This window comes from Agelaius phoeniceus, chromosome 10 (genome assembly GCF_051311805.1).
Source record: "Agelaius phoeniceus isolate bAgePho1 chromosome 10, bAgePho1.hap1, whole genome shotgun sequence".
Classification (NCBI taxonomy): domain Eukaryota; kingdom Metazoa; phylum Chordata; class Aves; order Passeriformes; family Icteridae; genus Agelaius; species Agelaius phoeniceus.
Window position 1 is genome coordinate 6,860,415 of NC_135274.1, and position 70,328 is coordinate 6,930,742.

Genomic DNA, 70,328 nt, shown 5'->3' on the forward strand with positions numbered 1-70,328 from the left:
GTGGGGCTGCTGAAGGTCTGTAACTAAAAATTCCAAACCTGGCTTCAGGAAAAGCACATGGTTTGCTTTTGGCAATGCTGCAAAGAAGTTAAATTTGAATTAAAAATCAAATAAACCTCATTTCTGGCTGGATATTAGTTTAGAGACTGCCAATGGCTTTAAACAGGCAGATAATAGAGTGAGATTTGACATTAGGAAATTCTTCTCTGTGAGGGTGGCAAGGCCCTGGCACAGGGTGCCCAGAGAAGCTGCAGCTGCCCCTGGATGCCTGGAAGTGTCCAAGGCCAGGTTGGATGGGGCTTGGAGCAACCTGGGATAGTGGAAGGTGTCCCTGCCCATGGCAGGGGTGGAACTGGCTGGGCTTTAAGGTCTTTCCAACCCAAACCATTCCATGATTCCATGATCACTGTATGCATCATTTATATCTTATTTCTTTTTCCAAACACTGACAGTCGATCAAGGTCTCCAAAACATGGAAATGTAAAAAAAATTTAGAACAGTTATAGTGCTATGGTTACCAATGTTATTTGCCTGCATAAATCCCTAATATTTGCCTTTTAAAGGCAAAACTGAATTGCTATTACAGAGAGAGCAGGCAGAGAGACAGGGCAGAGGCAGCAGCAGCGATTTGAAGTCTGTGAAATCCCTGCACTCCTGGCACAGCCCCAGCCACTCCTGTGCAGTGAAGCACATGGAAAATGCAGATCAGACATGGATGGAGTGGTCCCTGCCACGGCTGGAGGGTGTTTTCCTTCCCCAGTGCCTGGCTGTGCATTCAGGGCTGCCCAGCCCACGGCCACTGGCGACAGCTCAGCCTGACAAGTCAATAAAAAGGAGGGAAGAGGGAGAAGAGCAACAACGCACCTGAAATGGGCTGGAAAGCCTAAGTATGTAAAGCTTGGCTAAGCAGAGTTTGAGGGGAGGGAGCAGTGATGAGGAGGAGGAGGAAGGTGGACTAACAGCCTTTTCAGAAATATATTTATTTTTTAATCAGTGTTCGGTGGCTGTGCAGTGTCTCAGAAGAAGCAGCAGAGTTCTCCCACCAATTAACCCCAGCCCTGCGCTGTGCCCTCAGGGGTGCCCGGCTGTGTGGGCATCCTTATCTTTGTGCCATCTTCTCCGAACGCCAGAGCAGGGGTCTGGCTGGAAAACCGCAGAAATTTCCTCCAGACAATAAAATGATTCAATTTACTGCCCATAATAGAGAGAGTCCATCAGGCGGGGTGAGGATGTCGGCTGGTGCTGCATCGCTGAGTTTCTGCTGCCATCCTGTGGCAGCGCTGCCGCCCTTATTTCATCTGAGAGGATTTTTTGGCTTGAGAAACATCCAAAATTACAGAATCACAGAATCACAGGGAACAAATCACAGAATCGTGGAATGTCCTGGGTGGGAAGGCACCCACAAGAGCCACATGTCCCTCTTGTCCCCCTCTTGGCCTGCACTTAGGCCTGCCCTTAGGCCTGCTCCTAGGCCTGGGCTGCTGCTGGCACCCCCCTGCCTCATGCACTCAAACACTTGGTGCTTTTTCCCTGCCAAACTGATGGTTTCGCAAAAATCTTTTGTTGGGGACGTTCCCCCCTGAGTTTGCAGGCTTATTTTGTGCTCTCTTCTCCACTGTGAAATGTCCTTTTCCCCCCACCTTGGCTCAGTGTGTTCCCATCACTCCTGCAAGTCATGAAACCTCCACGGATTGTGCAATTCCCAAAGAGACAAAATAATTTTAAATCTTTGTGCATTCAAGTCACAGCCCAGAGATCTCTTTTATTGGGATCAATTTAAAGCCAGCACCTGCCAGACATCCCATGCAGGGTCAGGCAGCTCCCACACTGACACAGTGACAAAATGAGAGGCTCTGGTCACATCCCATCCTCAGGGTCTGCAGGATCTCCTGCTTTTCAGGGGAAAATTAATTCCTCAAATATTTGTGCATTGCTTTGCAAACACAGAACCCTGGAAATACTCTGGATATGGCCAGTGACAATATTTACAGGGCTTTTTTGTCAAAGTGATCCCTGTGGGAGAAACATTGTCATTACTTTGGATGTCAAGGTTTTTAGTAGTTCCACCACTTGAAAACAGAATGTTGGAGAAAAAGAGGAAACATACAGAGAAAAGAATAGGAAAACCCAGGAGGGACTATGGAGTTTTATTCTGGTTTGCCCAGTGAAGAAGAGGAGGTGGGAGAAGGTACCTGGGAGGAGAACAGAATGCACAAATCTTGAAATTCCCACCTGAGGAGGGAAGTTCGTCCAATACAAATGAAATAATTAGACATGCCTGTCTTGTTTGTTTGTTTGTTTGTTTTTGGTGTTTTTTTTTGTTTGTTTTTGTTTCTGGAAAATCAACACAGGGTGCATATTAAACACCCTAAGGCTCTGAAATGGGGGTTCAGCCAGTCTTGCATTAAGGGAATTGCACTGACACATCTTCTCTCTGGAATTATGTGCCAGCCCCACTTTGGTTGACTTTCCAGAAAATTTTACCCAAAAAACTGAGTTGAGGAATTTTATAAAAAGAAAATTGAGCATTTTATTGAAAAAAAATAAAAAAGGATACCTGCGGTTCTTGAAGGAGCAACAGTCAGCAGCAAAGGATACAGACTGGACAAAAACAAGGGGAAAATGGATTTTTCTACAGCGAAACTACACTTTCCTTTGTGAATTTCTTTTCTACCTACACCAAACACCAAGGGATGTTTTTAGTGAAAAAAAAAATACTAGTTATTTAAAAATGCAAATATGCAATGCAAAAGATCTGCAGGCACAACCCCTAATGGGCTGGGACTTCTTTTCTTTTTGGGGCAAGGACTTTTCCTTCTCTTGCAGCACAAGCATGACCATGGCTTTGGAATTCCTGGCCTGTGGAGAAAGTTGACCTAGAGAGGGAAAATAAATCCTGACTCAGTCAGGGGATGGTAGAAGAGCTGATTGCTGGCCCCTTGTCCCCAATGGACTTTGCTGGAGCCTTGCAGGGCCATCCACCCTCATTCCTCACATGCTGCATCTTCCCTCTTTTATTCATCCTGAAATCCAAGTCATGAAAACCCCTCCTTGTTTGTTTTTTTCTCTATGCAGAGCCCTGTAAAACTGACTGAAAGGCACCTTGAGAGGCCTTCAGTCTGGGCCACACAGGTTTCCTTGGGAGTAAGAAGGAAACACAAGAAAATCACAACAATAACAATAATAGGATGATTTAGAGGACTGCCCATGCTCTTTCTGGCCCCCAGTGCAGGAGAGTCTTGCCAGGGTAAATTTTGTCTTTCCAAACCAACTGGAGACACACAATTGTTCACTTCAATGCCAGGCTTTAGGTCCTGGGAAAGCTGAGGGCTGTATTATGTGCAAGCACAATTCCTGAATTTCCAGGGGGAATCTGTTGGTGTGAAAGCAATGAGAAGGAAACAAAGGCTTGGAGAGGAAAGGCTGGGAATGCTGTTTGTGACAGATGTGCCTGAGCCTTTCGATTCTGGCCACAAAGCCTGACACAGGAATTTGCCATCTGTTTGGGCTTTGGATGGTAAAAATCACCCCCCTCCCTCCCTCCCCCCACAATGATCTGCTGCTGCTGGAGCAGGTTTAACATAGATTTCTGTGTGTAAGAATGATGGAATTGGCTTGTGATGGCATTCCAGCAGGTCACCTCGTGGCTGAAGCATTCCAGGGGTGGGATGGAGCTGCAGGGGTCGTTCCTGCTCCTCTGGGGAGCTCTTGGCTGAGCAGGAACACTGATCCATGCTGGGATCTTGCAGACAGGTGAGAGGAGCTGGGATGTCACTGTGCTCACTCTGGTTTCCCTCTGGGAATCACCTCATCTCTTCAGACTTCTTGCTTTGGTGGGAATCCATGTTACAAAGGGAGATTTAGGAATAGAAAAGGTTTTCCAAGAAGGCTGAAGATTAGGATTTGGTCCTGGGATGGCTCAAGTGGATCTGAGCTCAGAGATGCCCAATGGGAGTCAAGCAGAGGTTTTTTGGTAGTGGCCAAGAGGTTGAAAAACATTGTGGGTTTTGGGAAATCATGGAGAAGTAAAGCATCAGGACATGTTTTGGGGAAATCCTGGAGAAGCAGAGCACCAGGACACATGGATGAGCATAACACAGAATTGTGTCTCCTGTGAGCAGTGGGGAAAATAATTTTGTATCCTGGAAACCACTGAATGGCAATGTCATCCCTGTGATAAGCTGATCTCAGTTCAGTCTTACCTCTGTTCCTGCCTTGGATGTGGCAGCCAGAACACTCCAGCTCTGCACTCCCTGCAGCCTCAGAGCTTTCCAATATCCACTTCCAGAGCCTGGGATTGAAAAACCATTTGTGATTTCTTCAATACATAGAAGCTGAAGAACATCAGTGCCCTGTCACCCAAAACTGTGTTGATCTGATTTGTCAGATGACCACTGCACATCAAATTTTTATCCTTCAGTTTATATACTATGTATTTATTTATTTTATTTAATTCTTCCTGTCTACCTCTGACAAATAGAAAACTCTTCCATGGCTTGTTTCCAGTATGAAAATTAATGAAGATGGTAGGATTCAGTACATCAGAATGCCTTGGGATGTTTGAGGAGCAGTGTGACACCACCTCTGAAGTCCTTTTGTGTGTAAAATGGGACTTTTCCATGCAAGTCCTCCTTCACTGAAGTTAATGAAGTCTGAGTGTCTTACAAGAAGATTCTGTAGTTTCACTTGACTTTTAACCTCAGCCTCTGCTTTTCTTGGCTTTTAAGTAATTAAATATTCACCCTCACTGGTTTATCAGCACAAGAGGTTTTGTAGCAAGTGATAACAACAACAACAACAACAACAACAATAATAATAACAACCAGTGTAGACAGGATGAGGTTGAAATTGTGTAACAAATACAAGAGTAGTGAATATGATTTATGGAGTGACATTATAGAATCATCAAATGGTTTGGGATAGAAGGGACCTTAAACAGCCATTTGTTCTTCACCACCTGCACTAAACACCTTGCACTAAGCCCTGTCCAACCTGACCTGGAACACTTAAGGAATGAAGGTATAACTCCTGTGTCATCTAGAAGCATGACAGCAAAAGTGGTATTTGTATAAAAATGTGGAAGGAGAAATGACATAAAGCGATCAATAAATTATTTCAGGTGGAAAACTCCTGTCCATCCAAACCCAGGAAGGAAAGGAAACGAGGCTGGCTGGCAGCAAGAGCATCCATTTCTGGACAAGGAGGTTATGGAAAGGCCCTGTGTGGTTGTAGGAGCTTGTCCCTGGGACTATCCCCCCATTGCTCCATTGAGGATAGTGGCACTGTTTGGGTCACACCACTCTTGTTGTCACTCAGAGCCATGAAGTTAAAGCTAAATACACACATGAGCTTGGGCAGTGCTTACATTCTTTCTTGGAAAGTGCTGCTCCAGGAGATCTGCTGCCCAGGGATGTACTTAATTATAGTTAATTGCATGGGTGTTTACCTTGTAATGGCATTAGTGACACAAGGTCCTGGATCTGCAGCCTGGTCCTTGTTCTTCCTTGCCAGGCTTTAGGCTTTGCTTGTAGATGTCTCTGTCTGGGTTGTCTCCCTCCAGTGACTTGATTGATCCCCAAATCTCCTATTCCCAAACACCAGCAGACCTTGGAACAGCCTGCCCAGAGAAGCTGTGGCTGCCTCATCCCTGGAAGTGTCCAGGGCCGGGTTAGAGGGGCCTGGAGCAACCTGGGATAGTGGAAGGTGTCCCTGGGCATGGCAGCGGATGGAACTGGATGAGCTTCTTCCAACCCAAACCATTCTGTGATTCCATGATCCAGAGAAGGCACATTGACCAAAGCCCTCCCAGCTTGGTCTGCACATGTGTCCCGATGCCAGTTCTGGGTACTGCAGCCCCTGGAACCCCCTGTTGAATGCACCTGAACTGGGCACCCTTCAGTAGGGGGCGGTTTTAAGTCTCTGCTAGAAACATGAAAGGCTGCAGGGTTGAGTTGAGGTTGAGGTTCCCTAAACCTCTGGTGTGGCTGCTCCTTAATGCAAACCAGGGAAACAACCAGTGATTCATGATTCTGCTGAGCTCTTTGTGGTGGACAAAAGCTCCTCCTGCCCACACATTTCCCCCAGCTCCTCCTGGGGATAGGCAGGGGAGAAACAGTTGAGAGATTGTTCGAAGCTCACCCTTTCTGACAACCTGCTCATGCTTGGACTTGTCCAAAGAGTTGTCGTGGTGGAGCTCATGAGCTTGTGCAGGGAAAGTGCTACTTGTAACTCCTTGAAGACCCTGAGAGCAGGAAGCTGTGGGTGTTCTTGTGATGTGTTGGGACAAGCAGGGTGACACTGCTGCCTGGGCCCTCCTGTCTGACCCTGCCCTTCTGAGTCACCCTCTCCACCCAGCCCTCCCTGCAGAATGTTCTCTAGATTTTCTGGTGTGCCCAACATTTCTGAGACAAAGCTGGCTTTGCCATTCTGTGTTGGAGGTCACATCACCATTGGAAGGAGTGACTTTTTGGTGTGGTCTGACTCTTTTATGGCAGCTGCCTTTCTCACCTCATGACTGACACTGTCAAGTCAAACTTGGTGACAGAAGCCGTGGCCAAGTAACACTATTAGAGCTCTTCAATCTCATGCAGCTAATGAAAATAATAAATAATTTTTTGGGGCATGTTGCTAAAAAAAGAAAATCACAGGAAAGTGCATTTTGACTGGACCACAACATTTTTTCTGAACTCTCCTCTCCTCTCCTCTCCTCTCCTCTCCTCTCCTCTCCTCTCCTCTCCTCTCCTCTCCTCTCCTCTCCTCTCCTCTCCTCTCCTCTCCTCTCCTCTCCTCTCCTCTCCTCTCCTCTCCTCTCCTCTCCTCTCCTCTCCTCTCCTCTCCTCTTTCAAACCTCTTCCTGTTTGTGTAAGTACAGTTAGAAATAGAAATGCCATTTTGAAATGAAAACTGGAGAGAGTTTTCTTTGGGCTTAATTTCATATGAAGATCTTGACTTTTCTCTTCTCAGGCATTTAAAACCAGGCTTGGCAGAAACTTCTTCTGAGAACCCTCAAGCTCCCCAAATCTTTTATAAATAACTCCTGCATCACCAGTTAGCCCTGAGAGTTGTTAAGCCAACCCAGGTGGGTTTACCTGATTTCAGGGGTATTTGAGGCTTGTGGAGCTTTCCAAGCTGGTTTTCCCTGACCTGTGGGAGGTGCTGTGTCTGGTAGTTTATCTCCTTAGCCACGCAGGAGTTCAGGAGGCCAGGAAGGAGGGATGCAAACAAAGGTGTTATTACCATGTTACTTGGCTCTCAATGGCCAGAAAAGAGGCAAGAGTCTTCTGGCACAGTGGTACTTTTCCCTTAAAAAAAAAAAAAAAAAAAAAAAAGGAAAAAGGGACTTTAATTGAAGCCTGCAATGTTGTATAAATGGAAGATCTAAGTTTTAATTGAAAAATAATTATAACCACTTAATCATTTTAAATGAGGGCTGTAATTGCAGTCAGTTCATAATAGCCAAATACAGACACTTAGATTCCTGCAATAAAGCAGGGATGGTACAGCTTGATTTGCTAATAGCTCTTCCACTTCTCTCCTCTTTTGTCTCAAAGATTAATTCAGGCAAGGGCTATTAGTGCCGTTAATTGGTTCTGCAATTTAGACCTTGTGCTTGTGAATGAGTGACTGATGCAGACCCATCAGCCAATAATGTGAACACTTTGTCAATGTGTTCCTCATTGTCCGGCTCCGCAGAACTCCCCCGGCAGCTCCTCCGCCACCCAACCTCGGCTCCCCGGAGGGATCAGTGGGAGCAGGGCTCCTCCGGGGTGAGGGATTCACTTAGCTTTAGATAGGTCACCCAGATGTCTTTGAAAGCACGGCTGACTTATGAATAAAATAATTAGGCAGTCCAGGCATCCTCCTTGGCAGGGACAAATTCCATAGTCAAGAGAAATCTTCTCCACTGTGGTGGAGGCAGGAGGTTCAGTGGGGTTGGGAAGGTGGTGAGAAGACGTGTTAGAGGGAGAGTGGACCCTGCAGGTGGGAAGGGGCTGATGGCTCCAGGCAGCACCCCGGGAGGGTCCCCTTCCCACGGGCAGCAGCAAGGCTAAAGTGAGGCTAAATCACTTAAATCTCAGAGAATAACACAAACTCTACTTTTTAACAGGTGTAATTTCCCACTTAAGCAGTCACAGCATCGACGATGGGCAGTGGGCACAGCTGGAGGGACTTTTGGTGTCACTCTTCAGAAAAACACCCAGGGAAGGCTTTGTCCTTGCTGTGTCCCTGCCATGTGAGATAACTGAGATGAGTTACACAGGTCACATCATGTTTAGGTGGTTGAAGGAGTTCAGTCCTTGGCTATTTTTACTGTGAGATCCTCCCAGAGGAGAAAACTGTCTTCTTTGTTAAAGTTAGGAAATTTTTGCTTGGGAACCCTGCTGCTCACACACCAAGACGCTACTCTTCTGGCTGCTGTACATTGGCATATTTTGAAATAAATGGGTGATAATTTGGACAAAATTTGTCCCTTTGCAGGTATCTTGCACTCCCCACCCAGGGATCAATGTGTACAAGTGAAGATGCTTTTTCCAGACCTTCCAAGTTGATCGAATGCAAGGTGAATTTATCCTTTGAGTTAATGCGTTGAACACAATCGTTGGCTGCCATGACTCTTTTCCGTCTCCAGGCGATCCCGGTGGTGACAAACACAGGGTGTGTTTGTGCTCTGGACTCAGGCTCTATATTTAGCTACGTGATACTGGGAAAGCTTTCCGTGATTAAGTTCTGTTGACCGATACTGAAAGTAATGAACAGCCCCAACATGGAGTGGGTGAGGTGTGGCACCAGGACTGGGTGTCACTGGGACCAAAAAATGTCTGGGAGAGAGAGTTGGTTGTGACAGCACATGAATCATCAATCCTCTTCTTTTGGGGAAAAAACTGGAAAATGGGGTAGTGTTTAAAAGGTCATTTAAACCTGAGGACTGTTTGGAGTTGTCTTTTCCCTGGTTGATGTTAAATATTGGGCATTAATTTCATGAATGATGTGTAACAAACATTGGTATTAGACACAACACTTTTGGAATTGATAATTGAGGCTCTGGAATCTTAAGTGAGAGTGGCATTTCCCTTGGAGCTACATGAGTAGAGCTGCTCTGCTTTGGACACAGGAACAGACTGGGTGACTTCCCATGGTCCCTTGCTTGGTTCTCTCAAAAAGGTGCAGGGCCAAAATAATCTCTGGGAGATTTTGCTCCCACCACAGGTTGGATCTTCCTCAGAAGCAGCTTTACAGGGAAGTCCTCAAGGCATTGAGGCCAAGCATCTGGAAGAAATTCCAGGGTCCTTGAGCAAGGGTGAATTCAGCCAGGTGACAGAGGTCCACTCCTTCATGCTTCCTCCTGACCTTCCCCTTCCACCACCTAAATGTCACCCCACTGAGCTCCACTTCTCCTGAAGGTCCCTCCTTGACCCCTCCATATGCTCTGGTTTGAAACAGGGTTCCTCATCTCCTCTTCTCCTGCACATTCCCTGCTCCTCTTGAGCCACAGACAGGTTGGTACCTGTGGAAAACTGAGCTAGGAAGAAAGCGGTGAGAGATGGAGCAGAATGAGCAAACAAGGCATTACCCCACAAAAGCATTTTCTGCAATAAGGCCAGGTCCCTTAGGGTGCTCTGGTCTCACAGCAGGTCTGCCCTGTAATCTTCCTTTGTCCATGAAAACAAGCCCAATTTCCTATTTGGATGAGGGGTATAATACAACAATAAATGAGGATGTGCAGCTTTGTCTATGTTTTCCCCTTGGTCCTCCCACAACAAACTGCAGGTTCACACCTTTCACTCTTCAGCAAGCGCTGCCTTTCCTGTGGGCTCCCAGCCCAACCTTCCTGAGGTGTGCCCAAACACCCAATGCTACAAGATTCCATTTTTTATACATTAACCTTGGCTTAAATGTTTTGGTTGAGCCAGATGGAGCCATGCTAATAAATCATGGAATCATTTAGGTTGGAAAAGCCCTCTAAGATCATCAAGTCCAACTGTTCCCCCAGGACTCCCAGGTCATTCATGTCCCCAAGTGCCACATCCACATATCTGTGAAATCCTACCAGGGATGGGGACTCCACACTTCCCTGGGCAGCCTGCTCCAACACTTGACAACCCATTCCATGAAAGAATCTTTCCTAATATCCAATCTGAACCTCTCCACTTAGCTCAAAGGCATCATCCTCACCAGGAAAGGATTAGCCTATCCATAATTTTTATGTTTCATCCGATTTAAGCCCTTCTGTGCTTGGTCTCCCTAAGTGCCCTGGTGTTCCTGTGGAAGCTCTCCAGAGGGACCCGCTGGTCCCGTCCGGCCGTGCCTCTGCCTGGAGGGAGAAGGTAAACAGAGAGCGAGCTGGAACAAATGGCTCTTGGTACCGAGCGAGGAAATTATCTCACCGAAACAGATAAAGGCAAGGGGAGGTTTGCGTGGTGCACCCAGAGCTCTCCTGCCTGCTGGCGTGACGTAGGCACTGCCTCCAGCTAAAAGTCCCTGGTGCCCTGGCTGCCTGCCCCAGACCCGGCTTGTAGAGGCTCGTTTGCGCCCAGGACGCGGCTCCCACGCGCTGGCACCATGTCGGTGACAATCTGCCAGTCCATGGGCTTCGTGGTGTCCGCCCTGGGCATCGGGGGCATTATTGCCTCCACCTGCATGGACCAGTGGAGCACCCAGGACCTGTACAACAACCCAGTGACGGCCGTCTTCAACTACCAGGGCCTGTGGCGCACCTGCGTCCGGGAGAGCTCCGGCTTCACCGAGTGCCGCGGCTACTTCACCATCCTGGGGCTGCCAGGTAGGGCCTGATGGTGCCAGGGAAGAGTGGGAAGGGGTGGGACACAATCTCTGCGTGAGCAGGGGGGGATTTTCAGTCAAATTTCAGCCTAAAAGAACCTTGGATGCTCACCCTGCTTGGAAAACAGGTCCTTGGAGGTACCTCAAGGCAAACCCATGGCCAAGCTAAGGTTCAGCAAAACTTGTTACATGCATCCTGAGGTGTTGTCCAGGCTGCTCCATGGGGAGGTTTGTCCCCTGTGCCATGGGTGGCTCTGGCTCAGATTCCTACCCCAGCTCTGTGGCTGTGTGTGGCTTCCCACCAGAAGCCGCTAATAGTCTTGTCACTGGAGAAGATCCTTTCCTAAGAGGATATGTCACAGTTCAGCTCACTGTATTTCTATTTGGGCTAACACCACCAGGCTGGATTTCTCCCTAATTCTCCTTTGGTTCCAGTTTTTTCTGCCACGGGAATAATTCCTGTCCCGGTTGTGCCCAGAGTATCTCGGGGTGCAAACAATTAGGTTACAACAGGATTATCTGGGGTTTCTTCTTGCCTTAATACAGTGAGAAAAAAGGCACTTAGACTCATATACCCATCTGGCCTCTGTGCTTTGATACAGCCAGAATGGAGGGAAGAAGCCAATTATATCAGGAAATCACTGCAGAACTTCTGCAAAATGGCATTTCCAAAACACACAGAAAGGGGCATTGTGCACAAAAATTGCTTCTCTCAAGAGAAGGCACAAATCAAACCAATATAACCCAGTGTGGCTGTGGCCTCAGACACCAGCTGGGAACGTGTTTCATCCCCTGAGCTGTGTTTTTGTGTTGCTCCTCTCTGGATCCTCATTCCCAGCTGCTGTCTGGCATTGGCTGTGCTGCAGCTTCCCCACACCCTGAGCATTGTCCTCCTGCTGGAGCTGTAGCTTGGAATGTCCCTGCTTGGACTCTCAGGTACAGAGATGTGTTTTCCTAGGACATGAGCCTGATCCTGGCTGGGTGTCCAGCTGAAGGATGGCATCCAGAGAAGGCTGTTTGTGCAGGGCTGGTATTCCCACACTGCTACCCAGTCAGCAAAGCTGAGCAGCTTCACCAAGGGAAAACTCAGGGAGAGAAGGGCAGGACAGGCTGGTAAAACTCACTGGGTTAATGGTTGGACTTGATCTTAGAGATCTTTTCCAACCTTAATGATTTTAGAAAGAGATTAAACTTACCATGTGAGGAGTAAATTGAATTGTGAAAACCAAACCCTCCCCACACAGATGCTCCCACAAGACACTGCAGTTCTTCCAGTTCTTGCAGTTCTTCTGCTCAAAAAGCTTAAAATGACAAAAACTGTAACTCCATGAAAGAAGCAATTAACCTTTTCAAGTGTTCAGCTCTGGGAACTACTCTAATCTTTGAAGAAATCAAAATACTTGAGATTTGGGGGGGGGGGGTTGTGGGGGGGTGGGTCTGTTCTTTCACACCTTTGTCACTGACCTCAGCCCTACAGCAAAAAGTAGAAAAAAACCAGGGATGGTTTCTTTGCAATTCCAAAACCTCCAGACTGGTGTCTGTTGGGTGGGTATTGATGTTCTAAAATGGGAATGTTGAGGGGATGGATTCCCTGCATTAGCAAGATTTTCCTGCACTTAGAGGGGCTGCTGGAGATTGGTGTGCCCATGGCCCTGCTCACAGAAAGGGGGTGGAACAAGGTGGTCCCTAAAGTCTCTTCCAACCCAAACCATCCTGGGGTTCTGTGTTTCTGTGATTCCTCAGCTCCATCTCACAAGCTCTGTGGATCCCTCCCAGCCATGGACAGAAATGAGCATCCTACCCTAAATATTGGGGTTTTCTGATGAAGCCCTCATCTTAAAGTGGAATTCCCACTTGTGTTTGCCAGGTTTACTGCTGTCACCTGCAAAAAGGGATATAAAAAAGCCCAAGGAATAAAGGACAGCCATAAAAAATAAAGGTGGTGGATGCCTGAGTCCCCCAAAGTTGCTGTCCTCACCCTCAGTGGTGTCAGGGAGATGGTGTGGGCTCCATGTGAGGGAATATGAATATTTATGTGCTCTGTCCCAAATGATCCTTTTCGTGACCAGTGCTATCAGCACTGCCCTACAAAACGAGGTGGAATTTTTCCCTTTCTTTTTAATGAACTGGGCTTGTTCTTCTGTAGTCACCCCCCTCCCTACTCCCATTTTTTGTCCTGTTATGGATTGTCTGACACTTCCAGTCTCTGGAGAAGCTGGAGCAAAGCCTCACATCCCGCTGCTGTGCTTTATGGATTGGCTCTGTCTCCTGAATCCAGCTGCTCCTATGGGCATTTCTTCCCACCCACCACCAGCAAAGGTGGCACCCCAATCAGAGGAGGGGGAAGTGATGCTAAAAATCCTATTATTAATTTACTCAGATACTATTTAAGTGCATCATCCCCAGGTTTATTTTAAGTGTGCGGCACCTTGATCCCCATGAAACCCCCCTCACAAACTACCCCAGAGTTAATGGTTTGTCAGCATTTCCATTATCAACCCCTATTTATTATCCTGACAATGGCAATTTATATTGGGAACAATAGTGCCAGAGTGAATAAAAATAATAGGACTCTGGCAAAGCAGCGAGGTGACCCGAGCACATCGAGGAAGTTTTGGGTTCCAAGGTTTTTTTCACCTCAATCCCTCGCTCCCACAGCAAAGATTAAGCTTGTCTTGCCCATCATCTATCTTCAGTTTAGTTGGGAATTTTAATTTCAAATAGATTGAGGAAAAATCAAGATAATAGATAGAAATGAGAAATTACCCAGGCAGTTTATGGTTCTCGCTGCTCAGCTATAAACAGTCGCTCTCTGGTGAAATGTGGCACTGGAGGACTGGACGTATTTGTTCTGATTTTGTTTTCTTCTGTTATTTTTTGCTTCTTGCTTTGGTGTGAGATGGTCTGGAGGACACAGATGGAAACTGAGCACACAAATAAGGGACAAATAGCAAAATCTGAGCAGGGCAAGGCTGGTGATTTCACCTTGTGTGGAGATCATGAGGTGATTTCTGCTCAGAGCAGAATTTTGCAGTTTCTCCCAACTTTGCTAAACTACAATTGCAAGGGCAGTGATTTCCCTGGTCAGTGTCTTTTTTCCACACCTCATCAGGGAGCCTTCTCCAGCAATTTTTCCAAGGACATTTCTCCCTCTGGTCCAAAGCTCTTTTTACCCCTTCAGAAGGGCTGAGATATCTCTCTGCTGTGGACCAAAGGGCTGTTGGCTTGAAATAGAATATTCTTGCTTTTCCAATGGCAAACTTTGACAGTCTGAGAGCAGAGCAGAAATTGAACAAGTCTAACTTGTTCAACTTCTCCAACTGATAAAAATGCTCCGGTTCTTAGAGTGCTCAGAGGGAAAAGAGCCCATGGGAATGGAACCGTGACTGTCCAGATTTTCCATAAATTTCAGTTTGGCTGGTGCAGGGTAGCAGCAGTGCCTAGATGTTTTCCCAGGAGAATTCATGTCTAGGAAGCATCAACATTGTCTTCTATGGAATTTCCCTTGTACATCAATGCTCTGACAAAGTTTTCTTTCATTTCATACAACCCACAACCATTTTGTGCCGTAACCATAACAAATAACCTGATTTTGGAGACCAGGCAGCAGCTGGCCAACGCAACAGCATCTCTGCTCCCTGGAACTATTCCATGCCCAAAGTTTGTAAGGATGGGAAGTGCTAAGTGCCATGTCATGATCCTCCACTAGTGATGGCCAGGGCAAAGTCTCTTTCAAGGTCTGTTTGCTACTTGAAAGCCTTTCACCCAGGTCAGCTCCGAATTTTGAAATATCTGCAGGCAACTGCTGTAACCTGCTTAAAGTCTTTTGAGGTCACATGTTGGGTGCAGAAGGATTTAGGTAGTCCAGGTAGGCTGGAGACTTGATATATCCTACCAGGACATGTCTGAGGCTCTGATGGGTTTGCACACACAGCTGGAGCTGAGAGAGGTGTGGGGATGGGGAAAGCACCAGTGGGAGACCTCAGGAACTCCAGGAACACTCGGGGTGGGAGGAGGTGACAGGAAGCTGGGTATGTGTGTCATATTTATTGTTTTGTGCCTTACACCATGAAAGGATGAGAGACAAGGTAAAAAAATCTTAAGGGATTTGGGATGAGGGCCAGAAGAGGAAGGAGCAAGGCTGTGGAGATTTGGGGCTGGGCTACAGCTCATAGATGTGTAGGCAAGTTCAGCCTCATGCACCCCAGGAACGCTCTGAGGTCCCTACTAAGGGACCTCAGAACACACTCTTGACCACCACCAGTGGTGTGGATCTGAGCTGGGATGGGGTCCTTCCATGACCCACTTCCCTCACTGAATTCCAGAAAGGCCATTCAGTCCTTCTTATTGTGGACCACATTCACAAACCCTGAGGTGGTCCCGACAGTGGAGGGGCAGGAAGAGAAGGGTGGGTTTGCTTAGTCTGGGCCTGAGCAGGCTGGGCTGGTGTGGGCAGCTGGCAGGGTGTGAGCTGTGTTTGCAAATTTGAGAGCAAACATGAGCTGGAGGTGATTTTTGTGGGAGAGGCAGTGATAACATTCAGGAGCTGCCTGGGCCCAGGGACCGGTTTTGAGATAACACAGAGTCAACGCCTGGAGAGATAAAGCAACTATGAGCTGGAATAAAGGGGCACAGGGGAGTGGCCACAAAGCCCCCTTCTTTTCCTCATTTGGGTAAACCACTGGAGCTGTCCCAGTGCTCAGTGGGAGCCCTGTTCTCTGCTCCTTGGTGAGCTGCAGCCTCGCCATTCCCTTTCCTCAGACACAGCTCAGCATTTCCACGTGGATTGGGAAACCCTCTGGCCAAGCATTCAGCTGCTGGAGACAATCCACAGATTGTTTGGAGAGAGATTCCCATACTTCAACCAATCCTGGCTGTGGTCATCTCCACGGGGTGGCTGGAGATGAGCATCAGGTTGTGATGTAGATGCTCAGACTTGCTCCACAGCTTTTGTGTCACCCAACCCATTCTTGGGTTGTGCTCTGAGCTAACAGTTCAGATGAAACTCCCAGGGGATCTTCTGTTATCTGGGAAAATGGGATGAATGTATTCTTCTCTCATGGGCAACTCAGAAACAACCATTAAAAATAAGTTTAAAATCGGAATATTTGAGGAAGGCAAAGGAAATATGCTGGGGAGGGGTTGGGAATCAAACAAGTTCAGATTTTGTCTCCAGAACTCTGCTTCAAGCATCCACTGAGGAAGGTGTGGGAGTTTTGAATTCCCACTCTTTCAAGTATGTTCTAGTCAGAGCAGAAGTGGCAATGGGATGGCTGGAGGACACTTCAGCCAATACTTTTAGGGATGAGCGAACAGAAGCCCCCCAAACCACAATAATTCTTCCAAGATGACAACATGTAGAGTGCTGAGCATGGCTGGGTGTTTAACTCTTAACTGAGGACTGCAGCATGACCATCAGCAGCAAAATTCCTTCCTTGGCTCCGTTTTTGGGGACAGCATGAGTGGGGAATGTCCAACCTTGTGTTGGTTTCTCTTCTTTAGAGATATGTTTCCATCTGGCCCCGCAAACCAAAGCCAGGTTGGTTCTCCTGGACTTTCCTGCACACCTGGAGATTTTGATGATGTTTTTTGACTGCTCCACCATTGCTCTGGGGTTTTGATGTCCCCGAGTAAGAGCCATGAAGAGAAACAGCATCTCCATCCACAGGGGAAAATTCCATTCCCAAGGAAAGGTTACTGAGGTGATGGACTGGACATGGGCACATCCAGGGGTGGCCCTCTTTCCAATAGGTGTCTTGGGGGGATCAGCAGAGCTTGGGATGTGAAACACGAGAAGGAGAAGGAGAAGGAGAAGGAGAAGGAGAAGGAGAAGGAGCAGAAAAGCTCCCTGTTGGTTTGAAGAGCAGCTCCTGCTGCACGTGGCCAGAGCCAGCAGCCAGGGTGGAGGAAGGAGTGATGTGTCCCCTCCCACCAAAGCAAATGTGGATATAGGGGTGGAAGGGCCACCACCACTGATATTCCTGCAACCACCCAGATGTCCAACGGAGCAGAAAAAAGCAACCATTTAAAAGGTGTCAGAGGTGTTTGGGGAAAAAAAAAAAGCTGGAAAAAATATGTTCACCCATTTAATTCTCCCTCTTTCCTTCCCTTTTCCTCCCCAGGGGTTATTTTTAGCTATGACCAGTCTATGGCTTCATTTCTCTGTGCACTCTTGCACGCACTTGGGAATAGGGTTTATGTCTCAAAGGAATATTACTCCCTCTGATGTGTTCTGATGAGGTTCAGCCCAGAAAAAGGGATGTGGGCTCTCACCACTAGATGGCCAGAAACAAGAAGGCGAATCCTGGGGCATGGGAAGGACAGGAGTCATCCTGGAGAGCTGCTGAGAAACATCAGGGCTTCAATGAAACTGGATTTTCTAGACTGGGACACAGTTCTGGCTGTGGGATCACAAGGGATGGGATGGAGAACTGACCACATTTTAGCACTATTTGTCCTTCTGTCTTCCAGGTCCTTCTCATCCCTAGTTGTTGTCTCAGCTTCTAAGTATTCTCCAGCACTGATCTATCACAAATCATTATTCAAAATGAGGAATTCCCTCATCATTCCTTATCCTTCACAGAGTATAAGCAGCTCTTTACCACCTCTGGTTCTTGGGGGCTCCCTTCCATGGTTTTTGTTCACTTTATTATTTTTGCTGGCAACTTTAGGTAGGTCAGAACTGACCCTTCCTGTGATATAAACTTGCCAAAGTGAGTGAAAATGATGACATTTGAATAAAACTGACAGAAGCAAAGACATCTTGTGCCTGACCCAAGAGGGCTTCAATTGCCCCTAGACATGGAATTGTGCTCTGGCTACCCCAGCAGAGCCACACAAGCCAAGGGATGTCCTGGATGGTTGTTCTCCAGAAGGCAGGTGCAATATCCAGGGTGTGATAACCCTATTGTAGCTCCTCATGGACACAAAAAAGCCTTTCCTCTCTTGCTGGTGGCTTTCACACAGCTTCACATCGAGGTGCTGTTGTGGATGATGCCTGTGGTATGGACAGTTTAAAGTAGGAATTTGCTTCTAGGTCAGGACTGAAGTAAATCAGTTGCAGGGGATACTGGATGAGAATGGATGAGTGTAAAGCCTGGAAGGTCCTTGTACCTCACTGACTCCATTGGCAGAGTGGCACAGTGAATTTATGTTGTTCCCACAAGCCCAGCCCACCTCTCCACTGTGATAATGATTTTCCCACTTTTTACATGCCCCATCCCTTTCCCAGGACCATCCCTCCAGTGAACACAGACAAGCACCCCCTCAGAAAGGCCATTTCCCAGTGCTCCCTGTCCTCTCCTCCCTGCCACATGGGTTTCAGTGTGTCCTTGTGATGGCAGTGGGGATGTGGGTGGGTGGAGAACAGGGCTGGAGGAGCTTTGCTGGATCAGTTTGGGGCTCTTGGCTTGGTGCCATGGTCAGCATCCAGTGGAAGCTCAGGGATGCCCAAGAGCACTGCAAGGAGCTGCCACATCCCTGGGCTGGGCTGGTGGCCCCACATCTCTGACAGAGCCCTATCTCTCATCATGCTTCTTGTGAGGACACCTCCATGGGGGACAGATTCTCTGGTGGCATCAGCAGAGGAATGGGGAGGTGGTGGCCTGGTCCAGGTGCTGAATTCCCCTGGGAACATGGTCCTTGCCCCGTGCCAAGCAGGCAGGACAGGCCCAATGGGCAGCAAAGGGTTTCAATGGGCCGGCCAAGCCCCAAGTGGGTTACCCAACACTCAGCAGAGTGTGGCTGCTTAAACGTGGAAGGACAAGCACTTCTAAAGGACAAAAGCTCCTATCTCCAAGCCCTGCCGGCACAAACCTCGCCGGCAGCGAGAGTGAAACTGGACTATCTTGCAAAAACACTTTGAGCAAACAGCGCTCAATGGAAAGCATCTGATAAGAGCAGCTGCACTGCTGGTGGCTCAGGCAGGAGGACTCTGGTGCCCCAGTAGGACTGCAGCTCCCTCGGGGCCGCGCCACCTCTGCTCTCCAGGGACTCACCATGTCCACCACCATCTGCCAGGTGATGGGGTTCCTGGTGTCATCGCTGGGTGTTGGGGGCAGCATCATGGCCACAGCCATGGACACGTGGAGCACGCAGGACCTGTATGACAACCCGGTCACGGCTGTGTTCCAGTACCAGGGGCTGTGGAGGAGCTGCGTGCGGCAGAGCTCCGGCTTCACCGAGTGTCGGCCGTATTTCACTATCCTTGGGCTGCCAGGTAGGGGCAAAAACACTCCAGGTGTCACCCAGGGGCTCTCCTGGAGCTCTGTGTCTGAAAATAGGAGCAGGTATCTTAAAGCACTTTGTGAGGAATAACATTTCCAGTGTTATGTTAGGAGCATAAAAATAGGAGAATATTTGTTGCCAAAATGATTTTTTTGGTGGGGGTTTGTGGTGGGGGTTACAACCTGGAGCATGTGTGTGGGATGTCTGGTGAGCATCACGGGTTCAGCACCACTGCTGGTATAAATCAGAGCAGCTCCACTGAGGTGAGGAGAGTGAGGATGTTTAACCCTCTAGGTATTGTTGCTGGGAATGGAAACACAAGGAAAAGGGCTGCATGCAATTGTGTAGTGTTATGGGATAATGGAAATAATTGAAATGTACTGTTTTTCCAAAGATAGAACTGGAATGGGAGAAATCTGCCTGTGAGAGGTGCGGGCAGGAAGGGCACAAAGGGGAAAGATGTGTTCAGCCACTGCCCATCACCTGAGCAGTGTCAGTGCCTACAGAAGCAGAGTGCAGAGGCATATTGCTGTCCTGTTTGCTTGCTCATGTTCCCAAAAGAGCTGATTTTCCCACCCCACTGCATGTGAGCATATCCCAGTGCTCCCAGCCCAGCAGTATATTTGGCCCTGGGAGTTTCTCACTCCTGGTGCATGATCACAAAAAGGTCCAAGCAAGCAGTGCTGTGCAAGGCCTTTTGCCACTGTTGATCCAAGTGTGATGTGGGTTCCAGCCCTGTATCCTCAGGGATGCCATCCTCAGGGATGTCATCCTCAGGGATGCCCTCAAGCTTTGCTGAGGACCTGTGACTCTCTGAGGGGTGCCATGGAATAAATGTGTCTCTGTGTATCCAGTTTCAGGATTGCCAGGGGAATTCTTTCCCATTTAGAAGAGCCTACCTGATATTCAGAGTCACCTTTCCCATGGGGATATTTTTTTTAAGACTGAAAATTAGATTAATCCAACTATCTCTACAAAATGTTGACCACTATATCTCTTCATAATGCTTTGGGCAGGAGATTGTGTTTTAAATGAGCCATAAGGAAATGGGAACCCTCATTTTGATGTCAATTTATCCCAATCAAGATTTAACTTTTTCAGTTATTTTTAGGTAATATGGCAATGAAGAAATGTGCAAAGCATTCACAGACAATTTCTGTTGTTAGAGATATGCTGTCAGAGTTATCTTTATGAATCCATTTAATTGATTTATTCCTTCAAACGTATAGAAAAAATGTCCCTGCTGGAATTTTCTTAACTTAAACACCTGCTGGATATACTTAATTTCCCTAAAATTTCTATTTCCCACCAATTATTACTGGTCATAAAGTCAGATTCCACCTTTTTATTAGGTACTAGTGACAGAAATGCACGTGATGGTCATTTAAATGACTTAAAGTTGTTTTATCTCACTCACCTCTTGCCACTCACACGGGGGAGGAAGATGACTATACAGTTTCCCTTACCTCTGGAAAACAGGGATGCAGGCTGTGGTTTCACATCACTGCCATTTATTTTGGTGGAGAAGCTGTTTCTGTTGGTGCTTTTGCTATTCCCTTGTTATGGAACACCAGCCCTTGTGTGGAAGCCAGGTTATCCTCCCTCGTGCAAAAGGTGTGTGCAAAAGGCAGGTTTTGTAACTCCAGGGCTGTTTGCTTCCTACTGCTCCTGATACCACTTTTCCTTAGTCTCCCACTTTGTTTGTCTAAGCCCTTCCACTCCTTCCTCCAAGCAGAGGTCATTCACCTTTGGAAAAGCACCTCTTTTCAAAGGACTTTCAATGGATGCCAAAATTCCCTTGAAACTGCAGTGCTGCCTTTCCAAACAGCTCCCACTTCAAGTCCCATGAGCCAAGTGGAGAGGTCTTCATGCCACAGCAGAAACAACTTCTTTCTCCTTTCCATCTCTTAGTGGAGATGGTCAGTCTCATGGAGGCAGGAATGGCTGCTGATGGTTATCTGGAATTTTTTCTGTCATGCCCTGCTGTGCTCCTCTCCCTCCCCTTTCCAACAGCTCCTTTCAATGGAGATTCACAACAGTGCTCCAGCAAAAGTGGAGCATCCTTGGCTGCTTGGCTTGGCCCTGCCGGTTGTGTCCTTCCATGGGCACCCAAGGCACTGGGAACACCTCTCCTGAGAACCAACAAACTCTCTGTGGGATCTTTTTGGGGTCACTGCTTGATGGGTTGAAAACAGCCCAGTGATGACACCCAGGAACCTGCAGGGAACACCCAGGAATGAAGCACTGTCTTGGGGACACGGAGCTTCCATCATGATCCGTAGTCTTGGATTATCAGCCTCTCCTGCCTGCCCTGAAACAAAAGCATTTGCAAAGAAACTTTGGTGGTTGCAAAGACAAACGAAGATTGAAATTTCCTCCTCTTTCTGCTTCCCATCAGGTGCTGCGGAACAACCTCTGAGGGCTGATAAGGCGTATCCGCCATCCCCTGATGGATCATAACTAATGAGCTCCTACCTGGGGGCTGATGAATGGGAGATTGAAAACCCCCGGCTCGTTAGCACTCGTTATCAGCTGATAAGGGCAAATTGAGTCATAAGAGCTGAGGCAGTGGGACTGCTGGATGGGAGAAGGTGGTGTATTCCCGGCCTGTGGAATGGCAGCCCGCCTGCTTCCGTGTGCGCCGCGGTGCCAGCGCGGTTCTGCTCTGCTTCCTGACACCCCACAGGCCAGGAGAGCCACCCAGGCACCCAAAACCCTCCTGGGAAGGGTATATAAACCCTTTTCCCGACCTGTGCAAGGGCTCTGTGCTCCCCTGCACCCTTGGGCACCATGGTCATCCAGTAAAGGGGTGACAGACAGGGCAGAGATATCCCTGGGGCTGTGGAATCTGTTTTCCACCTGTTTCACTCCATCATGAGCCCCCTTTCTCTTCCCTGAAGAGGGGCAATCATGCCTGGGGAGCACCAAAGCCAGACCCAGGGCTGTGGGAGAGTGTGGCAGAGTAAGGAGAGGCTGCAAAGTGTCCCAACCAAATCCCAGCAGCCCTTGAAATACTCCCCAGCATCCCCTCCAGGGCTCTGCCACCTCCCTGTCTCTGCCAGGGACTCGTGCACAAGTGGGGAGGGGAAGTGTCTGGAAAAAGATGGGATGTGTGCCACCTTATTAGAGAATCACCTTGGTATTCAAGTACTCTTTCCCCCACCACTTCTCCAGTTTTAAAGGTGCCAGTCTCCCTTTACTTCTCCTTTTACTTTTCTACTCCACCCAAGAGGAGTCTGAAGGGTTTTTGCCTCCTTCAGGCCTCAGCTCCCATGGACATGACCCATCAGCATTCCTAGCTCATGGCACACTGCTGCCAATTCAGGATGGGGGTATTTGGATGTTTTAGTCATGAACATGGACAGATTTATCCAGGACTGATGTTCCAAACAACCCTGGGAAGGACATGGTGAGGGAAATGGTTGTCAGAGCTTTGAAGCTCTCTCCTCCTCTCCATGTAATGTCTGATTTTCCTCTTTTCTATGTGCTTTACTGGGAAGCAGGAATATACAGAACTGCATTTTGAGTCATGCAGTAGCTGGAAATATCCTGGATAGGTGGGTGGAGCTGTCTGCTTCCATTGCTGACTGGGGAAGAAAGAAGAGCCCTTTCTCAACCTCTGTGGTTATGGAACAATCCATGCTTATCCCAGCTCCTCACTAACCCTTCTCCATGAATTTCATGACTGCTGCTATTGAACATTTCCAAAAAAAATGCTGCCTAAACCACCAAACTCTTTGGGAAGTTAAGTTGAACAGCCGTACTTCCAGAGGTGCCCCAGGTAGTACAGAGTAGATCCAGTGCCCATTTTCCAAGATTTTCTTCTTTAATATTTCTATTTTCAGACAGAGGCAATCTTTGAAAACCCCCCAGACTCTGACATATCCCATTTCAGGCACTCATTGAGGCTCTTGCTGTTTGTTTTGCAGCAATGTTCCAGGCTGTGAGGGCCCTCATGATCGTGGGCATCGTCCTGGGACTCCTCGGCCTCTTTGTGTGCATTTTTGCTCTGAAATGCATCCGCATTGGGAGCATGGAGGACACTGCCAAAGCCAACATGACCCTGACCTCTGGCATCATGTTCATTGTTGCTGGTAAGTGGGAACTGTCATGTCTTCCATGTGGAAGGTTTGCATCTCCCTGGAACTGAGAACTGGGCAAGTCTTGGTGCATTTATTAAGCTATTGGCTTTGTCCTCCAGCATGATTTCCTGGGGTCAAGTGGTTTTTACCTCTGATTAGGGAACAAAATAATTTCTGGAAACCAGAAGTTTGCATGGACAAAACATAGAAGGCTGAAAAAACACCCCACAGATGGAAAAGGAAGTATATATCTTGATTTGTTTTATAAATGTTGTTGCCATATATTTTTTAGCCTTTATTTATGTAGAATATTTCTGTTTCAGGCTTTATCCATAATAATTTTAGGAAAATTCCCAGGGGTCTTGTAGCCTGGTTTGTAGGTTTTAAATACCAGTCTACAAGGCTGCAGGAATGCCCAGCTTCCTCAAAACTGCAAATGCTTAAAACATCACTTACAAGTTTTCCTACCTTATTTTTGAGATAAGAGTCAAATGAAATCTATATCCTAACAAAGTGAAGGAGAATGTCCCTATTTAAAATTCTTCAAATCCCAATGCTTAACTTTTGCAGGGATATGAGACATTCAACACAACTTCAAAAAGTATAAGCTGGAGAGAGGAAACCACCTTCTGCCACACAGCTTTAATTTTGTATTTTACATCTATCATTTTAGAATAATGGAATGGGTTGGGTTGGAAGGACCTTAAAAATCATCCAGTTCCACCACTGCCATGGGCAGGGGCACCTTCCACTCGACCAGGGCTCCAAGCCCCATCCAACCTGGCCTTGGACACTGTGGAAGGAAGAACAAAACTGTCATGTGAGGGTTTTCTGCCAAAAGTTCTGGACTTCAGCTCTTCTGGACACCCCAGCTCCTATCTATCCTTGGTCTTTAAGGTCCCTTCCAACCCAAATCAGTCTGTGATTCCATGTTGAAGTGTTCTGTGAATTCCTCTGCTGAGGAAAACCAAAGGTTGACATTGCTGCCAGGATTGTCAGGGATGGCCATCTCAGACATCCCCTCTTTGGATGAATGGGAGAAGTTCCCATCTCCTGGGGCTGGTCTTCCACATCTGGTGATAAACAGGCTGTGAGCCAAAGACATCTCCTCTTTCACGTGACAGAGAGTGTCTTTTCCCATTAAAAAAATTCTGTCAGGGAATTTTTGGTCCATGTTTATCACTGTAAAACAAATGTTTAAAATGAACTACTGGGTATTTCGTACAATGACCTGTTAAACTAATTTCTGTGACAAAACACACCAGGAGAAAGAATCCTGCTGGTCTGACCTGGGAGTGTGTTGTGCACTATTGTATTCCTGATGTTGGATTGTAAATGCTAGGAAAACCTGGAAGGAAAGTGTGACACATTGTGGGTTCCCCCTTTGTGCTGAAGGCCACAGAGCAGTGTCTCACCCACCTTTCCAGAGGTGTCAGATGCTTCCCTGAGGCTCCAGGTGACTTCTTGCACTGTGTGGCTCTCAGTCTGTCCTTCTGTCCCCTCTCAGGCCTGTGTGCCATCACTGGAGTGTCTGTGTTTGCCAACATGCTGGTCACAAACTTCTGGATGTCCACCACCAACATGTACCAGGGAATGCAGAACGTCCAGAACAGGTGGGTGCTCAGCTGGCTCTGCATGCTACATGGTGGAAATCTCCCTTAGGGCTGGTGCTGAAGGATTGGCAAACTCTGGGAGTATGTTGGGATGGTTGCAGGGCTTGGAAGATTATTCTTAGGAGATAGAGTCTGGGCTGGAGATCAGCAAATGAGCTAGGATTGTCTCTGTTTTTGCAGCTCAAGAATGAGATAGGGAGGCTATTGTGGTTCAGACTGCAGGTGGGACTTCTGTGAATTTCTGGGCACTTCTGGGTACACCTGTAGGGCCAGAGGGAGTATTCTGTGCCAGTGTTCAGTGTGCCTGGGCAGCAGCACACAGAACCTGTCACACCCTAACCAGCCACGCCTGTTTTGCAGGTACACCTTTGGCTCAGCCCTCTTTGTTGGATGGGTGGCAGGGGGCCTGGCCCTCGTGGGAGGCATCATGATGTGCCTTGCTTGCAAAGGCCTCATCCCAGAAGAATCCCGGTAAGCTGGGCTGGGTGGACATGGGGAGGTGTTGCAGGAAATCTGGGTGCACAGGTGTCCCACAGCTGGCCCAGGATGTGTGGGTGTGTGACACCCCTGTCATGATAGCTCTCATGGTGATGGAAACACAGAGGCTCTTTAAGATCAGAGTCCAGGCATTAATTCAGCACTGCCAAGGCCACCACTACCTGAAGTCCATGATTAGTGAGTTGCCCTCTGTGGGTTCAAGGTGAGCATTTGCTCTCCCTGACCTTGTGACTCACACAGGAACAGAGAGGACATGAGAGCCAATCTCAAAATGTGACATTTGCACTGTGCTGGTAGATTCAGACCCATGAACTGAAGGTTGCACAGCAAATCATTAGCAGGGGTAGGTTGCATCAGCTGAGCCATGATTTATATGGAATTGTAGAATTCCAGAGCAGTTTGGGTTGGGAGGGACCTAAAGCCTTTTCCATTCCACCCCTGCCATATACAAGGACACCTTCCATAGACCAGGTAGATCCAGGCCTTGTCCAACCTGGCCTGGAACACTTCCAGGGATGATGTAACATCACCAGGAATTTGTACCTTAACATATCTGCTTATTGCAGGTGGGTTCATCACTCCACAAATGGTTTATTTAAGGGAAAGAAAGTACAAGTTTATGAAAGAACCTGAAAGGGACTTGCAGCTTTCCACAGATGATGGGCTGAGCTCTCTGAGTGCCCCCAAGTGCTGACACAGCACAAAGGTCCCTAAAACCCACCATGAGCACAGGGTGCAGTGCTGGGCAGTCACAGCCCCTCCATCAGAGGCTGATGTCCCTCTTGTGTCTCTTCCAGCTACAAAGCCGTGTCCTACAATGCCTCAGGCCGGAACATCTCCTACAGGACGGGGCCCTACAAGGGTGGCTCGGGCTATGAAGCTGACCCAAGGACCAGGAAGGGTGTGGGATATGAAGAAGCTCCTCGAAGTGAGGATGGGAGGCGCCCCTACCCTTCGAAATACGACTACGTCTAGCAGACCTTCCGGCCTTGAGTTGTGCTATCAGAGATTTTTAACTTCACAAGCAAAAAGTGCAGCAAACCAAGCAGTCTGTAAATAGGATTGTGTTTTTTCTAGTAGGTTTTCTCTACTCTGAGGTTGTATCTTTGTTGTGAACATCAGTTTTACTCAACTGCCCATTAGTATTAACAGCACCAGGAGGTCTGTGACCAGAGTAATGCCTTGTGGTGCTCTCAGAGTAGAACATTTTGCTCCTATTTTCTGTATAAACTGATATCCAGGAGCAGTGCCTTGTGCCCTTTCTTAATTGCTCAAATAGTGAAAATTCCCCTTTGATAATCGCTGTGTATTTGAAGTAAATTCTGTTGTGTCCCCTAGGCTGTACCCAAAGCAAACAGAGCCTGTGGTCAGGGCATTTCCCTCCCTGGTGCCTTCTCTACCTACTCCCACCTTTGCTTTGCTGGCTGTACTCTAATGCTGATCTGCTCTGATATTTAATCTGATTTCTGTTACTTAGATGTTTGCTGGAGCCTGTGATAGCAAAGTGTATTTATTTCTTTGGATCTCTCCAGGGAATGTGCATAATCCATTGTTATTCCTGCACTAATAGCTCCCAACCTCTGTGCCACCGGTGTTCCCACAGATGTCATCGTTAACGGAGCCAGGAGAATTTCTCATTTAGAATTAATTAGAGTTACCTTTGGAGCAGGACTCCCAGGGAGCATTAGATGTGTAACTCCACACCGACATCAGGACTTCCCTGTGGTAATTCTCCCCCCAGTGATGGGAAGATTAACTCCACAGTGGAACATTGCCTCCTCCAGCCAATCCATCAGAGAGGGAGTTTATTTGAAGGGGGAAGAGGGAGACATGTCAGAACTTTTGTGGGAAGAGAGAGCTGTGAGCTCTTAGGAGGTCCTCCCACCTAGTGCCAGAGCACATCCTAAAAAGCCTAGACAATGCCTATGGATATAGAAAAGGGATAAGTTAGAGAGAAAAAAGGTTTCCAGAGCCTCCAAAATAACCATTTAATGGCATCTGCAGTGGGCTTGAGCACTACTCCTCAGGATTACAAGTTCTCTGAAGGAATTCAGTTCAGGCAAAATTATTTTGGTGAAATGCTGGTGTTCCCTGAATGTTTGGTATCTTGGAGGGATCAGAATCTACAACTGAACATTTCTGCAGAGCTGGACCTTTGAAAGGTCAAGTTACCACCAGCTGAGCTGGCATCTCTGGTGGCTCTGAGGATTAGAGGGGGCAGGATGCAGAACTGCATCCTCCTCCTCCCCATGTCCAACAGTGCTCCATAAACCTCAGTTCCCACAACCACCAGCTCTCCATAACCATCACCTCTGCACCACCACATGGAGCCAAACCCCCAACACAGGTCCAGGAGATCCTGGGGAAAGTCACCAGGAGGAGGAAGGAGCACCTGGCAGGTGGTTGGAGGGAACAACCACCATTCAGAGGGGTCCTAAGAGCTTCCACCCACCTGCAGCTCAGGCTGGATTTTGGCCACCTGGGATAAACCCCTGTGGGATGTCAGTACTGACCCTCCCTTTTGTTCCAGCAAAGAACTTGGTTTAAGGACTTGATTTCAAAGGAGAAGAATTTCTTTTGCAGAGGTGGATCCTGTTCTATTTTAAAAACATTGCTACTCTTTTCCATGGTTTGTATCTCTCAGTATAAACTTAGATTTCCTGCCTCTTTTTTTTTGCCTGCTGGATTTTTTTTTTTTTTTGCTTAATTGTTTTGTTGGTTGTTGTTTTCTTTTTTTTACGTGAATATTAAAAAAAGATAAAATCTTAAAGACCAGAATCACAGTTTCCAGTTGTTCTCTTCTTGTCAAAATCATCAGCTCCAACCTTTTTGCTCAGCCAAAGCTCCCCAGCTTGTGTTCTACATGTTCTTGGGAGGAGTATGGACACAGATGGGTGGTAGAGGGAAAAAAGAAAAGCTTTTATTTCCTTATAAAAGTCACACAATGACAGAAAATTTCAGACAATCAGTTTAATAATTATTGGGGGACCCTGAATCAGTGATGAGATGGAGTCAGAGATCCTTGGTGGGACCCTGAGCTTGCTGAGGAGTAGAGTGCAGCAAGTTTCAGGGTAGAGATTAAACACTTCTGAACACTTCATTGTTCTTAGGAGGGCAGAAAAATTGTGGGTATGTTCTCAGGCTCCACTGGAAAGGGGCTGAAAAGCCCAGGAATGTTTAATTTAGATAGGAAACACATAAGTGGTGCTGAGGGAAAGGCACACAGTGGAATGTGAAAAGCAGGAAAGCACCCAGAAAAATTCGAAATGCAGGTTTACGGCTGAGTTAGAACTAAAAAAAATTCCCAAGGAAACAGCTTTGAAAGTTACATTTTATTTTTCTGCTACACAAATGATGTGACAAAGTCCCCGAGCCAGCTATCTCTCGGTCACACTTTGATGTGTGCAGGCGTGTAGATGACAAGATTAGGGCCAGGAGCCTTATGGGGAGCTGAGAGAGAGCTGTATCCAGGAATTCCTGCCCTCGCTGGGCTCCTAATCTCCCAGCATCAGTTTTCATTTCCTTGCCTCGGCCGAAAACTCGCAGGATGAAATATTTTAATGCGGTGAACTCCGCTGGAATAAAATCCCATTCCGGAGCAGAGAATCATTTATTTATGAGCCTGGTTGTGGCATAGCTACACTTGGTGTTACAGCTGCTCCTGTGTTTGTGGCCCTAAGGGACCTTATCTTGTTCTCAGCACCACGGAGGGTGGTGAACATCCTTGTTGGGAATGACAGCACCGGGAGAATCCTCACCCACAGCCATGGAACTGCAGCTCCTGCTGCTGGGAAAACTCAGGGTTTGGATGTAGAGCTGCTGGAGAGAGTCCAGGGGAGGCACCAGGGTGAGCAGAGGGATGGAGCAGCTCTGCTGGGAGGAAAGGCTGGCACAGCTGGGGCTGTTCAGCCTGGAGAAGAGACCAGGGGTGACCTCAGTGTGGCCCTCCAGTGCCTGAAGGAATCAACAGGGAAGATGGAGAGAGAATATTTGCCATGGGCAGTGACATGGAGTGACAGGACAAGGCTTCAGACTGAAAGAGGGGAGATTTATGTTGGATATACAGAAGAAATTCTTGGCTGTGAGGGTGTTGAGGCCCTGGCACAGGGTGCCCAGAGCAGCTGTGGCTGCTCCTGGATCCCTGGAAGTGTCCAAGGCCAGGCTGGACAGAGCTTGGAGCACCCTGGGATAGTGGGAGGTGTCCCTGCCCATGGCAGGGGTGGGAGCAAATGAACCTTAAGGTCCCTTCCAACCCAAACATTCCATGATTCTGTGATTCCTTGTCTTGGACACAGACCCAAGTATCCCCTTTTTGGCTGAGCTGATCCATCTAAGCCCTGAAAGCAAAATTATCTCCTTGGGAAATCTCTGTGTCTTTACTGAGGCCAAAGTTCCCTTTTCCAAGCTTTCCTCTCAGCCCAGCAGGCTAAAAAGCCATAATTGTGACACCCTAATTACTTTTGGACTTAGAGATCCAGAAGGTCACCCTGAGGATGACCCAGTGTCTTGGTGACAGCTCATTGTGTCTCAGTGCTGTTATTACAAACCCCTGAGCTGCATCCACAGCCCCCAGTGCAAAGGGAAGGGGGATGCTTGCCCAGGTGCTGCCTGGGGACCACCCTGGGGCCACCCACCCCAAACACAACCTCTGCCCCCCATACCATGCATTGCAGGGAGACCCTTCACCCTCAGGGATGTGAGTTTGGGCTCTGAAATCCATCAGTGGGGCTGGAGCTGCTGGCAGGAGCAGCACGTGTGGAGCACACAGCCCAAATCCCTCCTGCCTGGCTGTGGGTTGGGAGGAGCAGTTCCATATTTGCTGGGCTTGCTCAGCTCAGGAGGTTTGGGCCCCTGGGGTTGTTTGGCTGAGTAAAGCCTGGAAAAAAACAGGTCCCAGAGGCTGTAGAACATGTGGCCCCTGTGAGTAAATCCAGTGTTTCCAGCTGCTGTTCCTGGTGAGGGAGGGAAGAGAACACTCTCCCAGCTTCTATTTTGCCTTCATTGACCATAAACTGCAAGGGATGGATTTGGTAGCACTTGTAAAACCAAGGGAGATGAGTCAGGGAACTCATGAACAGTTGTTGGGGATTTGTTTCCATAAATTTGATCATCCTCTGAAAAATGCAATTCCCATTCAGACGAGCTAATTAAATCTAGGCTTGTCTAATAAAGCTGAGCCTGCAAAGGCTGGGTGCATTATCTGACAGCTCTGAACAGGCTCTTTCCAAGCCCCTGCAACATCTGGAGTGTGTGAGAGCACGCTGGATTTGCATGGAGCTTGACCAAGGGACAAACTGGAGCTACAAATTGGACTAGGAGATAAGAACTCTCCTGAAATCTATATGCAATTAAAAGCCCAATCGTCCTCCCTATAGTGACAAGGTTATTGCTTTTATAGAGTTGAACAGAGATGAATGAGTCTATGGATTAATGGCACTAAGATTTATGACACTGTGCTTGCCCCAAATATTATGGGAGAATAGCTCTCTGGGTGAGATATTCCAGCTGAATAAATTTGATAGGATTTTTATTTTCCTTTATTATTTTTTTTTTCAGCTTTGGGAGAACTGTGCTGCATTCAGAGCTTGTTAGTGCTGTGGGTTGAATATTTACTGATATTCCCTTGTATATTGATGATTTATAAAAGTATTGCCAGTAACAGGAGCCCATGAAGAAAAAGTCAATGGGAAAAACAAAACCTACAAACCCACTGATCTGTGTGATTTCTCCTTCATTTAATTGGCCAGATCTTTATCTTGCTGGTTCTGGGCTTTGCTTTTCTGTTCCCAGAGACTCCAGAGAGGATAAAGCCAAAGGAGTCACTTCTGGCAGGAGAAATGAGGTGGCAGCAATTGGTGGAGACCATGGAAACCCCTCTGTGCTGTGCTGAGCTAAACACTTACAAAATTAGGAGGAGGAAAAGAAAAACCTGTGGGATTTTAAGGGGAGCAGTTGGGAAGGGATGGAGTTACCCACCCAGGGCAGGGCAGAGGGGTGAGGACTGAGGGAAAACCATGCCCAGGGCAAACCAGGGGTGTGGGACAGGCCCTGCTCCTCCAAATCCCAGCAGGATGCAAGGACTGCATCATCCATCACTTAACAAAACTTTGGGAGTTGTTTTAAGCCAGGTTGAAGAGGGCTCAGAGCAAGTTTAGAGGAAGGTGTTCCCGGTGGTGGAACAAGATGGGCTTTAAGGTCCCTTCCAACCCAAACCACCCTGGGATTTTCTGACTTTGAGGCAAAGCCTCTGGGGGTTGAGCAGCAAGGACAGGGATGTGTTTCCCAGCCCATGGGCTGAGCCTGACCCACCACCCTGCAGCACCTGGGCTGGCAGGGCACAGCAACAGCGTGGATTTGATCCCAGCTTCCCATGGAACACGCTGGCTTACGATGCCCAGTGTGGAACAAAAGCTCTTTTCCCACATCTCATCTCCCTCACTGGTCAGAGGATGAGTGCCACTGTTGTACTTGCAGGGCTCCCAGATGAAGGGAGGAATGATGAATTTGACTCCATGTTCTCAGAAGACTAATTTACTATTTTATGATACTATAATGTATTAAAGAATACTAGACTAAACTATACTAAAGAATACAGAAAGGATACTTACAGAATGCTAAAAAGATAATAATGAAAATTCACGACTCCTTCCAGAGTCCCGGCACAGCTTGGCCCCAATTGGTCATTAAGTTAAAACAATTCACATGAAACCAATTAAACAATTACCTGTTGGTAAACAATGTCCAAACACATTCTAAAGCAGGCAAACACAGGAGAAACAAATCAGGTAATTATTGTTTTCCTTTTTCTCTGAGGCTTCTCAGCTTCCCAGGAGAAAATCCTGAGCAAAAGGATTTTTCCAGAAAATATGACAGTGACATGCCACCTTCCTCTTGGCACAAGGCTCTCAGCTATTTCTGGACATTCCTAAACTTAGGAGAAGTTTTCCCCCATTTTTCCACTACCATTGGTGTTTGAAGCTCACCTAAAGCACCTCAGGCAGGAAAACTGCCGGGAAATCCAACAGAAAAGTGATTTTTGCACTTGCTGGCAGCTGAATGAGCAGGCACCTGCCTTGGCACCAGGTTTGCCACGTCGACAAGGCAGAACAGCTCCTGCTTTCTGCCCTTTTCCTGCCTGTTTGCTCTTTGGGGCAGGAATTTGTTCTCCCATTAGTTTTGGATGGTGACAGCACCAGTGCCCAGCCAGGGTTTCCTGTCAGCCCCTCCATGGAACAAATTCTCACTGCCACCTGGAACTTTTTACAGGTAAAAAGGGTTTTTCTGCTTATTTGTGAACAGTTGTGCAGAAAACTTTTTCTTTTTTTCTTTTTTCAGAGGAATAAAGTTTGTTCTCCATGTTCTGCTCAGCCCCACTTGGGTGTATCCTGCTTCCTAATGTTAAAACCACCTGGAAATGTGGGAAATAAGGAAAGGTAAGAGTCTTAACCAGAAGTTTTCCAACCCACTCTTTTCCAGTGGGTTGGAAAAGAGAAGAGGCATTGAGTGCCAGTTTTCCTCTTTTGTCTTCTCAAATTCCATGCTTTGCAGAGACCAAGTTCATAAATGCACTGCTAGAAATGACCAAAATACAGACAGAATTAGGAAAATGAACTTAATTTACACAGATGAGCTCTGGAAGGGGTCAAGCTGACATTGTCATGTCCACAGTGCAAAGAATCATCCTTGGGGCTGGATTTCCCACTGATTCCAGAAGGAAAGAAGGGAGACACAGCAGCTGGGGCTGGGTTCTCTATCCAAGTGAGTTCAGGCCAGGTTCCTCCTGAGGCTTTTTCCATCACCTTCTGGAGCTTGGGCAGGGAGGAGAGTGAGGAATGAGGGGAAAGAGGAGAATGAGGAGAAGGGAAGCTGCTAAAGAATCAAGAATTGACAAGTGTGTGCAGTGTGGAGAGCTGCCCCAGCCTGTGGGATGCCACATCCCATGGGAAGGGGGCTGTGCCTGTGCTCCAAGGGTGTCCAGGGAGAGCTGCTGAGGCTCCAGAGCTCCTGGTACTATCGGCCCCTGTTATTGCTCATTATTACCGTGTGATGAAGGGAGAGGAGAAACCACACCTGGGAAATGTCATTTATCCCCCTCGGTGGCTGACCAGGCAGGGTCTCACCTCGGGAGAGCCCCAGCACTGGGGCTTCCCAAAAGGAGAGGCCAGAGCAGCCCTGGGGGGATGCAGGGCGGCTGCTGCTCGTTCCTGGTCCTGTGGCACCATCCAGTGGCTGCTGGCAGAGCGCTGGCACTTCCCCGTCCCCTCCCCGGCATCCCTGATCCACAGGGAAGGGCTCCGGGTCACTGCCGGCAGATATGGAGAGGCAGATTTGCTGGAGAGATCCGAGAAAGCAATTCCAAAAATCAGAGTCAAGAGGGGCAAACACCCTCGTTGCATCAGGACACCACACAGGAGACCATTCCTCGACTTCCATGGCTTGAAAATTGTCCCCAAATCCTCATTTTTATTTTATTTTGAATTTGCTCATGAATTTATTTCTATTTTCCCCTGTAATTTCAGGCCTGAAATTTCATTTTTATTGCGATAAGGAAAAATAAATATTCCCATTGTTTGTGCCAGGCCTTCCTTGGGTAAAATCCTTGTAAATATTTTTTTTTTCTGTGTAAGAAGCTATTTAATTCTGACACTGCCACCACTGTAATTACACCAATTTTCAGATTCTGTGCTGCTTTAGTGTGTACTTCTGAGCTTCATATGAGGGGATAGGGAGCTCTCTGCACAGAGTAGGGAGACAAAACAATTTCTGCTCCAGCTGGGCACCAAGGACAAATGATCCAAATCTCAGCCCAAGAGCACAAACACCGTGGGCTGGAGAGAGAAAAACAAGCAGGATGGGACTGCAGGGGCTAAAGCTGGAATGGGACAATGAACTGCAAGATGCAAATGGAGCAGAATTTATAAAAGTGAGAGACCCTGTGACCAGTTGTCCATTTTGTGACCATTTTGGTTCATCTTGGGTGCAGCCCTGGCTGGGCTCTTGTGCTGCCCAAGGTGGATCCATTGAGGCCTTTTAATAAATCCCTGCTTTATTCTTTAACTCTGTCCAGCCTCTGTTCTAGGTCAGCCTGCACAAGGCATCACCTCAGGTGGAGCAGAGCAGGGAATTCGTGCTCCTTGGGCTGCTGCTGGTGCCTCACCAGAACCTGGAGTCTCTTGCAGGTCCAAGGGGAAATTCTCTTCACCACCTGAGGCAGATGAGCCTGGTATTGTCTCCCCCAAGACAAGGCACAGCCCCTCAGCAGCACCACCCATCCCTCAGAGCATCCTTCGAGCTCCAAGACCTGTCCAGATCCCAGGGAAGATCCCTGACACCCATCATTGCCCAGCTATACATATCCCAAAATACAGCCCATGTTTGCTTTATGGAAGGGCTGCTGAAGAGTGGGTTTTGGGAATTTTCAGGCTGTGGGGTATGTGCAGCATTTTCTCTTGGGAAGTATTTACAGCTTAAGGGGGCTCTTGTGACCAGGAGTGTCCCGGGGATGTAAAATATGAGAAGTGAAGAGGGGGTGTGGGTCTGGCTTTGGGCACCTCTGCTGCCTCCCACACCCCCTCAGCATTCCCAAAAAATGTTCTAGGGAAAGGGGGATGTGCAGTGAAACAAACCCGGGAATGCGTCACAGACATGTTTTATGGAAAATCCTTTCCTTAGGATTTTTTCTCCTGAGAAGCTGAGAGGCCTCAGGAACAAAATGTAGACAATGATTATCTGCTGCTGTGGAATGCAACAGGTGCATCTGGGATTGGTCTCAGGTGGTTGTTTCTCATTAATGGCCAATCACAGTCAGCTGGCTCAGACTCTCTGAGAGTCACAAGCTTTTGTTTTCATTCCTGTCCATTCCTTTCTTTTCCTTTCAAGCCTTCTGATGAAATCCTTTCTTCTATTCTTTCAGTATAGTTTTAATGTATCATTTTCTTTTTATATAATATATATCATAAAATAATAAACCAGCCTTCTGAAACATGGAGTCAAGATTCTCATCTCTTCCCTCATCCTGAGACCACTGTGAACACCACCACGGGAGATGCTCCTTAAAAACATCTCCAGGAAACATTCACGGGGAAAATCATGGAGTCACTGCTTTTGTCTTTGTGCTTTTGGAGCAGAAGCGCTGCCCTGCGGTGGAGCAGGGGCGGGTGGAGCTGCCCGTGTCCCTGCAGGGGCTCTGCTCGGTGCTAGGTGGTGGTGTTGCATCGCCGGCAGCTCGGGAATGCTCGCAGCAACAGCTGCTCCATGGGCTTGGACGGCGAATGTCCCCTTGAAATCCCCATGCCAGGGTCCTCCACGCCCTCAGGGAGAAGGAGCCCGGGGTAATTTAGCCCAGGAAAGGCTGCTGCAGAGGCAGAGCAGGAGCAGGGAGGACATTCTGCCCCTGTACTCAGCACAGGTGAGGGCACACCCTGAGAGCTGTGTCCAGTTCTGGGCACTCAGTTTGGGAAGGACATTGGGACACTCGAGTGTGTCCAGGGGAGGCAACGAGGATGGTGAGGGGTTGGGAACACAAATCCTGTGAGGAACCCCTGAGGGAGCTGGGGGTGTTCAGCCTGGAGAAGAGGAGGCTCAGAGGTGCCCTTATTGCTCTCTACACCTTCCTGAGGGGAGGCTGTAGTCAGCTGGGGTTGGTCTCTGACAGAACCAGAGGACACAGTCTCAAGCTACATCAGGGAAGGTACAGGTTGGATATCAGGAAAAAGTTTTTCACCCAAAGAATAATAAAGTACTGGAGTGCTCTGCCCAGTGAGGTGGCAGAATCACCATCTCTGGATGTGTTTAAAAAAGCCTGGACATGGCACTTGGTGCTATAGCCTAGTTGAGGTGTCATAGGTTGGACTCAATCTTAGAGGTCTCTCCCAAACTCATTAATCTGTGATTCTGTGATTTGCTGGAGGGACCCTGAAAAGCAGCCTCAGAGGTGGGAGCAGGGAAGTGAATTCCCTGTGTGACCCTGTGCTTCTGCCTCCACCATCCCACCTGCCTCTCGAGGGGGATTTTTCCAGATGGGTGGGTTTTTACTGCTGCTTGGGGTGCTCTCCAAATTAAAAAAATCCACTTAGGAGCAGTTATTGTGTCCTTGGAGCAGCTCAGGGCTGGTGGCACTGGAAGGACAGACATACCCTGTTGACCCACAGGCTCTCCAGCACATCCTCCTGCATGGGGTGGCACTGCCCCTGCATGGGGTGGCACTGCTCAATGTCCCTGGATGGGGTGGCACTGCCCCTGCATGGGGTGGCACTGCTCAATGTCCCTGGATGGGGTGGCACTGCTCCAGGATGGGGTGGCACTGCTCAATGCTCCTGGATGGTGTGGCGCTGCTCCATGATGGGGTGGCACCGCTCCTGGAGGTTTGGGTTTCTCTGCAGGGCTTTCAGCATCTTCTCTGTTGGTCCTCCCTGAGGTGGGTGCTGGTACCAGCAAGGACTGGGCAGGGGTTGGGGGGACCGTTCTCCCCCTGGGTGGGTCCCAGCAGTCCCAGAGCTGCTACATCCCTCACAAAGGAGCAACTTCCTCCCCTGATTGGATTAATTCCTGCCCACAGCTTTCCCAAAATCCCAGCCAGGGCCCAGCAGCCTTTCCCAGGGAAGTGCTGGTGATGGAGCTGCCCAGCCAAGAGCATCAGGGGCTTCATCCCCCCTGTGCCCCCAGCAGCTCTGCCCAGCACTACCCCATCACCATCCCTGAGCCCAAAGCCAGCTTCATCCTGGTGCTCTGGGGACAAGGATGGTCCCAGCTCTGGCACCACCTGAAGGATCTTCATCAGCACCACTTTGGTCACCTCCTGGGTCCCTGCAGGGAGAAAAGGCCTGTGAGGGGCAAAGAGGAGCTGAGGCCCCAGCATGGAGCCCCAAGTCCTGGTGAAGCCCTGCTTTTCCTATATGGAAAGCATGGACACAACTGTCCTTTGGGGATGGCACCAGCCCTTGGAGAACAACCTCTGACTGTCACCGTCATATTTTCTGAAAAATCCCCTTTCCCAGGATTCTTCTCCTGGGAAGCTGAGAAGGCTCAGAGAAAAAGGAAAACAATGATATTTCATTTGCTTCTCCTGTGTCTTGCTGCTTTGGAATGTGGTTGGAGATTGTTCATCCAACGTGTGAATTGTTTTTACTTAATGGCCAATGAGGGCCAAGCTGTTTTGGACTCTGGAGAGAGTCACGAGTTTTCATTATTATCTTTTAGTCTTCTTTCTGTATCCTTTCTCTATTCTTTAGTATAGTTTAGTTTAGTAATCTTTAATATAATATGAATCATAAAATAAGAAATTAGCCTTCTAAGAACATGGAGTTAGATTCATCATTCCTCCTTTCAACGGGGGTCTCAGAAAATACCACATCTGACCTCAAGGCCACTCGCTGGAGGATGTCAAAGGGGTCACAATGCCCCACCTTGGGTATTTGCCAACAGCCAGCCCTGGTTTAGGACTGGTTTTATTTTCTGCCTGCATTAGGGAGCAGAAATCCCCTTTTCCTTCCCCTGGACTGCAGTGAAGGATCCACAGCAGGCCCAAGATCCGTGTTTGTATGCAGATAACCATTGGCATAGCTTGAAGGAGGCAAGCTGTGAAACTTGCTGGAAATCTCATGGAAATCTCATTCCTCTGGGATCTGGCTGTGATGCCAAGGGACAATTTTGGTTTGTGAACTGTGCTGGCAGTGGAAGGACTGGAAGTGTCCAGTCCATGGCTCACGTGAGGGGAAGCACAGCCAGATCCCTGCAGGGACTCCATGGCTGTTAGAGAGGGACACAGAGAAGAGACAGTGCTCTGAAGGGATGGAAGTTATGAAAAATGTAACTATCTTCAAATTTATTCACTTCAAAATGCCATCATTACCTTCAGCTTTGTTTGCTGAGAGCAGTTGGATCTGTACAGAAACAGACTGGGCATCACAGATAATTTTTGGTAATTTTTTGGCAATTTTTCCTCTCTCTGCAGAATATTATTATTAAATGCATTAAAAACCAGAGCAGTAAAGAGCAGATTGAGCACTGAGATTCCCCGAGAGCTGTGTCCCTTCAGCTGGCCATACCTGAGAGGGGCCAGCTCAGAGCCTTTCCTTCCCACACACACTCCCCTGGCCATCAGGTGCCATCCTGTCACACCCATGTGTCACTCAGATCTGATGACAAGGAAAAGATGCTCTCAACTGGAATTTAAAGCCTTGCTCTGATGGATGACACCCCAGTGGGTGACTCCTGCTGACAATATTCATGTGATACTTTGTGTTTAATGAGTGCCAAATAGAGTAAAACATCACAGGATGGGCTTGAAATGGGGCTTGAAATTAGGCTTAGTCTAAACTCAGCAAATATTTTAAGGCTGCTTAGAGTTAAACATCTGCTTAAATGCTCTTAATGAGCCAAGGACTCTTTTTTCCCCCCCATTATGATTATTATTTCCCTTGTCTTCTTTTCTTGGGATGTTTGTGGCCTAGGGCTGCTGCCCAGGATGGGAGCTGAGGCAAAAATGGAATGAGAAGGTGAGAATGTGACAAAATGGGTTTGCAGCCACCTCTTCCCCTCACCAGCCAGGAAAGCTCTCTGGATTTTTATTCATCACTGGGATGTCTTCCCAAGGGCAGAAGATGTGCCACAAGGTACAGAGTCTGCTGCTGACAATTTTGGGTTTTCCTACTGGCCATGATAGGACATAACTTGGGTCATTTCTGGTGTTATTTCCCTCAATAATTTAATCATGGAATCCCAGACTGGTTTGGGCTGAAGAGGACCTTAAAGCCCATCCCATTCCACCCCCTGCCATGGGCAGGGACATCTTCCACTGTCCCAGGGTGCTCCAAGCCCTGCCCAACCTTGTGGGTTTCTTGTGGCCATGGGCACAGTCTCATCCATGCTCAGAGAGTAGATTCAGATGGGATATTGGGAAGAAATTGTTCCCTGTGAGGGTGGTGAGGCCCTGGCACAGGGTGCCCAGATCCCTGTGGCTGCCCTGGATCCCTTGGAAGTGTCCAAGGCCAGGTTGGATGGGGCTTGGAGTGACCTGGGACAGTGGAAGGTGTCCTGAGCTGAGAGCAGACATCCACAAAGCAGATGCTCCCAGAATTGCCTGGATGTGGGTCCATCTCTATCCACAGGCATGTCCTGGAGGGCACAGGAGGGGTGAGGACACGGGAAAACATTCCTTCATGTCAGCCTTCTGCTCCAACAATCACCAGGACTCAGCTTGGCACCACCTGCCTTACACTGGAGTGACTTTAGGGGAACACAGGGCAAGGAGGAGCCCCTTGCCCAAACACAGGAGCACACAAACCCTGTGTGCAGAGGGCACCCTTGTCCTGCTGAACCCCAAATTCTGAGCTGCAGCCAGCTCAGCGGCTGCTGTGTTTGCAGGAGATAGCATTGTGCACACGGCAAACATTGGATGACGGGGACTGATCCCCACCTTTCTGCTCCTGAGTTAAAACCAGCTGTTCAGAGAGACTCAGCAGAGATCTGCAAGCTGGGCTTCTCTTTAGGGAATTGGGTGGATTGGCATTCTCCTGGGAAGGAGAGTATCTGGAAGGGGATTGCTCACTGGGAGCCCTGTTGGGATTAAATGGGATTTTTGCACAGCTGGACATGGGTGACCACCTCATGTCCATTGGAATCCATTTATTTAAGAGGCATTTGGGAACCTGGAGGACCATCCCTATCCTTCCTTGGTGTCTCAGCATCCCCTTTCCAGGCACACTTTCTACAGCCAGGATTCACCTGGGAGGATGGGGCAGAGCAGCCACTTCCTGGCAAAACACAAAGTAAAAGTGTGGGAGCACAAACATTTGGAAAATGTGACTCATTTTTCAGGGAGAAGTGAGCTCAGAGGTGTGGTGAACTCTTTTGTTTTCACTCTGAAAGTCCCTCTCAAAAACGTAGGGTGTAAAGTCCATGTGAGGAAAACACCAGGAAAAGACGCTGGTTTGAGTTTCTCCTCTTTTGCCCCAGAGGCTCCAGTCCAACGTCTCTTGTGCTTCCAACTTCTCTGACGTGGGAAGCTGCCACTAGTTCCAAGAGGAGCAGAGACAACATTTCTCCTGGGAGGCCACCCCTCTCTTTAGGAACTTTTCCCTTGGAGAAGCTTGTGAACAGGCTCAAAGTCTGTCAGATACGGGAAGGTTTGGTGCATGAGCACCTATCAGGAAACAGAACTGAGGCAAAGGAGTCCTTGGAGGCTACATCTGATGGATACCCACCACCATCCTCAGCATCCCAAGGGAATAGGAATGGTGGTCATGGAAAGTTCTTTCTTTCTCCTACGAAGCCGGATACCGACTGAGTGGGGATTGTGTTTGGCTGGAAGGATCACCCCTCCTTGCTCCATGTCACTCAACCTCCTCAGGGTCTGGGAGATCCCTGCGCTTGGCATTCTGGATCAGGTCCTCGTAGGTGCTGGGGCAGTAGGTTTTGTAGAGGTTCTCAGCCAGGGTGTTGCTGCCCGCCACCACGACCTTGCGGTTGCGGTTCATGAAGTTCCAGAGGTGCAGAGCATAGGAGTGGTTGAAATTGGGGCTTTTATCCCACACCTGGTAGTACCGGCTCCAGGCTGGGTACGGGATGGGGTAGAAACGCTGCGGGTTGAGGAAGGAGATGTTCTGGCAGCTGTGGTCCTCGGTGCCCTGGAAATCCGTCAGGTTGCAGAGCGTTTTGAGCATCCTGGTCATCAAGAAGGGGCCCTGGTTGCCCCAGATGTTGCCGTTGTACTTGAGGACGAAGTTCTCCATGCAGTCCCAGATGAACTTGTGGCGGGCGGGGAAGCCGAAGATGCCGTTGCTGGAGAAGCGCGACTTCTGCGCGGCCAGGAAGCTCTGCTGGGGAATGGGCCGGATGGAGATGACATCCGTGTCCATGTAGATGCCCCCGTACTTCCAGATGAGCGCCAGTCTGCTGGCGTCAGAGCTGACGTGCACCCAGTTCTTCTCCTGCTCCGGGACCACCTGAGGAGGGGGAAAGGTGAGATGTGATGCCACAGGCAGGGAACGGATCCAAGCCATCCACAGGCACCTTAAACCCTCACTGCAAACCCTCATGGTGGCAAATGTCACTGACAGCTCTGGATGCCTCCAGCCACTGGATTTACTGTGATAAGATAAGGAGCAGAGTGTGACCGTGTTCACAGGGGTCTTAGGATGAGGGAAGAGACGAGGATCTGACTCCATGTTTCAGAAGGCTGATTTATTATTTTATGATATACATTATATTAAAACTATACTAAAAGAATAGAAGAAAGGATTTCATCAGAAGGCTGGCTAAGAATAGAAAAAGAAGGAATGATAACAAAGGCTCTGTCTTGGACTCTCTGTCTGAGCCAGCTGGGCTGTGATTGGCCATTAATTAGAAACAACCACATGAGCCCAATCCCAGATGCACCTGTTGCATTCCACAGCAGCAGATAACCATTGGTTACATTTTGTTCCTAAGGCCTCTCAGCTTCTCAAGAGGGAAAATCCTAAGGAGAGGATTTTTCATAAAAGATGTGTGTGACAGCAGAACAGTGCTTTGTTAGCATTAGCAATGCAGGAACGTTTCCCAGGTGGTTTGATGGCACCTACAGTGTTAACCCAATGCCACCGTGAGTCATTCCCCGCTATTTCAGAGGGACACAACCCACTTAACACACTCCCAGATCCCTCCCAGCTCTTTGAACCAGGCTGGAGGCTTTTCATTGGCATTTGTTGGCATTTGGAGTAATTTTTTCTCAGGATAAGAAAGACTTCAGAGGAAATCTGCCTGCCCTGCCCAAGCAGTTTGACCAAAGCTACGTGTGGGAAGTTTGCCCGAGGAGCTTTTTCCAGGGTGGAGCTCACCAGATCCCACTTTGGCTTTGCATGTTGCTGCTACAGAACCTGAAATCTCTCCCCTATCTCTTATCTCCTGCAGGCTCTGTCAGAGTGAGGCAAGTCTATCAAGTGCTCAGGCAGCACATTTTGTTCAACCAGCTTCTGTTGGGGAAGATTATTAAGGCTGTTTTCTCAAAACACGTCTGCAATCTATTTTTACCAATGTTCCCTTTGCCAAAAAAATCCGATTCTCCAGATAAGGCCAATCACGTATGCCATAAACAGAGAGATGAATGTACAGCAGAACGCGGCCAAAATGAATCTGTTCCCAACCAAAACAATGAAAGTCACTAATTTCACACAGTCCTGCATTCCTCATTCCTTTTAAAGCCTTTTCCCACCCCTTGTTATAACTTTTTTCCTGTTTTCCACTTGTTTTAATGCTCACCTGGTTGTACCACTGGAGCAGAGGGGTCTCCTGGAAGACGGTTTCCATCTGGAGAGGGAAAAGGAAGACATTCTTCATGGAAGACAAGAGGGAGAAGGCTGCATAGCTGGTGTTCATGTCCAGGGCTGTCTCGTTGTTGAGCCCCCTCATGAAGAGGATGATGGGCCTGTCCTGGTAGATGCGGGCAGCGGATTCCACGGAGCACGACACCAGCGGGGGCGGCTCCAGGCGCTCCGTCGTCTCCAGGAAAATGATGCTTTTGCCAAGGTTCAGCACCTGCTCAGGCGTCAGGTACTGCTGGGCCATGGGCAAGTAGGAGAAGACACAGCTGGACAAGAGGGAGATCTCGTACAAAATGCCCGAGACAAAGCAGAAACAGAGGCATATCTGAATTTTCCTCAACATTCTTTCTTTCCTGGAGCGTTTGGGGGCATGCCTCCGACATGGGTGCTAAGGAGAGACAAGGGACAGCAAAAGGAGGAGCCAGTTATTGCTCAGCAGGACTGGGAAATGGAAGGATGAGGCTTTGGAGAGTGAAGGGTGAAGGCAGTTTGGTGACAGGCCTGGTAACAATCCCTCTGTAGGTACAGAGGGCTCTTCCCCTCAGGATGAAGATCTGGGGTCCCACCTCCTTGGCCCCAGCCTGGCAGGGGGAACCAGGAGAGGTCTTGGAGAAGGGATGGGCACCTGTGTCCCATGGTGCAGGCATGGGCTTGGCAGAGAGGGAAGGATGCAGGCAGAGCAGTGGGAAGGGTCACCATGGCAAGGCAAGGAGCCCCAAGACCATCCCTGAGGCAGACTGGCATGGGAAACTGTTCCCAAGCCCTGCAGTGCCATTCCAACACGTGCTTGTACCAGGGAATCTGTGGAGCCAAATGTGCCCGTGGAATTAGGTGCCCAAGGAGGCTGTGAGTGTCACAGGGGGAAGGCTGTGATTTCAGTTTGAGGTCTGTCACCCAAAGCTAAAACATCAGCATGCCAAAGGCCTTTTCCCAATCCATCCCTTCTGCTGACACTTCAGCCATGAGGGGTGAGAGGGATTTGTGTCCTGCAGGGATGGAGTCTTGTGTTGGACCAGAGAGAAGCAGATGAGGGTAGAAAGCAGATGGTTTCTTACAAGGAAGGAATTATGACCTACCTGGATTATAGTCCTGACAAATCTACATTTCCAGCACCTTTTCTTGCCCTGGCGGTGACTGTTGGGCTCCTGCAAAGCCCAGCTCCCTGGTGAGGACACCCAAACCTTCTGGAGCATGCAAAGGGATTTCTGGAGGTACCAGAATGCTGCACAAAGGAAAACCAGCTCTGCTGCTGGCTCAGCCTCAGTCCCAGGAAAGGTGTGAGAGCCACCTAAAAGGACAAAGAAGGCCATGTTTGGTGAGACCCAAAAGGACAAAGAAGGGCCATGTTTGGTGAGACCCAAAAGGACAAAGAAGGCCATGTTTGGTGAGACCCAAAAGGACAAAGAAGGGCCATGTTTGGCGAGACCCACCTTGTGCCTGGCACAGCTCCCCCTCCCAGTCCCAGCAGCACATGAGGCCATACAGCCACAGGGAGTTCCTGCTGGTAAGAGGCAGGATGGAAGGGGATCTGCCCTGCACTGTCTGGTGACACAAGGAAATTCCCTCCTGAGATGACACCTGGTTGCACCTGAGTGGCCCTGCAGGAGCCAGGGTCCAGTGGAGGGAACATACCTGGAATGACAACCCAGTGTCCAAGAGGCCCTGAAAGTGCCCAGAGCTTGATTGATTGAAGGGAATGGCAGGAAACACAGCTCTGTGTGCTGGGATAATTAATGAGCCTCATTCCATGTCACCCTTCCAGCATACAGATAAGTCTGAAGCGGAGCAAACCCCATGGAAATTCCCTGCCAGTGCTGAGCTTGTGCTTGGAGCTGTGGCAGCTCCTGATCCATTTCTCAGAGCTGGATCTCATCAAATTAAATATTAAAGCAGTGACTGTTCCCATCAGTGCTGCTCCCCATGCTGAATAACAGATTTTGTTGTTTTCCATTCCAGATGCACAGGGTTTCTCATCATATCCTAGGTTCCCAGGACAGCACAGGAGTTTGGGAAGAAATTCTTGGGTGTGAGGGTGGGGAGGCCCTGGCACAGGTTGCCCAGGGAAGCTGTGGCTGCCCCTGGATCCCTGGGAGTGCTCAAGGCCAGGTTGGAGCAATCTAGGATAGCGGAAGGTGTCGCTGCCTATAGCAGGGGTGGAACTGGATGAGCTTTAAGCTCCCCTCCAACCCAAACCTTTCTGGGATTCCATATTCTATGTTAATTTTTCCAGTCCCATTCCCAGGTTCTCTCATTGTCCCTGCACTCTGCTGTGAGTGGCAGCCCCTGGGGCCTCCCTGCAGATATGGAATTTGAGCGGAAGAAGGGAATGGAGAGCAAATATCCGCGGTTTGGAAGGGCCACGTTCCCGAGCCTGCAGATAAGGCAGCCCCGTGGGGCTCAGGTGGAACACACATGTCCAGCCCAGCCCCATAGGGCTCAGGAGACACCAGCACTGACATTAAAATAAACTGCAGTGCTCAATCTCCACATTTCCTCCCACCTTTCCCACCTGTGCCTCGTTCTCAGACAGGTGCAGTCAATTTACTCCGGTCATTTGAAAAGAAAACGGAAAGAAAAAGTTGCTCCCTGGAAGCTCTGTTACAATCTTGGCTTGGACAGGTTTTTAGGCTTCTGGTTGTTGTTTTTTTTCCCAGCCCGGAGATTTTCAGGATTCTGGTTGTTGGTTTTTTCCCAGCCCAGAGTGGTTTGAGTTGGTTCTGTGTTTCCAGTGCAGGATGAGCTCATTTTGTTCCAACCTCCTGCCACTGGAGTTCAGACCCCTTGGACTCCAGGGCCAGGAAAGCTCAGGGGGATCCTTCCAATCTAACCTGGGTCATCCCAGTCCTGGGGGACACCCAGTGGTGCTCCTGTACCCTTCAGACAGGGACACCTCCCACTGTCCCAGGTTGCTCCAAGCCCCATCCAAGCTGCCTTGGACACTTCTAGGGATCCAGGGGCAGCCACAGCTTCTCTGGACACCCAGTGCCAGGGCTTCATCATCCTCACAGGAAGGAATTCCTTCCCAGTATCCCATCTAACCCCTGGCAGTGGGAAGCCATTCTCCCTGTCCTGCCACTCCATGCCCCTGTAAATCATTCCTACTGCTCCTCCAGTGCCAGCCAGGGACTGGAGCCTCTCTGTTCCTTTTTAAATCTTGATGCCACTCTCCTGAAGCAGAAACCCGTGGCTTTGCTTTGATTAGAGTTGGGACCACGAGGACATTCCCATTACTGGATTCATATTTCTCCTTTGATGGCCGACAGATCCGATGTCTCAGGTCTTTATGAGCAGCCCAGCAAAGCTGTGCTCGCAGTAGTCCTTCAGATTTAAAGCAGCCCGGGAGGCATTTTATTTGCAAATTGCGGGCAGAGAATGAGGAGCCACTCCAACACCTCCGTGCTCTGTGCATGACATTGTGAAGAGAAACACGCATCTTCATCGGCTCATTCCGGGAAATTGTTTTGCTTGGTTGGTTTTCCAAAACCCCTGTGTGGCGAGTTATGAATTCTCATCACATTTGACCTGGAGGCTGCTGTTATCAAAATGTTCCCTTCCCTGCTCGAGTTAAAAGGACTGCGGAGCTGAATGTTAAAAATAAATCCCGGCCATTGAATAGATTACCCTGCTGAGTGGGATGATTCCGGGATGCGGCTGCTGCCTTGATGGCCCATCTTGTAAAGAGATTTCTTTTCTTGGGGCAATTTCCGTGTTTCAAGTGCAGCCTGAGGACGGCAGGGAGACTACAAGGGAGATTACTACAGATGCCTGTGATAACTACCCAAGGTGGCCTGTGAGACACAGGCTCTGGGAATGCAGTGGGATTTTGCCACCGAAGGGGGGCAATGATGCTGCTGGGTCCTGGCCCTACGTCCCCTGCACATCACATCCCTGGAGTCCCTGTGGTGTGCAAAGGGATGAGCCCAGGACAGCCCACGGGGCACCACCAGCCCTGCAGGGACTCAGACTCAGCTCGAACAAGGGCTAAAATTCCTCATATGCTAAAAAGGATATTAAATAAATAAATAATCACAGCACCTGCAGCTCACATTTTGCCCAGCCCCTGAGCCCATTTCAGTGTTCTCATTTCAGTTTTAGGCTCTCCAAAGCGAGAGCTGCATCACAAACTGCACTTGGAGCACCACAAGCAAACACTGCACATCTCACAGTCCCCTGCCAAACCCCAGTGCCACTGAACCCACATCCCCACAGCTCCTGGAATCCCTTGGGATTCAAAGCAGAGACCTCCCCCCTCTCTGTAGCTTTCACCTTAGAGGCAGTAGGATTTGCCTTTGGGATGCACCCACCCTGTTTCTGGGAATAACCCCAGGCCAGTCCCAGATTTCCACACAGACAGAGTCTGGTGAACACACACTGTTGATTTTTGAATCTCTAAGGAAATTACAGCTGCAATCAAGCCAAAGCACACACACACAGGCCAACCCCAGCTTCGTCACATTTAACACCAGGCACGTTTGGAAAGTGCTTCCTGATGGAAAACCCGTGTGAGGAACCCATGGGGTTCATGGCAGATTAATTAATGCATCTGCTCTGAGCAAAGGAAGGGGCTTCTCACTGCCCTGTGCCACACCTGCCTCCCCATTCCCCAGCTCCACAGGTTAAGGGACGGAGCCAAACTCACCTGAGGGCTGCCAGGAGCAGGAGAGGCGTGCAGGCTGCTGGGCAGCTGCACTGGCAGGGACACAGAGGCACTGGAGAGCCCCAGGAGCTGCGCTGCCTCCCGGCTGCGTGCTGCCCTGGCAGGGCTCGCAGCAGCCTCATGGCTCTGCTGTTTGCATTCTGGGGTGCCCAGATAAGGCTCAGCTGGGGCTGTGCTCTCCCAGCAGTGGGCAGTGCCGGGTGCTCCCGTGGCCAAAGGTGAGTGCCCTGCTCTGCCAGCGTCACAAGGGGTGGGTGGGACTGGGAAAAGGCACCTTTTGGGGGTGGCTTGCAGCACCTTCAGCCTTTTCTCTTTGTATCCAGATCCACACCTAGGGAGGGTGTTCTAGGGCAAGGAAGAACTTTGCTGTGTGGGGTTGGTGCTCTGTACACTTCCAAAGGAGGCAACATCCAGGAGTTTGGTGTTTTTGGGGTCTCCCGTGGCAGGAAGGAAATGATGAATCTGACCCCATGTTCTTAGAAGGCTAATATATTATATTATATTATATTATATTATATTATATTATATTATATTATATTATATTATATTATATTATATTATATTATATTATATTATATTATATTATATTATATTATATTATATTATATTAATGCTATACTAAACTATACTAAAGCATACAGAAAGGATACTCACAGAAGGCTTAACAAGATACTAATGAAAAACTCGTGACTCTCTCCAGACCCCCCGACACAGCTGGACCCTGATTGGTCATTAAGTTAAAACAATTCACACGTTGGATAAACAATCTCTAAACCACATTTTAAAGCAGCAAAACACAGGAAAAGCAAATCAGATAATTATTGTTTTCATTTTTCTCTGAAGATTCTCAGCTTCCCAGGAGAAGAAATCCTGGTGAAGGGATTTTTCAGAGAATATGACAGTGACATGGGAGATTCAGGACTCTTGGACAACTAGCCAATATGCTTAAACAGAAGCTGTTTGTTGCTTACCTTACACACATATTTATAGATTCTACAAACTACTAAATACACATTTCTTGATTGGTGTCTTTGTCTTGTTCACCCGTTTTCTGCCTGCATTTCTCAGAGTGTGTGATTGGTTACAGTCTAGGGGTTTTACAGCCTTCTATTATCTAGTTCTTGTGGTCTTGGTATTTGGTTTCTCAGCCTCTTCTTTCTTAATTTAGCACAATTTATGTTTCAGTAGCTTTGACGAATTCTTCAGGCTTTGATAAGAAACTTAGAAGCAGGCTGCACACTATGGCCTAACCCTTGTAAATACATTGCAACAGCAACACCAGGGCTTTCTTCACAAACACCTCCCAAATAACCCAGCACATCCTGCCCAGGCAGGTGGGGAAGCTCCCAATCCCTCAGAGACTCTGCTCATCCCCAGCAGGATGCCTTGAGGAGGGCAGGAACAGGACTGGGTGACCCACCTCAGACTGGAAAGGTTCTCCCAGAGCTTTCCTGGCCCTGGAGTGTGAGGCCTGTGAACTCCATCCTGTGCTGGGACATTTGTAAGGACAGGTGGAGCTGTGGCATCCAAGAAAACTGCCCAGTGCATCCCCCTGAACTAGAGCCTGTGTGAGGACCCCACAGCATCCAGGGGAGATGTGACCCCTGGCTCCAGCCACCAACAGCAATCAGGTTCTTTGCAGGTTCTTCTCTCCTCATCCTTTTCCTTTCTCTTCCTATTTTTGGCCAAGCTGTATATCCAGAAAAACTAGGAGAGCTGGAAGATTTGTCCAGCCCACGAGTGCCGGCATCACCACGTGCTGCACCCATTTTCCATCCATTTCCCACCCAAACCCCCACCTCTCTCCACCAGCAGTGCTTAGAAACCACCAAAACCACTCAGTGCACCCCCTCCCACAGCCTGTGATGGCACTAAAAAGCCAGCCAGCTCTTCAAAATCAGCCACGAACATGCCAGGGGCTCTGCTTTGCTCGGGGCAGCCCCTCAGCCCCAGGCAGGGTGCAGAGATCCTGCCCCGAGTACGTGATTCCCTCTGGGAGGGCTGGAGGAGGATGGGAGAGCAAACAGCACCCACGGGAAAGGCAGCGAGATACCCAGGGCTTAATCAGCTGATAAGAGCCCGGGTAATAATGCCGGGAGGGCTCCACTTGTGAAAAACATCCCTGGGGCAATGACGTGGGTGAGGAGCCCAGTGTGCCGGCACACCCTGGGTGAGGAACCCTCCCCTTGGGCAAACACCCACGGGTCCATCCCTTCGGGTGACCTGCAGGGAACTGGGGGGGCCAGCACACAGCTCCAGCACTGCGGGTGAACACATCCATCACATCCATCTGCCCATCCAGCAGATCCCTGGCACTGCAGAGGGATGGTCTCCAGGCTGCCCTCCAACACACACAAGCCTATGGCTGCATGGGGGTCCATTCCTCCCAGGGCACTGGGAAGTGTCTGCTGGGCCTGGAAGATGCAGCAGCACCAGGACAGAGATAGCAGCTGACAGTAAAAGTTCCAGCCCAGTTTTTATCTTATCCATAACATGGAATGTTGGGGAAGATTAAACAGGAAAGCCTTATAAATATGATTGTCTGGCAAAAGATTTTGAGAATATGGAAACTGTAAGTGAGATTGAAATGAAAGCAAGCTTTGAGATCCCTCAGTTACTGAACAACAGGAAAACAATGGTGTGGCCAGCTGAAGGTAATCCCCTTTTGATGGAACAACACCCTCTGCTTGCAGGCAGGTCCATGGGTCAGAGCAGACCCTGCCAGCTTGGCAGAAGGGGCCAAAGAGGAGTTTTTAGGGTTTAAAATGTAACACAGTGGGGTAATGTAATGATTCTTATAGGCTGTATGGAAATGCTATAGGATTTGTATATTGTGCTAGATTGGTTAGTGAGAATCAGAATATTCAGCACAGAAGAAGATTTATGGTATTGTAAGGTGAACCTTGCTCTCTTGCCTTTTACTCTCTTACCCCCTTTATGCTCTTATGCTTTTGCTCTCTTTCCCTCTCATCCTCTCTCCCCCTCTCTTCTCTCAGTCCTGCTCTGAGCTGTGCCTGGCAGCTCCCAGCAGGGCCCTGCACCCAGGCCCTTTGCAATGAACCCCAAGTTCCTGACCTGACTGCAGAGATCTCTGCTCTCTGTCCATCCCAACTGTCCTACCCCCTGATGCTCCTACATTCTGTGGAATTCCTCCCTGTGAGGGTGATGAGGCCCTGGCACAGGGTGCCCAGAGCAGCTGTGGCTGCCCTGGATCCCTGGCAGTGCCCAAGGCCAGATTGGACAGGGCTTGGAGCAACCTGGGCTAGTGGAAGGTGTCCCTGCCCATGGCAGGGGGTGGAATGGGATGAGCTTTAAGGTCCCCTCCCACTCAAACCATTCTGAAATTCCATAATCATAGATTGGTCATTGAGGACCTCCCTCCACACACCCTCTCTGGCTTTCCATCCTCCTCACTGCTCTTAACTCCTGGCATTTATACCTTTGGGTATTTATTGAAAGCCTGTGTCATTTTTTAGACTTATGTTGATATGGTAGAAAAGTAATTTGCTCCTTTTGAGCACCAGGGAAGTTATAAATTAATGTTTTCTTAGTTATTTTCCCAAAAATCAATAGCTGTGCTTGGAAAACAATAAAGCACTTAGAGCTTACATGCAGATGAACACAGAAGGAGAGAAGCTCATCTAAACAGACCCAGAGTTACATCTCCCAAAGGAGAGCTTGGCAGTCAATTCACAGGGAGGCAGGGCCAGGAATGCACAGAGGGAAAAATATCAGAGGAAGAAATGCAAGGAGCTGATCTGTGCCAAATTACAGCCAGTTGTAAAGCAATATCTTTGTGCTGGATTGGGCTGGGGTAGAGCTGATTTCCCTCAGTGGAGCTGGGATGGGGCTGTGTTTGCCACACACAGCTGGGGGAAGGAGGAGGAGCAGAGGGATTTTTGGGGTGGTGGCATTTCCCTTCCCCAGTCACCTGTCAGTGTGATGGAGCCTGGCTTTCCTGGGACGGCTGAACACCTCCTCATTCATGGAATGAGTTCCTTGGGTCTGTTTGCTTGTGCTCAGCTTTTACTTCCCCTATTGAACTGTCATTATCATTATAGCCCACATGTCAGGATCTCTGGCTGCTCACAGTGACCCCAAGAAGAGTTCCAAAGTCTCTTTTCCCAGCCCAGTGCTTGAAGAAGGAGTCAGGGCTCTTCATTTCTCAGTCTCAAGGTTGTTTATTGTATCTTATCTATAAAATTCTTTCTCCTGTCCTGCCAAGGTCTGCTCAGCAAGACAGTTCCAGGCACTCTGCCTCCCCCGGGGCGGTGTTACCTTTTTATACTAAAAACTATGTGCACAATATTTTCAATTACTTCCCAATACCTATCACCTATGTTAGACAGTGAGCTTCTACTCTAAACCAACTACTCTACTTTTAGTTGGCATCTAAAAGTGCCAACATCACAGCAGAAGATGGAGGCCAAGAAGAAGAAGGAGGAGAAAGGCTGGACACACCCAGATCCCTCCATCTTGCCTCCTGAACCCCCATTCTAAAAACCCCAAAATCTACTTTTTCACCCTGTGATAAATTCACTATCATTCTACTTAATTTGTCATGGCTTGCAGATCTTCATCTAAGGTTGATAACTTGCTCCACGGGTCATAATCAAAGCCACAGCCATTTTTGGGCTCAGTGCCAGGGTCTCTGAGCCCCCTGGCAGGGTCTTGGCTGCTCAGGACAGCCAGAGGGATGTCCTGGGTCCTGACACCCACAAACTGTCTCACTTTTGCCCATCCAGTTCTCTCCCCACCTCCAGAGCAAAGGGAATTGGGTCAGCCAGGGGTGCTCCTCAATCTGCCTCTGCAGCACCAGGGCTGTTTGTGCTGCTGAACCAGAGTGCAACACCACTAGACTGGGGGGCCTCATGAGGCAAAGCCACTTTTATTTTCTCCTCCCATTAGAAACAGATCTGTTTCCCCTGAGCAGGGCCAGTGCAAACTGCCACTTTACCTGCTGCTGATTATATCTGAGCCCCTGAGATCTGGGTTGTGCCAATCCTGAAGTCCCTGCAAGGCAAAGAAACCCTCCAAGCTGAGCTCATCAGACATTTGTAGGGTTTCTGCTTGTGGGCAGGGTGGGCCAGAGCAAAGCCTGGTTTTGCTGGACCCCACAGAGCTCCCAGTCCCTAGAAAAGAGGAACACCAGGGAGACAAAAGCTCAAATTATTGCTTGTTTTGCCTGTAAGAAAAGGGTTTCTTATAACAAACATTTATAAATAATAGTAAATACCAGGTTTGAAGAAGAAATTCATCCCTGTGAAGGTGGTGAGGCCCTGGCACAGGGTGCCCAGAGAAGCTGTGGCTGCCCCTGGAAGTGCCCAAGACCAGGCTGGATGGAGCTTGGAGTGGCCTGGGAGAGTGGGAGGTGTCCCTGCCCATGGAAGGGGATGGGACTGGATGGGCTTTAAGGTCCCTTTCCACCCAAACTGTCTGGGGATTTTGTGGGATACTGTCAGCACAGTGCCCTGAGCAGGGTGAGGTGCCCCAGGCTGATCTGTCCTCCCTGTGCTCCAAACACCCAGTGGGGCCAGGAATCAGATGCTGAGAGGGGATGGATGCACATCTGGAGCAACAGCATTAGAAATCTCCAAAAAAATTCCATCAGCAAATCCTGCTCAGTTCCATCAGCAGCCAGCAACAAGAGCTTTCTATATTCATGAATTCATCAGAGTCATATTTCAAAAATAATAAATGCTGTTATTATTGTTATTATTGGAATGAATTTCTCCATTATGTACTGAGTGATTGTAAGCACTTACTGCCTCCAGCACAGGAACCACCTCAGGAATAATCCAAGCAAATGATATTTGTGTTGTGGCTGCCACGGGGTCATGTTCGGGGGTTTTAAGTGAGGAAGGTATTAAGCAGAACAACAGCAACAACCAGAACAGAAAGAAAGTCATTATAAGTTGGTGTAAAACACTCTCAAGCTGGTTTTTTTTGGGTTTTTTTTTTTCAGGCAAATTTAGTTTGGGGCACATGACTTGTGCTTTGTGAGGCTCGTGCTGGCTCCTTGGAGCTCTGCCTGTGCTCAGAGCCTCCTGTTCTCTGCTTGCTTTGCTTGTGTGCAGAGGAAGGGGAGGAGAGCAGAGCTGAGGGAATGAGGATGGGATGGAGCACTGCTGTTTGCCCCCAGCTGAGGGAATGAGGATGGGATGGAGCACTGCTGTTTGCCCCCAGCTGAGGGAATGAGGATGGGATGGAGCACTGCTGTTTGCCCCCAGCCCTTTGTCACACCACTTTGTCCCCATGGTCACCGTGCGCCTCCTCAGCTCCTGAGCCTTGGAGCTGGAGCTTTCCCTGCTCCTGGGCCCCCTCCCTGCTGCTCCTTGGATTCCTGGCCATAAAATCCTGCAAAGAGCAGAGGAGATGAAACAACTGACCAGGAATGGTGCACTTGGAAGTTAAATCTGGATAACAAGTGGATGCAGGGGATGGGCTGGGATTGATGGCTTTCCTCCAGAAATCTGGAGCCTCGGAAGTGGAGTAAAGGCAGGAGGGGTGGCCTGGTGTCCCCTGCCATCCCAGAGGGGTTTGTGGGAGAAGCAGAGTCCCTCTCCACCCTCCATCCCCCTAAGCCTCCTCCCTGGCTCCATCAGGCTCCATCCTGACCTCCCTTTCCCCATGATCCAAGAGCTGCACTGGGGTTGTAAAATACAAAATGGGAACAACCCAAGATTTTTCCAAGAGGCCCAGCCGAGCTGTCAGCACGTTTTGACACGAGGCCAATAAGTTGGATTCCAAAAAGATGGGATCCCACTATGCCAAAAAGTAACATTTGCTTGAGCATCTGCCAAAACAAAACTAGCAGACTGCTGGGAAGGCTGCATTCTCAAGGATTTTTTTTTAGGCATGAGGAACAGCAAAGAGGATCTCTGAGAGCATCTTCAGCTTCTAGGCTACGAGGGCAAGGACCCATTGATAGCTGGAGGGGAAATTTTCCCTACATTTACTCCAAATGGCGGGGAAAATTTCAATTCCTGGCCCTGGTGGGATGACAAATTGCTCTGCTGCCACACTAGAAAAACCTCAGCATATCCAGAATTCAGGATTTTGCCCTGGAATAACATGGAATCATTTAAGCTGCACACCCTTGGTCTGTCATGACAAAGTGAACGAACAACTTCCACACTGCCTTCATTTCAGCCACATCATGTGTTTATCTGTTAAAAAAAACCCTAAAATTTTATTTTGGTGGCTAAAATCCCTGGGGAGCTTGGCCTCACTAACTCCTGTGTGTCCACAACATCAAGGATGGGGGAAAACCTTCCCATGAGCAACAATCTGGCTCCAGATATTAAAGATGAAATGAAGAAATTATTTATAATGAGGGAGGTGAGGTCCTGGCACAGTTGTCCAGAGAAGCTGTGGCTGCCCCTGGATCCCTGGAAGTGTCCAAGGCCAGGTTGGACTGGACTTGGGACAGTGGGAGGTGTCCCTGCCCATGGCAAGGGGTGGGACTGGATGAATTTTAAGCGCCTTCCAAACCAAAGCATCCTGGATTCCATGATCTCCAGATGAGACAGATTACAGGGATGGATAAAAATGTCATGACAGCAGAAAGGTGCATCTTCAGTCTGAGGGGAAGTCAGGAGCCTTGGAAAGCTTCTTTAGGGAAATACATAAATGCAGGCAGAAAGGGGAACTGCCAGGATCTAGCCAGGGGGCCAGGCCATTCCCTGGCTGTCCAGGAATTCAGGGAGAAGGGACACATGGTGTGCAGGGAGGACAGCAGAGTTTCTAATGAGCTTTGTGGGTCAAGCAGCTCAGACTGAGACCCTGCGAGCCACTGGATCATAGGGAAAGCAAGGAAGATAAGGAGAATGAAAAGCACATCCTGGATGTGTTAACCCGTTTGTAGTCAGACCTGGGACTGCAGGAGAAATTCTGAAGGAAGCATTAATTAAAGCACTGAGAAAAATGAGATAAAGTGCAACCTAGGTTTACCAAAAGCAGTTTGTGCCAGCCTGTGCTGACATCTTCCTTTGCTAAGATAATTGGTTTTCCAGACAAGGGAAATTTGGTAGATCTAATCTATCTGGAGTTCAATAAAGCATTTGATATGGGGCCACATGGGAAATTATTAGTGAGGCTGGAGAAAATGAGAATTAACAGAACCCAGGAGTGGGGAGAGCCGGGGCTGGCACAGAGACCACGGCGGGATTGGGATCACCACGGGAAATCAGCATCAGCCAGAGGACGCGGATGGCTCTCGGGAAAACCTGTGCTGGGGCTGATCCTTGGAACACCCCTCCATTCCGAGGCCGCGAGTGAAGTTTCGGGGCTTTCCTGCATTTCCTGCATTTCCTGCAGCGCCCCCCGTGCGCTGGGAGGGGAGCATCCCTGCGGAGCTGCAGGGAAGGCGCTGCACCATGGGATGGCAATGTTGGTCCGTGGGATGGCAACGTTGGTCCATGGGATGGCAATGTTGGTCCGTGGAAGAGCATCCCACTCCTCCAGCTCCGGTTCTCGCCGCCTGGACACATTTCAGCGCCGACTCCAAGAAATCTGTGATTGCAACTGTGAAGCGGCGCTGGTGGAAGCTAAATCAGGAACGTGGCTCTGGACAATCAGCTTTGGTGCCGTGGGAAGGGAAGTGCTTTAAATCCATCAGATGGGATCCAGGCAGAGCTGTCCTCCCTGCAGGGCCAGCCCAAAGAGCCTTTCCCAGGGCACAAAAAGCCCCCAAATCCCCCCAAAACAGGCAGAGCTGCTGAGGGTAAGCGCAACCACGGCCGCGTGTGTGCACGGCACAGGGAGAGGAGGAGATGATTTTATATAGAAATAAAATCTGCTTATCCCCTGCCTGTATTTTTAGCTGAAATTACACCTAAATGCCAGCTGATCAATTCAGCTAAAATGAGCCCTTAAATCCTAATAAGTCTTGATCACCTTTTTAAACCTCGTGAAACAGCAGGGAGGGTGTTTGCATTAAGTAATAGCACCTTGATTCGGATTCCTTGGCATGTAGCAAACTTACATAAGCACAAAGTGCTCCTGTCAATATTAAACAAGGACTTGGAGAGGGCCAAAGGAATGCCTTGGGCTGCTTTTTTGCCCTTTGCATCACATGTGGTCACTCCAACTCCATGCTGAAATATGGAGGGCACGTGAAATCTTTAGGAATTCACCAGTCAAGGCAGCAGTGGGTCACTCTGCTGGGGTAACAAACCCCAGCCTGGCCATTTCCATTTCCCAGGGATGTTCTAATCCAAAGGGAATCCAGAGGATTTCCAAACAAGGTTGGACTTGGTGATCTCAGAGGCCTTTTCCAACCTTGATGATCCCATGATTCTGAGGACACTCCACAGGGAAAGAGCTGCTGCTGGATTTCACTCACCTGTGCTGCAGCAGGTTTAGCCATGGATGGGACTCATGCTTTTCTATAATTTTTCACCAAAAAAAAAATCTTGGAGGAGCTCATTATTCCTCAAACCCAGAACAACTTTGTCAGTTTTAATAAATCTTCAGGGGGACTTTGAAATACTGAATTGCCAAAGGATGCTGTTTCAGGGAAACGTGGGAGGCACCACCCACTGCACCCCTTCCTTCCATCATTAGCCATTATGATGCCTCCTGAATGCTGGAATTTATACATTTTTACTGTGGCTTCCCAGATTCCTTCCCTTTTTTTAGCACCTGCACAAGCACTGCTCTGCCAGTGGTAGCCTATACAAGAAAATGGTTCCTTTCTCTGTCCCATTTTCCAGCTACCCAGGAATTTCTTTAGGTCATCTCTCACTCAGTAAATTACAGGTTAGGGCTGTAAGAGAGCAGGAACTGGGAGGCAGAGGCTCTTTTTTATAGGAGCCTTGAACAAGGCTGGCCCCAGCTGCTCCAAATTAATGTGGGTCCAGTGGTGTGAATGGAGATGTATTCATTGGAATGCAGCTGGGGTTTCAGTTCCCAGCTGAGTGCTTGGGGTGGTTTTCCTGGTAACCTGCTCATCCCTAGACCTGGTGCTGAGTGTGCTGGAGGTGTGGGAGGCTCCCTGGAGGAAGAGGGGAAGGTGTGGGGGAATCCTGAAGGTGGTGGTGTTTCCATTGCTAACCAAGAGCAAATTCACTGTCAGCAGCAGCTGCGAAAACCAGGATGGGGCTGGATGGGGTCAGCTGGAGCAGGGCAGGGGATGGGATGCACCATCCTTGCAGGTGGCTCTGGGGATGGGGTGAGGTGTACAAAACTGCCTGTTCTGGGGAAAAAAGCAGTGGGAAGTGAGGGAAAATTCGGATTGCAGCCTGTTCTGCAGATCAGCGCTTGTAGGTGTGGGTCAGATGGGAGGGAGTCCATGCTCAGGTGTGGGTGAGATGGGTGGGAGCCCACACTCAGGTCTCCAGCTCAGTTTGCTTCTGGGAGCACTGGGTATGATCCATAGGGAGTGGGTCTCACCCTTCGTGTTCACCCCCAGCGTAGGGCAGTGGTAAAACCTTTCCAGGATCTCATTTTCTGAGGGATCCATGGAAATGGGGCTCCCTCCAGGGCTCCACCTGAAGCCATGCTGCTCTCACAGCCCTGAGCAGTCTGAGTGTTTGGTCTGCACCTTCCACAGGTTCTCCCCATGGACCAAAGGCTGGCTTTGCAATCCCTTGGAGCTCCATCCCATGGTGCCTCCTGTCACCGTGTAGCTCTGGAATGTGGGTGTGCAGGTGCCCTTCCTCCTGTCAGCATTTCCCAGCTGGAGCCCTGGGATGGCTGCAGAGCTCCCCAGCCATTTGTGAATAAAAGGATCAAGGTGCTGACCCCTGGGATCTCCTGGTGACCCCGTGCAGCCCTGCCCAAAGCTCTGCACGGAGCTGGCAGGGAACATAAATCTGGGAAAAGCTCATGAAGACCCCCAGGGCCACAGCTCTCCATGGCTGTCTTGTTAACATCATCTAGGAAAGACAGGGGGCCCTTCAAAGGATAAAACCCAGGGATGAGAAGTAACCCATCAACGTCAGGGAGAGCCAGAGTGCTGGCAGGGAATGCTGGAGGAAGGCTTGCAGAGCATCCCACCCCCAGCCCAGCAGCACCACGGCCAAGGGGCTGGGGAGGGGCAGGTATCCCTCAGATCCTCATGGCTCACCAAAAATCAGCATCATGGCTAAAAGGCACTGAAATGTTCCCCCCCTTGGCTCATCCCTTTCCCCACTGGCAAAAGCCCTTTTGGTTTTGTCCTGATGCCAGCAGGGACTGAAGCTCTGTGGGTGGGACATTGGGCTCTCCCACTCATCCCAAAGGCCTGGGATCAATATTTTATGAGAGGTAGAGGGAGTGTGGCCAGGGTGGCACCCTCAGGGCAATGAAAGAGGGATGGGTTGCTCTCTTGGTAAAATGAGCCCCTGCCAACCCAAGATCCTGAAGCTGGAAATTGAACCCAGGGTCTCTGGGCAAGGAAGTGGCACTGACAAGGATTTTGGGTCCACATGTCACCCCTGTGATGGCTGAGCCAGGCAAGTTTCCAGGTGGGGATGGCTGGGGCAGGAAGCCCTGGCGGTCAGGGCCAGCTGTCTGTGGGTGACAGCAGGGCAGAGAGGCAGCAGTGAGCCTCAGCTCCCCAAACTCGCACACCCTTGCTCCTGACCTTCCTAAATGACTGGCAGATGGATGGGAAAATTGCATGGGACAACAGAGAGTCAGGTAATGATTTTAAAACTGTTTCCAAGCTGGCTGTTCCATCCCAGCTCTCCAGTGCTGCAGGACAGAATCTCACTGCCTTTCCAGGTACTGCAGCACTGATTTGCCCTAAAATTGTCTTCTGGCTGCTCCTGATGCTTTTGGGGATCCCAAGGAACCAGGTGGGTTCCTGTTGTGTTCATCTGTTGGCCAGGCCAAGGTGCCAAGAACGGATTAGAGCTGGCACCAGAGACCTGGGGAGCCCGGGTGGCAGCCTGAGTCCCTGCCTAATCCCATTCCCTATTAATTTGTTATCCCATTAACACCTTGCACAGTTCTCTCTCTTGCTGCTGTTGCTGCCCTGAGAGACTCCTGGGGACTTTGTAATGTGGTATTTTGTTGTTTAGAGCACAAGGCAGCGAACTCCTCTCATCTGAGCCCAGAAATCCCTGGATAGAGAGAAAGAAAACTGCTGCTTTGTTTCTTCCAATCAATACCATCCATTAAGATCCGTGTCTAACAGAGTGAGTAGCTGAACGAGCACCTCCTGCTCACTCAAACCTTTGGAAACAGCAAATGCTCTTCAAAAAAGAACAATTGGATAGCACAGCCCTGGCTGGAGCAGGAGGGGTGGAGGGGAGCAGCTTTCTTCTCAGAGGTGTGGAAAACAAATTGCTCCCAACTTCCACAGGAAAGGAAGTTCTGTGGAGCACAATCAGTGGTGGGTGATGGCAGCTGGGACAGGCTCCCCTCCCCAGCACTCCTGCACAGAGCAGGAGGTGTAAAATCCCTGCACTGAGCCGTGGGTGGTGGGAACTGTGCACTCCCATGGGCTTTGGGGGTGGGCTGTGAGCTGAGCTCAGCCTTGCTGTGCTGCTGGCGGGTGTGGGATGCAGCAGGGCATGGGATCACTGGGAATCTGCTCCCTCTGTATCTCTGGAGCACAGCTGGACCATGGGGGCTGCACTCCAGCCTGGGCAGGGTCCTGCTGTGCTCTACCCACACCAAAAGTGTGTTCTGCTCTCCAGAAGGGCTCATCTCAAGGGTGGTTAGAAACCTCATTGCATCCTAAACCTGGCTGAGTCCAGCTCTTACCCCTTGTCCTTGTGCCTGCTCCTTCAGGGAAAATCAATATTATGGCAACCAAAGTAGTGATGGTGCTGATCCCTCCTTCTCTTGGGCACTGTCACAGACATCTTTTATGAAAAATCCTTTCCTTAGGATTTTTCCTCCTGAGAAGCCTCAGGAACAGAATGTAAACATTGATTATCTGCTGCTGTGGAATGCAGCAGCTGGATCTGTGATTGGCCCATGTTAGATGTTTCTAATTAATGGCCAATCACAGCCCAGCTGGCTCAGACAGAGAGTCCGACCCACGGGCCTTTGTTATTCATTCCTTCTTATTCTATTCTTAGCCAGTCTTCTGATGAAATCCTTTCTTCTATTCTTTTAGTGTAGTTTTAATGTAATATATATCATAAAATAATAAATCAAGCCTTCTGAAACATGGAGTCAGATCCTCATCTCTTCCCTCATCCTCAGACCCCTGTGAACATGGTCACAGGGCACCCCAAACCAATCTCTGTTTGAAGAGGGACCCTGAGACAAAAAGCCCAGAGTTTCAGTCTGGTGTGGCAAACCTGGGGTGATCCTGCTGGGAACCCACTCACACAGCCCTCAGACTGAGGCATTCCTGGTGCACTCAGGGAAATACTCCTTGCCCAGGCAGCTGCACAGAGCATTTCACCCTGTCAACATTTCAGAGAGAAAATTCCAGCCCCAAACAGGCTTCACAAAGGCCAAAAGGGGGGATGACAGCAATGAAGAGCCCATCTGAGGAGGGCTAGAGAACAAATCCATCAGGCAGTGCCTGCAGCTCTGGAATGTGCTCCCTTCCCAGCTGCTCCAGCCTGGAGCATGGCACGGTGTGAGCAGGGAGTGAGAGCTGCAGGAATGTGATCTGTGCTCAGGTGTGAGCAGTGAGAGCTGCAGGAATGGGATCTGTGCCTATCACTGAGCAGTGAGAGCTGCAGGAATGTGATCTGTGCTCAGGTGTGAGCAGTGTGAGCTGCAGGAATGTGATCTGTGCTCAGGTGTGAGCAGTGAGAGCTGCAGGAATGTGATCTGTGCCCATCACTGAGCAGTGAGAGCTGCAGGAATGTGATCTGTGCTCAGGTGTGAGCAGTGAGAGCTGCAGGAATGTGATCTGTGCCCATCACTGAGCAGTGAGAGCTGCAGGAATGTGATCTGTGCTCATCACAGCCCACGGGGTGCATGGGCTCCCTGATCAATACTGCATTATTCCACCCATCGATCCCCGCTTTGTTTGTGAACTTTACCCCATTGATATCCATTAAAAACTTCAGCAGCACTGATAAGGTTTAAATCTCCGGCTCCAGATGGGGAAGAAAAGCTGCTTTTAGTCCTGAGCTGCCAATCCTGCCACTCCTCAGGGGCAGGGGGACCTTGCAGGCAGGTTCTGCTTGGATAACCTGGGATGCTCCTTTCTCCAGGCTGGACAGGGAAATGACCTCTTGGTTTCTTAAAGCCTAATTAGAGCCAGAACCTGGACTGGAACAAGGTGCCAAGGTTCAGGAGGTTTTTACACCACTCAAGAAGTTTTGTTGTATCCCCTTTGGTCCCTTCCTGGCTCTAAAGTGCTGCCTGGGAGGTGGGAATGGGAATCATTCTCCAAAGGACAGCTGAGCCCGAGCTACAGGGATCCCATTGGATTGGGACAGTGATGGTGGTGTCCCTCAAGGAGCTCCTTGCCAGTCCAGACTCCATTCAGGACATCCTGCTGTAGCTCTTCTATTTCAGTCCTAAACATGCTCAGGATAATCCTGGTAAGTAGAGTCTGACATGAGGAACAAGAAATCTCATGACAATTGAGGGAATTCAAAATTCCATGCAGTCCAAACCTGCACAGAGGCCTTGGGAAGAGTTCAGGCAGCTCCTGGCTACGTTTCCTCCACGAGCAGGACATCACTGCTCTGCCCCATGTTCCTGTGGCCATCCTGTGGCTGAGGAAAACTCTTGGATAAACTGTAGATGGGAAGTGAAATCAGTGGTTTGCCTTATGGCCAGATGCCAAAGGACAAAGGGTCCCACACAATGATTTTCTAGGATCAGAAATGCCAGGGAGGTGCAGCCAGAGTGGGGCTGGGCATGGAGCATTTTCCCACCATCCCCTGTTCACTTCCAGTGCAGGGAGTTCTTCTCCAGATCTGCCACTGACCCCACATCTACTGTCCCAGGGTTTAAATCTCTCTGGCTGCTCATCCAGCTGCTGTTTGCAACATCCCCTCCTCTGCAAACACAAGAGGGGAGTGAGTGAGTGAGTGAGTGTGGGAATTCCATGCCAAAGGCTGCCCACGGTGCTGGGGGATAGGGCCACTCTAAATATTCCTCCTCCACACCTGAAACCTGGGAATGCTCCACTTTGGCTGGTGCCCTGAGGATCCCCACGGGCATGGAGGTGTTTCCTACCTGTGTTGCTTTGAAAAGACCCTGGAACAGGGTGCCCAAGAGCAGTCATGGATGTCCCAGCCCTGGAAGTGTCCAAGGCCAGCTTGGATTGGGCTTGGAGCAACCTGGGATAGAGGAAGGTGGCCCTGCCCATGGCAGGGGATGGAACTTTGGGATCCCTTCCAACCATTTGGTCTTTAAGGCCCAATTCCAATCCCAAACCACTCTGGGATTTGATTGGCATTCGATGATTCTCTGATTTCCACTTTTTTGACTGAGGGCAGGCTGTCTCCTGGCTCCAGTGAAGAGCCACACACCCCTTCTGGACGTCCCATTTCTGGCTTTGAAGGCACTGGAGATGTGGAGAATCTGTCCTTCAAGAGGGGCATCCTCACACACTGAACCTGGTGCTTCTTCAGTGCCAATGTTCCACCCTCTGACATCATCCTGCTATGGGCACCATCCTGCCCCCTTCCTTTTTCCTCCCGTGGCCACTGAGGCAGGTGTAAAAATCATCAAGCAGCTTTAGGAAAAATAAACCCCATCCCTGCATTAAACACAGCCCTGCCTTACCCAAAGCATCCTGATCAGCAATGGTTTTATTGCAGGATGTGAGCTGCAGCTGGAGGGGCCAGCCCCGCTCTCCCCACACTCCCCCCCGTGTTATTCACAGCTGCAAATTGCTCGGAGATTTCTGGAAGACATCAGAGCAGATCAAACCTGATTTCTCTGCAGTCCTTTTAAACGTCCCATTGTAAAATGGATTAACATTCACGGGGATGCCTGGGGATGAAAGGCAGGGGAAGAAAAAAAACCACATCACCAGGAGGATGCGGTGCCTGAAGCTTCGTGCAATTTTACCTGAAAATGAAGCTTTTGTCAGTGTCTTTTCTACACCAGGCTTTTCCATTCCCTGATGTAATCTGAACATTTTACTGTTTGTGTCATTAGTGAACAAAAGGGGGAAAATGTGGTGGTTTTTTTTTTTAAATTAAAGGGCTTTCCCCCCTCCCACCCCCCCATAGGAATGGTAAAAGAATATCAAATTATAGCCTGACAAGGTGCACTTGTGAGAGAGAATCACCAGAGTACAGCAGATCTATATCTTATCTCTCTCTGAAATTGCATGGCTGGGCCGTGGCACTGGAGCTGATTTCAGGGGAGCAGGAATTTGGAGGGATGCAGAATGAGGAGTGCACTGGAACTATGCATGAACCAATTTCAATACTGATGAGCTCCTGGCCTTGTAGATGAGCAGCAAGAGGCTGCAGGGGAGGTTGGGGGAGTGACTGTGAGCCCCCAGATTACCTAAACCTGGGCCTGCAGCCGGGACAGGGGTGAGAGGAGATGTGGTTCTTCTTCTCCCCATGATCTCACTTCTCTCCTCACTCACTCCTCACTGTGAGCAGCTGGAGGTGGCTGCTTGGTAGCAAAGGGCAGCCCAAGATGGACGGGCTGCTGCATCTTTGCCCCATGGAGAAGCAGCAGATCCAGCACTTTCACGTGGTTTATTTTAAATAAGAAATAAGAATTTTGAACACAAGCAAAAGGTGGGGGGGCCCTGGCTCAGAGTGGCCAGGGAAGCTGTGGCTGCCCCATCTGTGGAAGTGTCCAAGGCCACGTTGGAGCAACTTGGGACAGTGGAAGGTGTCCCTGCCCATGGCAGGGAGTGGGACTGGATGAGCTTTAAGGTCCTTTCCCACCCAAACTATCCTGGCATTCTATGAAAAGCAGTTTTGATGATATTTTCACAGAATCAAGGAAAAGTTTGAGTTGGAAGAGACCTTAATGATCATCTCATTCCAACCCCCCTTCTGACAGAGTTTGTTTCCTGTAGCCCAGACTTTAAGGAGACTCCTCAAAGACCCAAACATCCACCTGAGGAGCATGATAAACTCAGGGCACTGCTTTAATTAAATATAAAATAAACACTTCTCCCTCCTGACCCACCACGAGCCAGAAGTCCTTGTCTCTTTTAATTGGTGGGGTTTTATTTTGATTCTCCTTCCTCGCTGCACCCTCGCAGTGACTCTCTCTGACCAGAAATCTTTTTAACAAACCTTTTTCCAAACGCCGCTCGGATTAGCGGCTCCAGCCTTCACAAACAGCTCCTCCTGATCCCAGGGTTTCATCTCTGCTTCAGCAGGGACAGCTGCTGATTTATGGCCACATTAAGCACGGACGTGGACTCACATTGGAGTCTGATAAATACGAGTCTTTAATATGCGCATGCATCATTTTTATGTTTCTTTTACAAAGAGGCTTTGAGTTGTGCGCCTTATAAAATTACCCTGAGAGAATGGCTGCAGTCTGCATGGGAGCCAGGGCTGCTGAGGGGGATGAGAGATGCATTTTCTGGAATACTGGCATGCTCTGGGAGCAGTATAAAATTTATGATATCCTGAGCTATTCATTTTCACGGCTTTGGAGAACCTGGGCCTTGTAAAGGCTGTTAGGGATAACTGAGCAAGCCTTTGTTTGTTTGCAGCTTTAAATGCTTTTTTAATGGCCGAGTTTGATTGTTATTGTAATTAGTAAATGAGCAGTTTTTTGATTTTGTGCTGGTTTTGCTCCACGTTTGCAGCCTGGTTTCTCAAGGCAGCGAGGTTGGCAGGCTCTCCTGTAACCCTTGCTAAACTCTGGCTGCTTCCAAACTCCATTTGGGAGTGCAGATGAGGTTTCTGAGATAATGAAGTCCCTGCAAGTGGAAATTTCTGAGTAGAGGAGAGGAAAGGCTCCCACCACTGCTGCCAGGTAAAAGGATAAACTGTAGATGGGAAGTGAAATCAGAGGTTTGCCTTATGGCCAGATGCCAAAGGACAAAGGGTCCCACACAATGATTTGGAGGGCAAGGGGGGCAGGGTTTGGGGCTGGCTGCCCACATTCCCCAAAATCATCCCAGAGCTGGATTTCTGACCAAGGCATCCAGATGATGATGAACAGGAAGCATTCTCTGTTCCCAGAGCAGAGCTGCAAGCCATGGAACTGGGAGAAATGGGATTTGATGCATGGGAAAGTGGAGTTGGAGGTGATGGGATGTTGGAAGTGCAGCCACTCTCTGCCCAGGCATCTTCTCCCCTCTGGCAGTGTCCAAGGCCAGGCTGGACAGGGCTTGGAGCAGCCTGGGATGGTGGAAGGTGTCCCTGCCCCTGGCAGGGGTGGGACTGGATGGGCTTTGAGGTTCCTCCAGCCCAAACCGTTCCAGTGTGTGACTGGCTCTGGGCACAGATCCTGGGACGAACACCCAGCTCTTTAAAAACAAAGAAGCTGGTGAGGTAATGAACCCATCAGGGATGGTCTCAGCAGCCCTGCCCTGGAAAACCTCACCCAAAAAAGGAGCAAATGTGTTGGTTTCCCTTCCCCACCTTCTTCCCCACCTTCCCTACCTGGAGTCAGGGCCCAGACAGGACCCAGAGCAGAGTTTTCTCCCCAAGGAGACCTTCAGGAGCCTGATGACTTTGTCTGCACTTCACCCCCTCAGCATTCCCGGCAAAGGAGAGGATAATGAGCCACATAAGCATCAAGAGGAGCAGCAGCAGGAGGGAGAGGAGGTTCCTCCAGGTGCAGGGAGGTGGGAAGGGCCCTAACACTGTAATTCCCATCAATGTTTTCAGTGGCCATGGAAAAATGTTTCCTCAGCCCAGCAAAGGCCCTCTGAGGGAGTCAGGACAGGAGTAACCCACTGGATGCTGAGGCACAAAAAAAACACATGGAAAAGGGAATAGAGAGGCCTTTGCTGCTAAATAGGAAAATAAGAACTTGTTCCTGTAGTGCCTTCCAGGGATGAACAGTATTCCAGTGTTGAACAATATCCCAGGGACACCATGGGGCTCAATATGGGGGGATGGTCACACCTGGGGGGTCAGGAATGGAAAAGATAATCCAGAAGAAGCTGGGATGGGAGGAGCCAGAAGCACTGGGATTTTGCAGGTTTTCCCTCTGTTGCCATCCTTAAAAATTATCAACCCCTTAAAATGAAGCTGCATGCTTTTCCCTTTCTCCAGATGGATAGAATATGGAATTCCAGAATGGTCTGGGTGGGAAGGGGCCTTAAATAACATCCACTCCCAGCTCTGCTGCCATGGGCAGGGACAATTCCACTGTCCCAGGCTGCTCCAAGCCCTGTCCAACCTGGCCTTGGACACTGCCAGGGATGGAGCAGCCACAGCTTCTCTGGGCACCCTGTGCCATCAGGTTTGATGGTTTAATTTTATTTTTAATGATCCATAACACTTTTGTCCAGTTAGGATAGTGAAAAAAAAAAAAAGTGTTTTATTAGTTTAAAGGGACAATAATCCAATTTTCTGGTCACCTTCTAGACCAGCTTGAAGAAGGTCCTACACTGTCATGTAGCTCAAGCTCACTGTGCTCCTCTGACTCGAAGCATTCTTTTGGATGATTTTGATGTTTTTGTGGGAAAACCCCATCCCTAAAAGATGATTAATTGCCCAATAAGACAAGAAGGCCTTGGAGAGGCGAGAAACCTCCCATCACAACTCTTACACCTCCAGGGTGCCCAGATCTCCAACCAACCCAAACATTCCCATCAGGGTTTAGGAACGTGTCCCACCACAGGCCCTGTTTGCAGAAGGCCATGGCAGTTCCACAGGCAGGTTTTTAACAATTATTGAAATATAAATCAGTGCCTGCAGCCTGGAGCTGTCTGGGAGGATGGAAAAGCTTTTCCTGGCTGTCCTGGGTGAAGGAAGCCCGGGAATGGTGCCCGTTGTGCTTTCCCCCACTCCAGCAGTGCCTGTGTTTCCTGCCAGGAACACGCTTGCCTGGTCTTCTTCTCTAATCCTGCCTTTCATATCTGAGTGATTCCCAAGTGGTGGGCTTGGGGAACATCCTCTGTACCCACTGGCCTTGGAATGTTGCTCCAGCAACACAGAAGAAGCTGTGACATGCAACTGGTGAGAGCATTTTTCACATCTCTTTCAGGAGTGCAGAATTCCAAAAAGGAAATTTTTTTGTGATTTTTTTTTTTTTTTTAACTAAGCACTGGGCTCCAGCTCCCAAAATATCCCAGGGCTTGTCGTTTGAAGAGGGTTTTGGAAATGAATGGAGCACTGATCACAATTAGTACAAAGCAATTTAAAATTATTTGAAGAGCTTTCATAACGTGAAGTGTTCCAATAATTTGTAATTACCAAACGTTTCACCTGCTCCGAATCCCATTTACTTCCCAAATCAAGCCCTTGAAGGGCTCTGAAGTGGCACATCTCAAACTGAACAGGGCAACCTGGAGGAGCTGCTAATTCTGGAAGCACTTCTGGTGCTCCTGCATGACAACGAGGCTTTTTTGGGATGCAATCCCCCAAGGGTCACTTAGAGGATTATCCCCCCAGGCATGTGGGGAAGGTGTGGGATGGAAGCAGGATGGGTGTCCCATCCCACAGGAGCAGCAGCAAGGCTGGGAGGCTCTGCAGACCAGCTCCAAAATGTTGGAACCCAGGACATTCCTCTGGCTGCCCTGGAGGACTCAAGACCCTGGCAAGGGGCTCAGAGACCTTGGCACGGACTCAAAAACACCTGAGCCTTCCATTTTAGCCCATGGAAAAAATTACCAACTTTGTGTGAAGATTTACAAGCCACAAGGGTTTGAGGTGGGTGTTTCCTACAGAAATACAGCTGCAAACATCTTGGATAAATAATTTGGTGATAGCAGCACTATTAAATGGGGAGGGAAGGTGCAGAAGCACCCAGAGACGAGAGAAAAGCTCTTTTGGAGGGTTGGCTGCTACTGGAAGATGCCCTGGCGCCTCCCCTACAACCAGCAGACAAATTAAAATGTTCTATCCTGAGTTTAATTTCATACTCACAGGATGGTTTGGGCTGGAAGGGACCTCAGAGCCCATCTCATTCCAACACCCTGCCGTGGACAAGGACACCTTCCACTAGACCAAGCTGCTCTAAGCCCTGTCCAGCCTGGCCCTGAACTTGTCCTGTTTCACTAATCCCAGGTTTTTCCCTCAGGAGAGGCTCCTGTGAGGTGCAGTTTGGTTGGAAAGCCCAGGAATGTCCAGCCCTGCCAGCCCAGCTCACACCCGCCTTGGAATGAGGAAATCTTTGGTAGGGATTTCTCAGCACACAGCCCCAAATCGATGGAATAAACAAGGAAATGGGTGCCTGAGTGGGGCTCTGGGGCCCCAAATGTGCTGGGCAGCTGAGCAAACACAGCCTGACCCAAGGGCTGGGCAGGCAGAGCCCAGCACAGCCCCTCCGCTCCCACCCAGCTCTGATCCTGAGGATTTAATGAGTGCAAGGAGAAAGGGCAAATATTTACTCTGAGGAGCTCAAGTGGGCAAATAAACCAGGCTTTTACAAGTGGAGCAAACACAGCACAGGCTGGGATTCAAAGGGACGTTTGTGGCTGAGTCTGGGTCTCCAAAGTTGTTTTTTACCTTTGACAAACTGCTCCTTGTCCAGGCATCAGAGGCAGGGATGTTGAATGTACTCTGTGCAAACACACGTGGTACTGGGATGGAGGAAAAAACGGGTTCTCCTTAGGTCTGCAGGCACATTAGATTAATTTTTGCCTCTTTCACAAGCAGGGAGCAACTTCCCTGTCCTCACACTGCTGAAGCTGCAATTCCAGCAGCAGCAGCAGCAGCCACCCTGTGGCCTCCAGCACACAGAAACCACCTCCCCAGGAGATCTTTGTGACAGATAGCCATGGCTGAAAGGCTGAAATCCCCGCAGAGCCTCAAGTAAACACAACACTGACCTGTCTGTGGGCTCACCTGGAGAAAAGCAGGGCTGTGTGCTGGGTGGAGGCTGCTGCAGCTGCACAGAGGGATCTGAGCTGCTCCTGGGGCTGCAGAGCTGCTCTGGAGCAGCAGCAGCAGCAGCAGCAGCAGCAGCAGCTTCCCTGTCTGCAGCAAAACATCCCCAACTGTGGCCTGGAAGGCTGTGGAATAAATCACATCCCCTCCTGCCCCTGGAGTGAGGCAGATGCTCTGGCAATTAAGGAACATGGATCGTGGAGGGGTCTCCATCAGGCTGGGCTGCAGGTGGGGATGGGCTCCAGCAGAGCCACAGCTCCCCTGGCAGCCTGGAGAACAGAGTCACAGAATTCACAGAATGACAGAGTCACAAAATTCACAGAATGACAGAGTCACAGAATCACAGAGCTGCAGAATCGCAGAGTCACAGAATTCTCAGAGCCACAGAATCCCAGAGTCACAGAATCACAAAATCAAAGAATTACAGAATCGCAGAGTCACAGAATTCACAGAATCGCAGAGTCACAGAATGACAGTCACAGAATCACAGTCACAGAGTCACAGAATCAACGAATTACAGAATCACAGAATTCACAGAATCACAGGGTCCCAGAATCACAGTCCCAGAATCACAGAATTCACAGAATCACAGAATTCACAGAATCACAGAATTCACAAAATGACAGAGTCACAGAATGACAGAGTCACAGAATCACAGAATTACAGAATCACAGAATCACAGAATTCACAGAATCACAGAATTCACAGAATTCACAGAATCACTGGGTTGGAAGAGACCTTCAAGATCATCGAGTCCAGCCCAGCCCCAACACCTCAACTAAACCCTGGCACACCCAGTGCCACATCCAGGCTTTTTTTAAACCCATCCAGGGGTGGTGACCCCACCACCTCCCCAGGCAGGCCATTCCAGTACTTTATCACTCTTTCTGTGAAAAACTTTTTCCTAATATCCGATCTACATTTCCCTTGGCACAGTTTGAGCCTTCCAGCTGCCTGAGCCACCAGCATGCTCCTGGAGAGGGGGACAAGGCAGCCCGAGCCCCTGGAGCCCCACAGGTCCCTGCCACACCAGTGTTGTGAGAAATGATGCCCAATTCCAAAAAATTAAAACGGTTTTTTAAAACCTTATCAAAACAATAAAACAGAAGACTGAATAAAGTATTACGGTGCTGGGACAAGAGAATTTTTCCTGCCATGTGCTTGTCCACACAATGGAGGTTTTACCTTTTAATCCTTTAGTCTCTCCCAAAGTTCTGTCCATCCACTCCTCCTTCTCTGTCCAGTGGTGGAGTTCACTTCTTTAGGAATTGGAGGTCAGCTGCTGCCATAGTAACAAGCTGATCCTCCCAAATCCAGGGTCC

At 49.1% G+C, this 70,328-nt stretch overlaps 2 protein-coding genes across 3 annotated transcripts; one reads left to right on the forward strand and one right to left on the reverse strand.

The window, feature by feature from the left end:
• Window positions 1-10,560: 10,560 nt before the first annotated feature.
• CLDN18 (claudin 18) lies at window positions 10,561-26,173 on the forward strand. Of its 2 annotated transcripts, none has more exons than XM_054639591.2 (5): window positions 10,561-10,780; window positions 22,935-23,099; window positions 24,595-24,700; window positions 25,061-25,171; window positions 25,996-26,173. In XM_054639591.2, exons 1-5 carry the CDS (start codon window positions 10,561-10,563, stop codon window positions 26,171-26,173), a joined length of 780 nt encoding a protein of 259 aa, XP_054495566.1. The 2 variants fall into 2 exon arrangements, with proteins under 2 accessions (XP_054495566.1, XP_054495565.1); XM_054639590.2 differs by lacking the exon at window positions 10,561-10,780 and adding an exon at window positions 18,778-18,997.
• A 14,357-nt stretch (window positions 26,174-40,530) lies between these two features.
• A4GNT (alpha-1,4-N-acetylglucosaminyltransferase) lies at window positions 40,531-43,688 on the reverse strand. The gene is made up of 3 exons (XM_054638871.2): window positions 43,572-43,688; window positions 42,434-42,883; window positions 40,531-41,142 (listed from the first exon to the last, which is right to left on the reverse strand). Exons 1-3 carry the CDS (start codon window positions 43,686-43,688, stop codon window positions 40,531-40,533), a joined length of 1,179 nt encoding a protein of 392 aa, XP_054494846.1.
• Window positions 43,689-70,328: the final 26,640 nt, after the last annotated feature.

Bases quoted from the DNA above. Each gene is read 5' to 3' on its own strand.
- A4GNT (XM_054638871.2), bottom strand. From the start codon at position 43,688: ATGCTCCAGAAGGTTTGGGTGTCCTCACCAGGGAGCTGGGCTTTGCAG. The intron at 42,884-43,571 runs GTAGGTCATAAT...GTCTCTCCTTAG, and splicing joins TTGTCAGGACTATAATCCAG to CACCCATGTCGGAGGCATGC. The intron at 41,143-42,433 runs GTGAGCATTAAA...CCCCCTCCTCAG, and splicing joins TGCTCCAGTGGTACAACCAG to GTGGTCCCGGAGCAGGAGAA.
- CLDN18 (XM_054639591.2), top strand. From the start codon at position 10,561: ATGTCGGTGACAATCTGCCAGTCCATGGGCTTCGTGGTGTCCGCCCTG. The intron at 10,781-22,934 runs GTAGGGCCTGAT...TTTGTTTTGCAG, and splicing joins CACCATCCTGGGGCTGCCAG to CAATGTTCCAGGCTGTGAGG. The intron at 23,100-24,594 runs GTAAGTGGGAAC...GTCCCCTCTCAG, and splicing joins CATCATGTTCATTGTTGCTG to GCCTGTGTGCCATCACTGGA.